The sequence below is a fragment of the Benincasa hispida genome, chromosome 12 (assembly GCF_009727055.1).
Source record: "Benincasa hispida cultivar B227 chromosome 12, ASM972705v1, whole genome shotgun sequence".
NCBI lineage: Eukaryota > Viridiplantae > Streptophyta > Magnoliopsida > Cucurbitales > Cucurbitaceae > Benincasa > Benincasa hispida.
In genome coordinates, this window is record NC_052360.1 from 25,073,614 (window position 1) to 25,145,702 (window position 72,089).

At 32.6% G+C, this 72,089-nt stretch overlaps 1 protein-coding gene across 2 annotated transcripts; it reads left to right on the top strand.

The window, feature by feature from the left end:
• The first annotated feature begins 7,030 nt into the window (after positions 1–7,030).
• Positions 7,031–31,573, top strand: LOC120092929 (protein CROWDED NUCLEI 1). Of its 2 annotated transcripts, XM_039051173.1 has the most exons (9): positions 7,031–7,157; positions 7,270–7,585; positions 8,839–9,048; positions 16,388–16,641; positions 20,498–20,768; positions 20,899–20,982; positions 21,604–23,648; positions 30,802–30,964; positions 31,049–31,573. In XM_039051173.1, the coding sequence occupies exons 2-9, from the start codon at positions 7,286–7,288 to the stop codon at positions 31,247–31,249; spliced, it is 3,528 nt and encodes a 1,175-aa protein (XP_038907101.1). In that variant the 5' UTR covers positions 7,031–7,157; positions 7,270–7,285; the 3' UTR covers positions 31,250–31,573. The 2 variants fall into 2 exon arrangements, with proteins under 2 accessions (XP_038907101.1, XP_038907102.1); XM_039051174.1 differs by having other exon boundaries at positions 7,031–7,585; positions 31,061–31,573.
• Positions 31,574–72,089: the final 40,516 nt, after the last annotated feature.

Below are 72,089 nucleotides of genomic sequence, written 5' to 3' on the forward strand. Positions count from 1 at the left end.
AATACGAGTTCCTTCAGGTCGATGGCAGACAGTATACCTTCAGCTGAGGAGGAGCCACAATAGATCCATAGGTGCACAAGATGTGGTGGCATAGGACATAACAAAAAAACATGTAGACAACCACTGATAACTTCGTATGTGGGTCCATCGAGGATAAACGATATGTAACTAAATTAAACGATCATTTAGGTGAGATCATTGAGGTATAACTAAACAATCGTTTAGATAATACTAAGAGAACGTTTAGGTATAACTAAACGATCGTAGACAATACTAATAGATCGTTTAAGTATAGCTAAACGATCTCTTAGTATAACTTAAATGATCGTCTAGTTATACATAAATGATTTTTTAGTATATCTAAACTATCATTTAGTTATACATAAATGATCTATTAGTATTATATAGATGATCGTTTAGTTATACCAATAGATTGTTTAGGTTAGGTTAGGTATACTAATTAAATGCAATTGTTGTGGAGAGTATACTATACTATTGTTCGATTGTGAAATATAACTAAATGTAATATTCGTATGTGAAATATACTGATTAAATGTAAAAGTTATACATAAACGATCTTTTAGTATTTCAGATTAATATAAATATTATATTCATATGTGAAATATGCAATTAATTTCCAATTACCACAAATATTTATTAGTCCACAATTGGCTAACATATTGTTTCCTAAATAATGGCATTTTTTTTGTTGCAGGCTACTATTATTTTTTCTCATTACAAGCTATTTAATGAATTTTGCACAAAAAATACCACAATATAGAGATTTGCTCGTTTGGAGGACGAATTTCGATCGTTTCACTTCCCACGAACCCTAATTGAAGTTTGAATGACCTTGATCATGACCAACGACTATCAACATGGACGGTATTCATTTGGCCACCCGTTGCATGTAATCATTCACGATGTCATTAGGGATGTAGTTTGGCATGGAGTTGAAGACCTTTATCTTGTAGTTATGCTGGTTGATGGCAGCCATCAGCCAATGTTGTTTGATGTTGATTGGCCTGAAGACGAATTCCACTTCATTCCATGCAGGCTTGTACTCCTCAAATGCACCAAGCACATAGTCGAGAAAGAACTGAATGTTCGCCCAATGCTTCATATGTGCTTCTTGATTCGTCTAGAGTGCCACGTTTCCATCGTCCATTATCAAACCACATGCACAAACATTTGTCGAAATACCTTCTGATTCCACAATGGCATTGTAAATAAACACATATATTAGCTTGTATTTATGAACATGTTTTGAACTGTAATGAAAATTGGATAATTCGTACCATGAAGCTCGAATCCACTACTATGAATTGATATCGGTAGAGGTTAGGACTTGTATGCAGCTTCATGTGCACATGCATCACTAGAACATCCATATCCTAATACAAACAATTAACAGTGTAGTTAATTATAAATGATTGTGTATATTAATTATGTACAATCATTTAGCTAATGTATACGATCATGTAGATAATTCTATATGATCATTTAGTTCAATCTACGCAATCGTGAGGATCAAATCATAAGATTGTATAGCTCAATCTAAACAACTGTGTAGATCAATCTATATGATCGTGTAGATATGTACACGATTGTTATGTAATAATAACACTATTATGTAGACCAATCTATATGATAATGTAGATAATTCTATACAGTTGTTAATGATCAAATGAGCGATGTACTATTAAATAGTCATATCTCTAAGCACCCATGTGTTTTTCTCGAGTGTTTTGAAGTAATCCTTTGTTGGGAGGGTATACACCACCGTTCGCTCTTCGTTTTTTGTTTTCGTATTGGCTCCATGTCTTGTATGCCGACCATAGAACATTTGGGATGGGGAATAGTGGGTCATATGATCTAACCATCGTAAAGTCAGAAACCGGGACCAATGGGTTCGGATTTATTACACATGTGGGTGTTTTAATTCCCTTGCAGGTGGGTGAGGCTCGTTTGGAGGTGGTTGGAGTTGTCTATGGACGTTTAGAGTTGATTGAGCTTCTCGAGACTCAACCTATTTTTATTTTTTTGCCCTTTTCACCTTTTCAGGTGTAAGCTTTTCTGATTTTTTCCTTTTTCGGTGCTCAGGACATTCAGCTTCCTCTTGCAATTAGATTCTAAGTTAGTGACTTAGTATTTTGAGTGTGTTAATATTTCATACTATAGTCATACCTTATTTTGATTGACCTCTTCTTATGTTGCACTCTTTTCAACATCAGCTTGTAACTCAATGGGAGAATTCAGGTCGAAATGGGTCTACACATTGAATGATTGTTCAGGAAGTTGACCTTCATCGATGACCAGTCCAATTGATGGTTCATCGACTGTACGTTCTTCAATTGTTATCTTTTAACAACTACAAACAGTTTATCAACTGTTTGGCCATTAACAATCGGTACAATTGATGATTCATCGATAATTCAGCCCTCAATAGCTATGTCCATGGGCATTGGGTGCATGAGCTGCTCGTTGTTAATAGGTATGGACTGATCGTGGAGGGGGGTTCGTCCAATATCTCCCCCATCAGCTATTTGGTCATCAACTGTTTGATCATCATCAGCTTTTTGGTTACCTACATCACAATGATCATGATGACCAGCCCCTCCATTACTACCTCCATCATCACCTCGGGTCATCATTGGTGCCATCGCTGAGATTATCATAGAGAAATAAATGAAACATTGAACGATTATGTATTAAACATTAAGCAATACAAGATTGTGTATTACACATTAAATGATTATTTAATGTGTCTACACGATCATCCAGATAAAGATATAAGATCGTTTAGTGTGTCTAAATGATCAATCAGATAAAGATACATGATCGTCTATCCAAATCTAAACAATCATGTCGATAAATCTAAACGATCGTTTAGAGTTTACTACATGTCGTCTAGATAAATATAAATGATCTTTTCGTAAATAACCTAACAAACCATTACATTCCCTAAACTCTGGACACAGAGATTACAAACTTCTGTTAGCTCCTCACCTGACCGACGACCCATGCTAGTCAAGCTCACTAAATTATTGCGAATTTTAGATAATTCCTCACGTATAACTCTATAAGATTTGCTTTTTCTTGTGTTTTCGTGAGGATTTGGTGTGATTCTCTGCATGTTCAACCTGCGTCTAATTAAGTGTGTTAGGCTGCTCTATACGAGAATGATGAAATACAAACTACTGCAGCATTTTACTTAGGATTATGAGAGTTGATGAGCATAACATGCATTGATAATACCAAGGATTCATGTAAATGAGCTTACGTCGATTAGCATTGAATATTCCCACTAACCCTATCATCATGCATTATTCTCCGTCAAAATATCTATTTTTGTAGATGTCGCAGGAATCGATCGTATGCGTTGATCCCAAACCATTGCGAAGTCGATCACATGCGTTGCTCTTCATAAAGACCAGTTCATCGCATGGAATGCCATAGCTACAGAGTGATAACTATGATAGAAGGTCGATTGCAAAGTGGGTGGAATGTGTTGATACTTCAGAAGAAACAATTATGAACGTATACCTTGGGAGTATAAAAAAGATGAGATGATGCTATCGCGTCAGAAGTGGCAGTGATTCAGAGCGGGACTACCAATGTTGTTGGCGTTTGAGCTTTATAAATAGAGCCTTTGAGCCCAAATTCAAAGCATTCGAGTCTCTGCCTTAGGCAAATTCTTGTGATCATAGATGAGAACATGAGCAGACAGTCTTTGAGAGTTCTTCATTCTCACAACTTTTTCGAGTGATGACCGGAGCTTTGTCAGAGATAGAGCTCGAGAGAGACTATTCCACCACCCATCCATGGCACCACCGACAACCTTGACGTACATCTGATAGAAGCAAGAGATTGCCCACATTTAGCCCTCCACCTCTCCTCTTATCTCTGTATTGTATTACATTTTGGCTTAAGATATTAATACATTTTGTAATCAATGCATCTCTTTAGTTTCTTCAGCACCATTTACATCATCTTCTTATTCTTTATCATCTTTTACTCTCGTCGCATGAGTTAAGTGTAGATTACAATAGTTATCGCATACTCAATCATGCGGCATAGAGATATGATGCATGTACCAAACCATCAAGAGGTATGAGTTGCGTGAGTATAGTGAGTCAATCCTTTTTGCTTAGTGCGAGACTATTGCAATACTTGTCAATAAGTTGAGTAGCTATAACCAACTGCCCGAGAAGGTAAGTATTGGAACTCACTAAGCAAAGTAAACATTGTTCCTAGAGATAGAAATAATCTTATGCTCAATGCAACCATGCGTTATAGAGATATAAGCATGTGGCTGACCACTAAGAGGTGTGCGATGCGTTAGTGTAGCGAGCTGGGATTACCTTTATGGCCAAACTTAATGACGCGGTGAATTTATCCCCTTCGCAATTCTATTTTTCCATGCATCTTATTACGCGTTAATAGTTACCGCATCTCTACCAATTCTCATAGCCAAACTTCCATTGCTCAGTCTGTTTAGCCAGGAGTAGGAGTAGCGCATAGTCCATTAACTTCTTTCTTTTTACTTTTATTCATCGCCTCAAACGTATGACTTCACAAACATCATTTAGTTACATGTCCCTGTGTTCGACTTTAGATCATCCCGAGAAACTTGCTTTCTTGTTATTCTTGGTGAGAGAGCAATAAAACTTGTGACAGGACGCATGGTCACCGCATACACAATTAATGTATATTGCATACTTTACAGTTTAATGCATGGCCATCAATGCATAGAAAACGCATATCAAGAGATTACATTTTCCTCTTACCACTCACCCAACCGACAAACCATGCTAGTCAAGCTCACCAAATTATTGTGAATTTCGGATAGTTCCTCACGTATGACTCTATAAGACTTGTTTTTCTTGTGTTTTTGTGAGGATTTAGTGTGATTCTTTGCATGTTCAACCTGCCTCTAAATATGTGTGTTAGGCTGCTCTATATTAGACCGAATGTAGGGTGAGTTGGTTATCTGTTGCTCATCATGATCACCCCATAGTCGCCTCATCATGATCAAACTCCTCAAATTCAATGTTTGAGGGGAATTGATCGGGGAAGTGTTGATCAACCCCAACATCACCACCTTCAGGTATATCCCGATCAACCATTCTTCTTTCTTTAAGCATTTGGGTCATATCGAGCTCTAATAGTCGACCCTCTTTGTACCTTATCCCATTTTTGTCAGGATAAGTTTTGACATAATAATAGTCTATAAATAAAAGCAGTTAACATTAGCATGAAAGATTACTCGATCAGTTACATGATCAAACAGTGTAAGATCGACGATCGTGTACTTAAAGCTATACGACCATTTAATTTATGCCAAACAATCGTTTATTATAGGATAAACGATCGTATAGTATAAGCTAAAAGATCTTTAGATTTATTTAGATGATCTTTTAGCTTATACTAAACGATCATTTAGCTATAAGATAAACGTTCTTATATTAACCTTCACAATTTCAGGTAAACTCTGGTGTATATAAAAACACATTCTTACTTTTTTGGGTTGGAAGACATCCCTTTCTAGTAGATTCCAGGATGATGCTACCGAATATGTCCATTTCAAAATATATGGGATTACATTCTTGCTAATTTTGGTGGCTATGAACTTGAGGACAATAATTCATGAGCCCATACCTACACAATTAAATAGACAACATCGTTAGCATATAACATATAAATTAGTTGATATTGAAATAGATTGGAACAGTGCATACCTAAAATGCACGTGCAAATCCCTTTATATAGTAACATGTGACATGTTTAGGATTTGATTGTCTCCTTAATTCGTATACCTCTTTTTTCCCACGTAGAATGTTCTTCAGACTTTCCAAAGTTCGTTTATATATGACCGAGGACTAGTCATAATGTCTTAAGACTTTGGTGTTATCGATGATCCTAAGTGTCTTCAAATCAAATTGGGTTTTCTTGTCTTTTCCCATCGTCACCATTTCTATGTATAATGCCAATGCAACCTTCATGACATCTTCATTGTTTGAATATTTGAATTTTCAAATGTAGCCTCCACATTCTTACAGAGAATTGGTTTGCTATCGTCCTTCGGTCTGAGGATGAGATGTCGTGGCCTCTTAAAGCTGGTACCCCTTTCTAACTTTTCCTCTATCCGCCACAACCTAGTAACCAAATTAAAATCATCTCGTGTGAGTGTTTCTTCCCCATGATGTTGAAGCTTATGATATTTGGATTCTCATCGGTGACTTTCCTTAGAAGAAAATGATGCACAAGCTGGCCATTGAATACAAGGTCGAAGTCCAATAATGGACCAAAGTATGTTTTTCAGAATATGCCCATATCTGTTTTTGTTAGTTTCTTCTTAATCAGTGCATTCCTCTTGCTAATGTGAGCCAAATAAGTTACGGTAGCAGAAAAATATTTCTCAACTGGGACTGAGTGCACCAGCTACAATATAGCAAACATATATGATCAGGTATTAAAAGATATGAGATCGAGTATGAAAGGCTAAAGGATAGAGTATGAAAAACTAAATGATCGTATACAAAAAAAAGCTAAACGAGCATCTAAATTAAGCTAAACAATCATTTAGCAAAATCTATACGATCGATTATATAAATCTACACAACCTAGTATATGAATCTATGCAATCTAGTACTAAAAGCTATATGATTGAAAAGCTATGCGATCGATTATGTAGAGCTATATGATTAATTATACAAAACTATGTGATCCATGTACTAAATGAACTCTAAACCTTAATTAATGTACTAAACGATTTCAAACAACGACAAATGAGAGTACTGTATCTTTCAAATTATTGGAAGATGGAGAAGGAGTCAAACGAAAGTGGAAATGAGTAGATACGATCGACGAGCAGTGAAAGACGTCATAGACGAAGGAAGACGTTGAGTGAAAACTGAGAGAAGTACTTGAATGCAAATAGAAATACGAAACGAGATGGAATATGTGCTTGTTTGGATATAAAAGGTAAGTTTTTAGAAAGAGATATTTTTGCTTTTTGGTTATTTTATGAAATTTTCCTTCAAAACTTTGAAATTTGGAAAATTTCCTTTGTTTTTGTAATCGATAGGTTGATTCTGAAAGGCGCTCATGGTTGTTATAGTTCTCTTCCTCTTGCATTGAACACAACGGTTGAAGTAGGGTTTCTGCGGAACTTGTTGGAGCATCACAAATTCTTGTGTGTGTGTTTTTTTTCTTTCCATTTTTGGATTGCAATTTTTACGAATTCATCTTCTCTACATTGCATAGAAGATCGAACCCCATCATGTTCACGCCTCAGAGGACGGGGTGGCCTGCTGTATCCCTCACGCCTCGAACCGAACCAAAACTTGCAGTTTCCAATTCCATTCTTGTGGGGAAAGGCAAGGATGTGACTTTTACAGGCAGCCCACCACCGCCGTTGGGGTCTCTGAACGATGAATTGTATAAAACCGCGACGGCGGTGGATACCGGAGACATGGATGATTGGAGTATGTTTAAGAAGGCGGGGTTGTTGGACGCAGCCGCAATGGAGCGGAAGGATCAGGAAGCGCTTCTCGAGAAGGCTTCAAGGCTTCAAAGCGAGGTTAGCGAGTATCATCAAGTCTTACTCATTTTTAATCTTTTGATCAATTGGGGGTCAATTGTAACGTGGTGGCTTATGTTTCCTGTAATATACTGGCCTACACCGTTGGTCCCTGGTAAAAGCTAGTTCTTATTGGTACTCCTGTTGGTTCATTTCAAGCAAACAAGAAAGCAATCTTGTCAGAATATAATTGTTTGATTAATTTTGCTCTTTATTTCTGGTTAAGCAAACAATTGAAAAGGAATAGAAGTTATTTCATTGTTAGTCATCTGTAAGCTTCATCGGGAGAGAACTTAAGCCATTAACAATTTCAATATCCACATGGAAAAATCAGGCAACCTACAACATATCAAGCTTGCGCACTCATATGGACGTGCATCATAAGATTCTAGAAAACCCAATTTAAGCTTGTTAATCTTTCTCTGCTGGCAGCCTAGCAGAAATAGTTCCCAAGAACCATTTGTGATACACTTCCGTGATATACTATAGCAATACTAAGTGCAATTTGGCTGATCATATGTTTAATTTTGAAACTTAGAGTTCAGCGATATACCTAAGAATCTATCTCAAACTTATATTCTTCTCCATAGATTTATCTCCTTCCTCTTAAGACTATTTGGATATCAAGGTTTTAAAAAAGGATTGTTCTTTTCAACCTTGCAGTGGCTTGTAGGAAATGAACTAAACTGCATTCAGTTGTCCTTTCTTCATTCTCTCTCTTTTCTTGGTCAGAGTGCTGGTTGCTGAATAGGATTTAGATGATTTGTTTACTACTTTGACATCTTTTGGCTTGTCCAGCTTTAGGGAGCTGTTAATAAATAGTTGATGGGGAAGTATCCTCTAGAAGTGACTGGAGATAGCAAGAAACTCGTTAGTAATATACTGTAATATACTGGCTGAACTTGTTTTTCTCCAAAGAGCTTCATTAATTCCATATTAGACATGTTTAATATTTATTATGCACATGAGAATATTTTATTTGATGCACGCACACACACACACTCATATACTTCTGTTGAAGAAATGATAATTTTTTGGTAGAACAGCTAGGGAATGGGGTGGTGAATATATATACATATATATGTTTTTGAATGTAATAGATGCCTGCACATTACAATGTTGTAGTATGTAATATAAACATCCTACAAGGTGGGATTAAATGACTCCATTGCTTGCAACTTTTCTTTTATAGTTTCTGTTAGACCTTATATGTTGCTCTTACATGGATTTATCAGATTATTTTTTTTGCGCAGCTTTTTGATTATCAGCACAATTTAGGACTTCTTTTGATAGAGAAGAAAGATTGGGCTTCAAAGTATAACCAACTAGGGCAAGATTTAGCAGAAACTGAGGAGATCTTCAAACGCGAACAATCAGCACATTTAATTGCATTATCTGAAGTTGAAACGAGGAGGGATAATTTGAAGAAAGCTCTAGCTGCTGAGAAGCAACATGTTTCTAGTGTATGCTACTTTTGACCATTCCATTCCTCATTACCAGATTTGCTTATTACTTAATGTTGTCATTTCCCTTTTGTTTTCCATTCTTAGTTAGGTTATCAATCGCTAATGCGTACCAAAGAAAACATGTAACTGGTGGGTGGGGGGAGGGGGACTTTTATTGGGAATAGATTGTTAATTAGCTTTGGTGGGCCCTTGTAATTAAGCAAGAGAAGTTGTAACCGAGGGAATATTGGAGTCTAGCATCTACTCTTAGGGAGTATGCTTTAGTTTAGAAGAGTTTTGCAGTATGGGAGAGGAGGGAGCTCTCTGATCATTCCCAAGTTTGTACTTGTCCCTACTTGTCATATACTTGTCATAAATAATACCAAGTTCTATCACAATTGCCTATTCTGAAAATCAGTCTCTTATTTTACTATGTATATATACTTAAAAGGCGCCAAAGTAAGTTCTCTCTTTCTTTCTTTTTTTTTTTGGAGAGGAAACAACGTAATATGTTCAAACAAGGCAAAAGAAAAACACAACCTAAAGGCCAAGGGGTTGAGCTCCCCAAGGAACTAACAAAGGAGAGCCTTCCAATTGTTAAAAATCATCAAAAGGGCCAAAGTAAGCTTAGTTTAGTGGTATTGGCATGTGCTTTGATCCTTGACTGATGTAGGAACCGACCAACATCTAATTGCTTCAATTTTCTTCTCATCCATCCTTATTTGATCTTTGCCAATGAGGAAGCCAAGAAATGAAATTTCTTGAAGAAGGAAAATGCATTTCTTGAGGTTGATATACGATTTATTCTCAGACAAGGCGTGAAAAAGATCATCTTGGTGCTGCAAATGTTCTTCTTCATTCCTGGTATGTCAAGATATCATCAAAATAAACTACAATGAATTTATTAAGGAAAAGATGTAGTACATGGTTCATGAGCCTCATAAATGTGCTAGGGGCATTTGATAGTCTGAATGGCATGACAAACCATTCAAAGAGTCCCCCATTAGTCTTGAAAGTCGTTTTCCACTCATCGCTCGACCTTATTCTTATTTGATGGTAGCCACTCTTCAAATCAACCTTTGAGAAGATCAATGCCCCTCCAAGTTGATCAAGTAAGTCACTAATTCTTGGGATTGGGAAGCGGTTTTTCACGGTTATTCGGTTGATTGCTCGGCTATCTACACACCTCCTCCAACTTCCATCCTTTTTTGGAGTAAGAAGGGCAGACACTTCACATGGACTCAAGCTTGGTTGGATGTGGCCTTTCTTGAGAGTTCTTCAATATGTTGGTGTAGAATTTCATATTCCATTGGGCTCATTCGATAATGTGGTAGATGAGAAAGTGAAGCTCCTGGAATTAGGTCAATGCTGTGTTGAATCTCACGTAGAGGAGGTAAGTTTATAGGATTTTCTTTAATTTTTTGAAAATTTTCAAACAAGGCTTGTACTTGTGGAGGAATTTTGTGGAATGTTTCTTCCACTTTATTGCCAGAAACTACCAACCCCGAGATGTCAGCTTCCCTTTCTCTAGCAAATTTCTTCCCCCTGATTGTGATGAAAAGATGGTTGGTCCCACTCTACTTGGAGTTGATTCCATCTTCATTCTTCTTGTTTAAAGGCAACAATACTACTTTCTTGTCTATCCATTGAAACTCGTAAGTATTTTCCCTCCCTTTTTGTGTAGCCTGAGTGTCATATTGCCACGGACTTCCAACAAGACATGGCATACATCCATGTCTAGCACATCACACACTACTTGATCTTTGTGGCTATTTCCAATTGAAAGAGGGACTGAACAAATCTCATTAACCTGTGCTTCACCTCCCTTCTTAATCCATCCAATTTTGTATAGACTAGGATGAGGTTCCACTTTGAGACTTAGTGCTGTCACGAGCTTCTTCGACACAAAATTTTCACTGTCAATAATGACATTGCATACCTTGGTATCGATCTAGCAACGGGTTTTGGAAAGGCAATGCCTTTGTGGGTGAGATTCTCCCTTTGGTGAATCAAAATTCGTTGAAGAACGCAAGATAGTCTATCCCCCTCATCAGGTTCAAGGATTTCTGCTTCCTCCTCTAATCCCTCATCATCTCCACAAGAATCATCTTCTTCTTCTACAATTGCAACCATTTTTCGTTGAGAGCAAGCATTGGAAAGGTTCCCACTTTGGCCACATCGAAAGCATTTACCAAGTGAGGGACGATCGTATGGATTCCGGACTTTCTTCTTGAGTTCAAGATCTTCTTTCTTTTCATTCTTATCATTGGGTTTATCTTGGTCCTTCTCCTTCGAGAATGATGGCTGATTGTGGGATGTATTCGACATGCCACTTTTCTTGCTTAAGGCAATCTCACATGGTCCTCTTCTTGAAATTCTCTTGGAGCGTGACTCATTTCATTCATCTACTGTTTCAACAAAAAAAATTGCTTTAGCAAGAGAATGAAAAGGTTGGAGCTTCACCTTTTCTTTCATTTTCCAGCTGTAGACCTCCAAAAAACCGAGCAATTAGGATGTTGTTCATTCTCCATTAGATTGGTTCTTCCCCCCAAACGGTGAAACTCTTCGATATAATCAGCCAATGACCAAGCCCCCTATCTACCATTTTGGTAGTGGCTGTACAAGGTTTGCTCATACTTAGGAGGTAGGAAACGTTCCTTCATCAACTTCTTCATCTTCTCCCATGACCGAATTGGTCCCTTGCCCCTTCTTTGTTGATTTCCTTCAAGTTGTTCCCACCATGCCGAAGCACCACCTTTTAACTTCAATGCTACTAAGTGGAATTTCTTATGCTCGAGGGTGTTCATGTAATTGAAGAAATTCTCGGTATTCTTGATCCAATCCAAGAACAACTCCATATTACGCTTCCCCGATAGGTCAATTTTCATCTTGAATTCTTGAGGTTCCCTTCTTCCTCCATAATAGCCATTTGCTCCTCTCCTAAACTCTATCAAACTCAACGTTTTGCTCCTCCCCACTAGAAGAACTCCAATCTTGGAATACTTGGATGCATTCTTAATAGTTTGGCCATGGTTCTTGATATTGAGGCCAAGGTTCTTGATGATCTGGAGGGTGTCTTCAATGGAAAAGATTATCTTGCTCCCTTTCTTGATGATTTTCTTGGCAAGCTCGCAACCCCCATGGATGCCCGAGACCCCTTCTTCCTCTCCTTCCCCATTCTTGAACGAATGGTTGGACATTTTCTTGGTTTTGTGGTGTTGCTGACATCATCTCCATCTTCCTTGACAAAGCTTTCGATGTTTCTTGCACCGTGCTCATCATATTCTGTAAATCTCCCACAGAGGCCTCAATAGACAGCAAGCATCTTGAGGAAAATCTTGGCGAGGGGGTGGGGAACTCCTCCACCTCTTGTTCTTGGTGAATGTTCCCACCCACCGGCTGGTTTCTTTTTCCAGCCATTGATTTGAGGAGTCTTGGACCGCTCTGATACCACTTTGGTATCAAACCATACTCTAGAAGTTTATCAAGAAATGAATCTCTCTTCAAAATGAGAGAGGAGGATCTTATTTATCGAAGAGACTAGTTACAAAATGATTAACTAACTATAACAACTAACAACTTCTTATGTAATTACAGAAAAGGGCTTTTTGGCCTTACATCACACAGACAAGGGTTTTCTATTCCCTTCCAAAACTGTGGGTTTTCTCTTTTCCCCTTTCCATCTGTTTTTCCATTTCATATATACTTTCACTTTGAATATAGGTAATTAATTAATATTAATTTAACAAAAAGAATATAAATATTTATTTTAATCAATCAATAATAATCTATTAAAATATTTACTTAGCTTATTTTTACAATAAAAATTTAATAAATGAATGCAATTACTTTTTTACATAAATTATTAATTTATTAGCCAATAATATCTTAAATATATTTAATTAGTAAACTAGGATTAGTTAAATTTAGTTAGTACAAAAATTCATTTTGCAATAGTAATAATTTATTACTTTATTGTTTTAATAATCAAGTAATTATTTATTGAGATTAATTTTAATTTGATCAATCATTATAAACATATAATCATTATTGATTATTTATAATCAGTTAATTATTTATTGTGATTATTTTTTATTACTTCATTCATTATTAGCATATCATAATTACAAAACTTTTTTTAATATTTTTTTAAACTAAAATATCATATTTTTATCTCATATATAATATACTGGTTATTAAAATATAGTAATTTAATTACTATGTTGAACTTAATTAATTATAAAAATGATTAAATATTAGATTATAATTAGTATGATGTTTATTAAATAGATTAATCGATCAATTTTAATTATAAATTACTCAATTTTCAAATAGTTATAATTAAAGTTATCATTGATTCATAATTAGTTAATTTTTTATCGATATATTGAATGTTGTTCATTGTTTAATTTATTAATCTATTACAATTATATAAAATTTTCATACTTAATTTCATAAATTAAATACAAACATAATTTTTGTTCATAAAATTCTGATAGCATTTCCATGCAGAACCAAACATAGTCATTTTTAATTTCCAGGCATCCTTTATTCTCAGACATCTATAAAACCTTAAACCAAATGGCCCCTAAAAAGGAAATGGTGAAAAGGGTCAAGGATTTTAAGGTTTTAGGCTCATTTGTAGCTGTATGTAATTTTGGCCAAGGTTTTGGCAAATAGACTCAGGAAAGTCCTTCAATGAAAATTTCAAGGTTCGCAAGAGGCCTTCATTGCCCAAAGGAAAATCTTGGATCGAACACTAATAGCCAATAAAGTCATCGATTATTGTTGTAGTCGTAAGCGCGAGGGGTTTTTATTCAAGATTGACTTTGAAAAGGCTTATGATCAGGTGGTATGGGATTTCTTGGATAAAGTTCTGGCTGAAATAGTTTTGGGTAAAAATGCAGGTCTTTGATCTGGAGTTGGATTAGGATGGTAAGGTAGTCTATTCTTATTGATGGAAAACCTAGATACAGGATTTACACCACTTGGAGTCTATGACAAGGTGATCGTTCTCTTCCGTTTCCTCTTAGTTGGTGGACATTCAGAGTAGAATTGTTACTAGAGGAGTGGAGAAGGGCCTTGTTGAGAGTTTGCAGGTGGGAAGGATTATTCATCTTTGTCTCATCTCTAGACCCAACTTGTTGATGACAGTATTTTCTTTTGCTTGGAGAAAGAGAAGTCTTTTGTCACGCTTAAGATCTTGAAGTTCTTTGAATCTATCTCAGGTTTTAAAGATTAACAAAGGCAAATGCCCAGCTATTGGTATCCAGTGCAACCCTTCTAAGTTGGGAGATGAGCCTGTTAGCGGGCTGTGAGGTGGGGTTGTTCCCTTCTTCATACTTGGGTATCCCACTCCTGTTATAATCCCAAGAGTAAGTGTACTCCATTCTGGTACTCCATGGTGGAAAAGATTCATAAACATTTATCCTCTTGAAAGAAAACTTTTTTCTCAAAGGGAGGGAGACTTACTTTGATCTAGCTAGTCTTTAAGGGTCTCCCTGCTTATTTTTTATTTTCATTTAGATCCTATAAAGGTTTGGAGAGACTTGTGCGAAACTTTTTATGGGAGGGGTGGAGGAAGGGAAGGGTTTTCACTTGGTTAGTTGGGAAGTTGTGGGAGATCCGATGGAGCTTGTGGAGGTTTGGGCAAAAATCCTTGGAAAGCCAAACGGATAGGCTCCCTTTCTTTCCTCAGTTTGTTCATTGTGTAGTGGGGATTGGACAAGTACTTGCTTTTAGGAAGACAAGTGGTTGGAGGACAGCCCTCTTTGCTTTGTGTTTCCCCATCTTTATCATAATGCAAAGCTCTTCTTTGTGGCTTCCATATTCGTGTCTCTTAGAAACTCGTCCTCTTTTTTCCTTGGATTCCATTGGCCCTTCCTGACAAGAAGGCTTTTTTGAGCTTACCATGTCTCATTGTAATTTGAGCATTAGTCTCTTTTCATTTTATCCATGAAAAGTTTGTTGTTGTTTCCATTTTAAAAAAGAAATACAATCTCAGGAGGAGTGCTTGTTGGTCGTTCTTTCATTTTCGGGTGGGTCCTTCTTGGACTTTTTCTCTTCTTTCTACTTTGGAAGGGTACAATTTTGAAGAAGTTTAAATTTTTTGTGTGGCAGGCCCTCCTTAAGCTGGGTGAACATTTTGGATCATGTTCCGAGATTTTTCCCTAAGTTGATTGGGTTCCATTGTTATAATCCTTTGTAGGGAAGCTACTAAGGACCTGGCCCACCTTTGTAGCCGCTCAATATGTTGGATTGTTATGGTATCACCTCAAGGCGAGAGGCGACCAAAAAGCGTTGCCCGACTGAAGCAAGGCGCACTTAAAAAAAATTAATAAATAAATATTATTTTTACAATTATTGATAAAAGAAAATACATAGATTATTAAAATGTTAAAATATTAAAATACTAACAATATTATTAAGAATTAAAATGAAAATTAACTAAAACAATATGAGAAAGAAATATATATTTGGAAAAAGAAATAGAAATAGAAATGATTTTAAATAGGTAAAAATTAGTTCTTTGAGTAATGGGGTAGAAATTTTTCCATTTGGGACTTTGGTTGGCATGCAGCCAACATTACTTTAATGCTGGCAGCCAACCCTTCATTTCTCTTCAAGGAAGTGTAAAAAATAAAAGAATATTTCTTCTTCCCTTCTGATTTTCGACCCCTCTTCTTCTTCCTTTGCTTCATTTTTGAAAAGCAACCGATGGATGGCCTGATGGGTAAACAAAAAGATGACTTATTCAACTTTTTTCTACTACTTGTGCTATTCTTTTTCTTCATTTCTTCTTCCTTTCTTTGGTTTTTCTTGACTTCTTGTTTAAATCTTGATTCTTGACATTAAAGAAGAAAGCAGAAAACTAGAAAACTTGAAGAATCATTAGAAAAAAAAAGAAAAAAAAAGAGAGCACCTGTGTCGCCTTGAACATCAAAAAGGTGCAAAAGGCGGGGGCCCGATTGAAGGTGCTCGCCCAAGGTACTTGCAAGGCGGTATGGCCTCCCATCGCCTCGACAACACTGTTTATAACAATTTTCAGTAATTAACTTCTATCTAATTATCAATATACCCCTTACTAATACTATACTCTAATATTCTTATCTAGGTACATTCCAGATAGTTTTTTGGCTCCTCTTGGGGTGTTGTTTTTGTATTCCCCATGTATTCTTTCATGAATGATTGTTTATTACCCACCCCCGCCCCCCCCCCAAAACAAAAAAAAATAATAAAAAAATAAAAAAAGAGAAGAAAAGAAAAGAAAAAACTTAGAATTTTGTAATTTTGTGAACCATTTTTTATTCTTGAATGTCAAGGTTGAAAGTAGTTTTCATGCCTGCTCTTGGTTCAGCTTAAAAAGGCTTTATGTGAAGTAAATGAGGAGCGTGCAGAAATCAAGCGTACATCTCAGAAGAAGTTGGCTGATGCAAATGCTTTGATGCATGGAATTGAGGAGAAATCTTCGGAGTTGCAGAAAAAGTTGAATGCTGCTGAAGCCAAGCTTGCTGAGGTAAATAGGAAGAGTTCAGAGTTGGAGATGCGAATGCATGAAGTTGAAGCTCGTGAAAGTGTGCTTCAAACTGAGCAGATATCCTTAGTCATGGGGTATTCTTCTGAATCTCCTTTTCTTCGAGCATATGGCCCATCAATCCATGATTTGTATGGATTTGGGAGAAATCCTTTTGTTTGAATTATTGTCCTTGATTTCTTATAGTCATAAATTTGACCGTAATGAGAAGCTTTTCAAGTATTAATATTAGATTAAAATTTCTATAATTTATCAACATGGATTCACTGGTAATTTAACATGGTATTAGAACAAGAGATCATCTTGTGTCCAAACTCTCATAATGTCATTTTCTCAATTAATATTAATTTCTAGTTGTAGTTGTTAGGCCTTCTACAAATGGTCAAGCCCATAAGTGAGGGAGAGTGATCAAATATTAATGGGATTACATTTTGCCGTAATGTGTCAGCTTAAGCTTTTGGTAAACAAGTGTACTATAACACAGGACCCAACATTGATACATCTCTATGGGTGTTAGTTTATTGGACTTTTTGTAATTATCGGTGTAATACTCACTCTACAATGATTTGTGTCAGAATTTTTCACTGATTAGGTGTGAGCTTACAGGGCTAGGGCTCATCCGTGTAAGAAGCTTGGTCTTATTCTTTTGGATTCGAATCTATTCCAATAGATTGTTGATGATTCCTTTTATTCTTTTGTATTGGAGCCCTTTCTGGTAGGTAGTTGAGGAATCCTTTGTGGGCTTGTTGTTTTTTCTATGCCCTTATATACTCTTTCATTTTCTCATCGAAAACTTGGTTTGTCATTTAAAAAACTAGACTTAACATTTTGTGACCATCACAAAGGAGGGATTGTATTCATGGAGGATGAGAAATCCACAGAAGGAACATAATGGAGCCTATTTAGAATATATAGATGTGAAAGTTATTCCTATTTCAAGTATATATTATGGCTCTTCCCACTTTCAATTTGTTGATCATACTATTTTCTTCTGCTAAGGAGATGAAGGCTTGTTCTTAATCTTGAATTATATATTAGCTTTCTTTGAAAGTTTGTTTGGACTCGAGCTTGATAGGAATAAGTGCTATATTGTGGGTATTAATTGTGAACTGGAGAAGCTCAGGAGATGGGCTGTGAGGTGGGTGTGAAAATTGGCTCCTTTTCGTCATCTTATCTAGGTCTCCCTCTTGGAAGTAATCTCAAGTCCATTTCCTTTTTGAATTCGATGTGGACAATGTTGGAAAAGGTTGGCCTCTTGGAAGAAGGTTTTTTTCTCTACAAGGTTGATTGACCAACTTTGATGTGCTCGGTTTGGTGTGGTATTCCCATTTATTATTTTTCCCTTTTTAGAGCCTTATATGCAGTTCTAGTTTGTAAGGATATCGAGAAGCTTATGCGTAAGTTCCTTCGGGAAGGAGTGGAAGAAGGAAAAGGTGGTTAAATGGAAGGTTGTTGAGAGGTTGATTTCCTTGGGAGGGTTAGAAATTGAGAATTTAAGAATTTGTATCAAAGCTTTGTCAGCCAAATGGCTTTGGCATTTTTCCCTTGAGCATGATGCTTTTCGGCGTAGGACTATTGCTAGTAAGTTTAATCCTCATCTTTTTAAGTGGCTGTCGGATGGGCTCTCTTGTAAATCTTTCTTTCGTAACTTGTTGGACCTTTCTCCCATTCGTGAGTCATTTTTTCTGCTCTCTGGAGGATTAAAATTCTCAAGAAAGTGAAATTCTTTGTTTGGCAAGTTTTATACGAAGAACTAACACTATGGATCGACTTGCTTGAGGAAGATGCCCTCGTTAGTTGACTTGCTTTGTTGTATTCTCTGTTGAAAGGTGGAGGAATCACATTTTTTGGAGATGTGAGTTTGCAACGTCCATGTGGAATCATTTCTTTCATGTGTTTGGCTTCTTACTTGCAGGACACAAGTATTCGAGTGATATGATTGGAGAATTGCTCCTCCTTTCCTCCTTCGCGAAAAGGGCCGGTTTTTATGGCTTGCTAGGGTGTCAGGTGTGTGCTATATTGTAGGATCTTTAGGGGAGTGGAACGGCACAATGTTTAGAGGGTTGAAGATTCTAGTGATGTTTGGTCTCTAATTAATTTTCGTGTTTATTTATAGGTTTCGATTTCGAAGATTATTTGTAATTGCTCCACAGGAACCCTTTTACATAGTTGGAGTCCCTTTCTTTAGGTGGACTAACTTTTGTGGGGTTGGTATTTGTATGTCCTTGTATTCTTTCATTTTTTTTTTCTCAATGAAAGTTATTATCAAAAGAAAATTTGTAATTCCTTAATACTTTACATTCTCTGTTTGGTGGTGCCTAGACCACCGAGAAATTCATCCAAGAACACTTTGGACTTACATTAACAAGGCTTGCTTTTGGAAACTTTGGTTGGAGAGGAACAACATACCTTCATGTATACGAGTGAATCATTTGAATCTTTTATAAATTGAGCAATTATTTTGCCACTATATTGGTCTACTCGAAATGTATACATCAATTCTCTGGTTATAGCTTGACCCAGTGGAAAAGGTAGCAATTTGGAGACTTCCTCCCTTCTGTATATTTCTTTCTTTCTTTCCTTTTCAAGTTTTTAATAGGAAACAGAAAGGAAACCATTTCATTTAATCAATGAAACCAGCAATTTGGAGACTTCCTCCCTTCTGTATTTTTTATTTTCATCAACAAATCAGCAGTATTTGCATTTCAAAATTGGAAATGGGAAGAAAATTTTCTTTTGGTAGGATCATTGGTTAGGAGATTCCCCTTTATCATTTCAAAAGAGGAGAGGGAGCAAATCGTGTTCCATCCTTGTTCTCTGTTAGATCCCTTACCAGACAGCTTGCAAGTTCTTATTTACATTATGCTATCCAAAAAAAGGAAGGAAAAAAAAGGAAGAATAAGAAAGGTTCTTGTTTATATGAAAGTCTTTTTCTTCCAAAAGTCTGAAGAATCAATATCCATACTTGAATTATGTTAAACAGCAGTCTTCATCCATGTGCTACAAGAGAAGCCTCCATCCTCTTTTGTCTCCAAGATCACATTTGTTATGGGTAAGAGATTTTCAAATTGGAAGTTTCATGGTTTCTCATTCCAAATTATTTGCTGATTCTTGCCAAAGTGAGCCTAGTTCGGTGGTAATTGGCATGCATTTCCTCACTTAAGGTTAGAAGTTTGATCTCCCATCTATGCCATTGTTGTACTAAAGAAGGTTATTTGCTGATTTCTCTTTATGGAATGGAGCTTTTTATATACCCTTTTCACTTAAGTTTTTATTTATTTATTTATTTATTTATATCTTTATTTTTTTTAATTTCTTTTTTTCCCCTTTACTCCCATCAGGAGTTTTTACCCTTGGACTAGTTCAAAAAAATATACTCACAACCACATAAATATACATACATACATATATTTGTGTGGCCGTTTACGACAAAGGAAAAAAAAATCAAGAAATAAGTAGGATATGATGAGAAAGCTCTCCATTTGGAGTTGATGGGATCCAAATGGTAACGACCAAAATATTTTGTGAAAGAAAGCTAACTAGAGACAATAACAACCCTCTTTCCAAACATCCTGGCCCGAAAATAGGGGAGAACCCACTTACAAAGCTGAGCTCGAAGGTACCTTTTTGATGCGGTAGAAGTACCTCGCACTCAATGTGCCAAAAGTTATTTTCCTTTCATAATTTGGTCATTGATTGATATTTTATTTTAAAAAAACTATTTATTTCAAATTAATATACCTGAACTCACACATACTGACAGGATACTCACCAAGTAATAAAAAACAGACATCGGGGGCTAGTGGAATGTTGATTTTTTAATCAATTTTGTTAGAGTAAAAGAAGTTAACTGTGTGGCCAGTTTGGGGCATATGCCAGTATTCACTAAAGGGTACTTTCTTCTTCACTTATTATTGTTAATTACTGGTTTAGGAAAGAAGCACATCAGGCGACCTCCCATAAAGAAAGAGAAGGCTTACGTAAGTGGCAGCAGAAGTTGCAGGAATGGGAAGAAAGACTCAGCAAGAGTCGTGAATTGCTCAATGGTAAAGAGCAGAAGGTAAGTGAAAATAGCTCAATTATGAAGCAGAAAGAGAAGGATATTGAAGAGATAAAGAAGAAGATTGATCTGTCAAGTTCAGTCCTGAAAGGGAGGGAAGATGATGTAAATAGACGATTAGCAGATGTTGAAGCAAAAGAGAAGGTGAAAACTAATTAAATTAGCCACTTCCTTATTTTTTTAAAAAAATTATATTATTATTATTTTTAAGGCAATGGGTGTAGGCGTATGACTTCTTTTGTATTCCCCCTCCCACAACAAAAATGGTTTGCAGGAAGCTGATTATTCAAAAAGTCTCTTAGAGAAAAAACAAGAAGAGTTACGTCAGATGGAAGAAAACCTCCGTGGGAGAGAAATGGTAAGTCAAACACTATGTTTCTTATTCCTGCTTTGGTGATTTTTGACATGCAACTTGCACTTGTATGTAGTTGTACCAAAATGTTAGTTTGCATGGGATGCAGGTATAGTTTAAAAGATATTGAGTAGGCGAGAAAAAGGAAAGAGAACTGAAATTTAAATTGTTTCTTCTGGTAGCAGACTTGAATTTTCACTCTAAAGTCATAGGGTTTGTGGCGAGTGTTTTCTTGAAATTCTATTACTTGTAGCACGTTTCAGTTTATTACATTGTGATGAATTTACGCATGTTGATATCATGATGGCTGAGATTCGTTGATTTCTAAAGATATATAAAAACAAGATGTATGATGATGCTGGTCCTCGTGTTCTTCTTTCTCTTGATTCTCATATATCTTTCTTTGTACATAGATAATTTCCGTGCATATTGTTTCCTGTTCGAATTTTCATTCAAGGTTTGATCCTTGGTGTTTCAGTTGCCGTGCAATTAAAGTGTCATCACCATACAAAAAAAAGAATATTTGAGTATTGGAAGGAAAATATGGTAACTGATCTCATGGAATTTAACTTGAAGGTAATATAATTCTTCGTGTCCTTATACTTGTCTCCTTGACGTTCATTTCAGATGGAGATCCAGCAGCTGCTTGACGAGCAAAGAGTAATTCTACAGAAGAAGAAAGAAGAGTTTGAATTACAATTTGAAGAAAGGAGGCAGGCTCTGGATAATGAAGGTAGTACCAGGGTAGAAGCAATCAGACGGAAGGATCTTGAAACTAATCATGAGAAAGAAAAGTTGGTGAAACAAGAGCAAGCTTTGGATAAAAAGATGCTTCGAGCAAAGGCGAAAGAGGGTGATCTTGAACAAAAGATTAAGACTTTGAGATCAAAAGATAAGATTTTGAAAGCTGATGAGAGAAAGCTGGAGGTGGAAAGGTTGCAAATGCTAGCTGATAGAGAAAGCTTACAGTTTCTCATTAATGAGATTGAGGAAATCAGGACTGAGAGTTCTCAGAAGGAGCGGCAATTTCATGAGGAGAGGGAGAAATTGCAGGTGATTAAAGAAGAGAGATCAGAGCACATTCGTTTACAGTGTCAATTGATGCAGGAAATTGAGAGTTATAGGCTTCAGAACAAGATAGTTATGAAAGAACATGAGGATCTTAAGCAGGAAAGGGTCAAATTTGAGAGAGACTGGGAAGCCTTGGATGAAAGAAGGGCTGAAATACATAATGAACTTAGAGATCTTGTGGAGGAGAGAAAGAAATTCGAGATCTTGCAAGGGACAGAGGAGGAAAGGTTGAGAAAGGAGAAAAATGAGATGCTAATTTATATGAAGAGAGAGTTGGAGAATGTCAAACAAGAAAAAGAATTATTTGCCTCAACTACAAGGTATGAGCAGCGAGCCTTGTCTGAGCAGGCTCAAAATAAGCACAACCAACTACTTCAAGATATAGAATTTCAAAGAAAAGATCTTGAAAGTCACTTGCAGAATAGCCAGAAGGAACTAGAGAAAATATGGCAGGAAAGGGAGCTAGCATTTGAAGAGGAGAGAGAGAGAGAACAGAATGAATTGTTTTGCTTGAGAGACATTGCTCAAAAAGAAACAGAAGAGTTATTATCTGAGAGGCATCAATTGGAAAAGGAAAAGGAGGTGGTTTCCCTGAATAGGAAGCACTTGATAGCGGACCATCTAGAAATTTGTCAAGATATTGATAAGCTCAACATATTAAGTAAGGAGCTTAAAATTCAGAGAGAACAACTTATTCGGGATAGGGTTCGCTTTTTGACCTTTGTTGATAAGCATAAGAGTTGTGGGAAGTGTGGTGTGTCCATTGAAGAATTTATAGTTCCTGACCTCCAAATACCTGAAGAAATCAGAGAATCACACCCTCTAGCAAAGTTAGATGCTGATTCTCTACAAACCCTCCAAAGAGAATTCGCTACTTCAGAGTTTGGTTCTTCAGATTCTGGAGGTCGCATGTCTTGGCTCAGAAGATGCAGCAGAAAGATTTTAAATCTATCTCCTATTAAGAAAATTGGACATGTAGTTCCTCCTGTTTCCATGAAGTTGGCTGCGGATTGTACTGATTTAGAAGTCAAGGAGCCTAGTGTTAATGTTGGCAATGTGGAAAGGTCTGATATTGCTCACGAACGGCAACAATCTTTTTTTAACGAGAGTGAACCATCTGATGTTGAAAAATTTTCATTCAGTGATAACATCATAGTGGCGGAGGATAGACATGCACACACGTTAGATGATTTTAGCAACTTAGACAGCAAGTTTGAAGAAGCTTCAGAAGCTTCCAAACAACCTGACATGAAGAGAGAGAGGCCAAAACATGAGAAAAGACTCAAGTCTGGTCATAGAACACGTTCAGTGAAGGCAACTGTTCAAGATGCAAAATTTTTTCTTGGGGAAACTGCGGGACAGTTGGATCATAATATACCTGTACAGAAAAGTGATTTGAATTCTTTAAATAAAGGAGCCAGCAATGTTCGGAAGCGGCCATTGCCAGAATCTTCTACAGTTTCTATTAGTGAGCAAGATGGAGATGAGAGTGAAGGATGTTCTGATAGTATTACAACAGCCAGGCAACGTAAACGGCAACAAAAAATTTCTTCTGTGCAGGTGCAAGGAGAAAGCCGATATAATCTGAGGCGACCTAAGAAGTTAGTTTCCTACGACTGAATTTGCAACTTGGTTCTGCCGTGATTCGATTTAGCCATTTGTTGTTTGATATAGGTACAATGCATGAAGAATAGGGTTGTGTGTTTTGCATGAAAGACTTCCAAGGACAACCACCTATTTAGCCTACACATAATACTAAATGGCTGTAGTATCATGATTCTTTTAAAATTTGGAAAAAACCTTGATCAATCGTTTTAGCTATCCAGCTTTGGTTAAAATTTATATCCTTAACCAAAGCAACTGACGCCATAACCAATAACAAGTACTTGTGGAATATATTTTGATGTTGCATTTCCTTTTTCTTGTTTTTTTAACTCAACATTTTCATCTTCACATCTCTTTCTTGCGCTCTATTGACCCATTTTTGTCTCCTCGATTCTCTTGATCTATTCAATTTTTTTTTTTTTTTTATAAATATATAATTTTTTCTTATTGTTATTTAATCTATCTGCAGTTAATTGCATGTCATATTAAAACAAAACATTTTTGCTGTGCATTTGCTTTTGACTGCTAAAATGAAAATCTGTCAAATACTTCCAGTTGGTTTCTTTGTTTCTTTCCATAGGTCAGCGTTGGTTTTGTTATATAAATTACGATTTCATTTTATTGTTGATTTTGCTTATGTAAATATTTAGAAAATGTCTTTTTTTTTAAATAATTATCTATCTTATTTTATTTTATTTTTGGTAATGCTAATGGGCATGCATATAGTGATTAGATAAAAAAAAATTTGCATGCCCAATTTGAAAAGGCTTCTGTGGGCACCTTGTTACTGTGATCTGAAGAGAAGTAATAGGTGATATTGACAAGATCGGAACCCATGGCATTTTGTACCCATGACAAAAGGAGCTATCGAGTTTGCATTCATCGTTTTAACTTGGTCTTTGACCACTATATAAATAAAGAGATCAATATACGAATCTTGAGCAGTAGTCTAGAGAGGCAGAAACTGAAGCTTATAGGATGAATTCCATTGAATACTTAAGTTGATTATTTATGTTGAAATTATATTTTAGCCCTAAGGGCGTTTTTGTCTTTTATCAGTCTAGGGTTTTCCACGTAACTCTGGTGTTTTCTTTTTCTTCCCTAACTTTTCAAGATGGTATCAGAGCATGGTGATGAGAATATCGCTGGAATAGAAGAGATTCAGTCATCGACTCTAGTAGGGGATGGAACTCCAAGAGAAAATTCTAACAGTGCTGAAGTTAGGGCTCCGCTTGATCAATATCTACGATCCATTACTTTGACCGATTCAGATCCAACCAGCCCTAATGATCCAGCGTGCACTGTCCGTCGACGCGTCGGACGGACCCCCGCCGCTGTCGTCAGAGATTTCAACCACAACTACTGCCGCTGCGTCGAGACTCGACCATCGCGCCAGCTCCACCAGATACGCAGCGTCTGCCTTCCGACGTCCTCTGTTTTTTCAAGCCACCGGTTTTACAGACTCGCAATACTGATTCCGCTCCAGATCCCGCGGCGGAAGTTTTTCCAGGTCAGTCGTTCTTCCCTTCCTCCGGTTTTTTTCCCTTCCGCATTACGAGTTTCTTTCCTACCTCTGAACAATCCCGATCCACTGATCTACCGTAAGCCCTTGTGTCTTCCGAGCCCTCCGCAATGTGCCCGATATGTTTTGTCTTACCAGAACCCACAATCATCATTGAACCAGCCGGTCCAGCGAACCCGGTCCATCGAACCCGGTCAGCCGAAACCCTTACAAACAACTTGTCTCCCGTACTTTGCTTCTGGTCAAGCCCGGCTCCTCCCATTGGTTTTCCACACCGATAGAAACGATATCTTCAGGGGTTATGGGCAAACAACTTACTACGATTCATGGTGGGACTTTGTGTTCAACAGCAACAAAAAAATGGCAACCCTTCAACAGCAAATTTCTGCCTTGAGCAACCGTTAGATCTTCCCAATCCTTCAACAGATTTTCTACCAGTATACATACCCGGAGGGTTTCCGTTATGTTAGCAACTTCTGGTAACTACTTACCCACTTTACCTTTCACAAAATTATGTCTGGGTCTGTAGGCAATTCTGTAGGAATTTCTTATTGACGAAAAACTTAATGGACAAATTACTTTCTTTGGTCAACCAATCTGTGAGGGATGTTCTCGAGGGACGGCCACAAGTTCGGGTGCCTAACAGGGGAATACCCAGACCAAACCCTGGGATCCTCAGGAACGATATAGAAGGGGGAGGATTCTCTCCTTTGCTCAATTTTAATAAATGTATGGAGCCTCAGATCGGGAAGCCTTTTTCTTACTCAGCTCTGCTCGGGATATCTGGGACGCTGTCCAAAACTTTATTCGAAAAAGGCGAATGCTTCACGTATTTATACCTTGAGAAAATAGGTGCATGAGTGCAAGCAGGGGCACTCGACGTAAATCCTATTTCAATAAATTATCACTGTTGTGGCAAGAGATGGATTTATGTCAGGAAAATAGTTTGGAATTTCCCAGTTGATGGGTTCAGTTATTCGAAGATTGAGGAGGTTGACCGTGTTTATGATTTTCTGGCTGGCTTAAACTCGAAGTTTGATGGTGTCAGAGCTGAATTCTTGGGACAAAGACCAATGTTGTCCCTGATGGAAGTTTGCTCAGAGGTCAGATTGAAGAAAGATCGAACCAACGCTATGAATGGTACAGCCTAATACCTGACTCCTGCTGTGTTTGGAGTCAAGTCATCGGGTTCAGAAAACGAAAAACAGAATGGAAAGACCCCTCCAATTTGTGAACATTGCAAGAAACCATGGCATACGAAAGATCAGTGCTGGAAATTACATGCTCGACCTCTAAATGGCAAGCGGTGTCCTTTGAACGACAAATCTAAGTCCGGTTGAGCCTTCGTTAGTGAAGTAGTTGATGGTGCCCCTCCAGGGATGAGCCAGGTGGATCCAGGTACGGTCGGAATCGGCAATATTGCACAGTCAGGTACTCCCCATTCCTTTAGTTTCTTTGCTGAGGGAGATGAATCCTGGATCCTTGATTCCGGAGCAACGAACCATCTAACTGGATCATCTGACCAATTCCTCTCCTATTATCCAAGTGCTGGAAATGAGAGAATAAGAATTGCAAATGGGTCATTTGCCTCTATTGCAGGAAAGGGTCACTTATCTCCAATTCAAGGACTAATTTTGTATGATGTCTTACATGTGCCAAAAATATCGTATAATTTGCTATCAATCAGTAAGTTAACCAGAGATTTGAACTGCAAAGTTGTGTTCTCACTAGATAATATTTCGTTTCAGGACCTGAGCTTGGGGAAGATGATTGGCACTGCCTGGCACAATAGGGGCTCTATTTTCTTTCCGAAGATGCTTCTTTTAGGAGTTTATCTAGCACTTGTTTACCATCTTCTCTTACTATTTCTGAAACAGATTTCTTATTATGGCTTTTTCGTCTTGGACATCCATACTTTCATTATATGAAATATTTATTTCCCCATTTATTTCATAATGTGAATGTGTCATCTTTGTCGTGTGATGTTTGTATCCGTGCTAAGCAGCCTAGGGCGTCTTTTACCTCACAACCCTACAAACCTTCCCGGCCCTTCCACCTGATACATAGTGACGTTTGGGGCCCTTCGAATGTCACAGCGGTATCAGGTAAACGGTGGTTTGTTACCTTCATTGATGATCATACTCGTCTTACGTGGGTGTTTCTTCTTACAGACAAGTCTGAAGTGACGACGGTCTTTCAACAATTTTACACCACCGTCGAAACCCAGTTCAATACCAAAATCGCCATTCTTCGAAGTGACAATGGGCATGAATTTGTTAATCAAACCCTTCGTGAGTTCTTAAACTCTAAAGGAATTGTCCACCAAAATTCCTGTGCCTATACACCTCAACAGAATGGGGTGGCCGANAACCCTTCGTGAGTTCTTAAACTCTAAAGGAATTGTCCACCAAAATTCCTGTGCCTATACACCTCAACAGAATGGGGTGGCCGAACGAAAAAATCGCCACCTCATTAAAGTAGCCCGATCCCTTATGATACTTGCATCCTTACCCTCGTATCTATGGGGGGATGTTGTTCTTACTGCAGCTCATCTCATAAATCGGATGCCCTCTCGTGTGCTCAAATTCCAAACCCCCTTAGAACATTTTAAAGAATCCATCTCATCCACTCGCCTTTTCCCTGATGTTTCTCTTAGAGTTTTTGGGTGCACCGTTTTCGTCCATAATCATGGTCCTCACCAAAGTAAATTTGCTCCTAGGGCCCAAAAATGTGTCTTTGTTGGGTATCCGCTCCATCAACGAGACTACAAGTGCTTTCAACTTTCCTCTCGAAAGTATTTTGTCACCATGGATGTCACATTTCTGGAGGACAAGCCCTTCTTTCCCGTTAGTCCTCTTTAGGGGGAGACTTCGAGTGAAGAGGCTAACACTTCCACCTACTCTGTTCCCTAGACTTGTTTCCTGAACCTATCCCTGAAACAAATGAACCTATCTTCCCTACAAAACAAGTGCCTTGGATAACCTACTATAGGAAGCATCTCCGAAAGGAAATAGTTCCCAAAATTGTTTCCCCTGTTGCTTCGTTGGAAGGTGTTCAAGAGTCAGAATCGGAACCGGCTCAGGTTCAAGGTACCCCTAGTCATAATGACAATGAGTATGTTGAAGGTGATATAGGGGACTCAGGCGAAGTCAAGGATGATGGCAGTAATGAAGCGCCAAGTGGTGTTCAGGGGACTGAAAATGAACAACAGTTGGGTACAGATCAACAGATTGACAAGACCAATGAGATTGAGGTTGATGCTACCTTGGATTTGCCGATAGCTATGCGAAAAGGTACTAGGTCGTGCACTAAACACTCTATGACAAGCTTCTTGTCTTACAGTAACCTGTCTACGAAATTTAGAGCTTTCACCACCAGTCTGGATAATGTGATAATTCTAGGCAATGTGCACAAGGCTCTGGAAATTCCTGAATGGCGAGGTGCAATTATGGAGAAAATGCGGGCCCTTGAGACTAACAAAACGTGGGATCTGGTTAGTCTTCCGAGAGGTCACAAAACCGTAGGGTGTAAGTGGATTTTCACTGTCAAATACAAGTCAGATGGAACTCTCGACAGATATAAGGCCAGATTGGTTGCAAAAGGATTCACTCAGACGTATGGAGTGGATTACTCAGAAATTTTCTCACCTGTGGCAAAACTTAACACTATTCATGTTCTCCTTTTTGTGGCTATTAATCAAGACTGGCCTCTCTATCAGTTGGATGTAAAAAATGCGTTCCTGAATGGTGAACTGGAAGAAGAGGTTTATATGAACCCACCTCCAGGTTTTGAAGTACAGTTTGGCAATCAGGTGTGCAAATTAAAAAAATCCTTATATGGCCTAAAGCAGTCCCCTAGAGCTTGGTTCGATCGGTTCACCACCTTTATCAAATCTCAGGGGTTTGTTCAAGGGCATTCAGATCACACCTTGTTCGCTAAGAAGTCAGCACCAGGGAAAATAGCGGTCTTGATTGTCTATGTTGATGATATTATACTGTCAGGAGATGATTCAGCAGAGATTGACAGGTTGAAACGACGAATGGCAGATGAGTTTGAGATAAAAGATTTCGGTACCTTGAGATTTTTCCTAGGAATGGAGATAGCAAGATCAGTAGAAGGAATCTCAGTGTCTCAGAGGAAATACACACTCAATTTGTTGAGAGAGATTGGAATGACAGGGTGTAAACCTGCAGATACACCTGTAGAAGCCAACCTCAATCTGATAGAGTCAGTAGATGATGTTCCTGTAAACAAAGAGAGATATCAACAACTTGTGGGAAAATTGATATATCTGTCACATACCAGACCTGATATATCATATGCAGTTAGCTTGGTCAGTCAGTTCATGCAGGCTCTGTATGAAAGACACATGGAGGCAGTCACACGGATCCTGAGGTATCTGAAGTCTTCTCTTGGAAAGACCTTGGTTTTCAGAAAGCATGATAAAAGGTGTATTGAGGCCTACACAGATTCTGACTGGGCCGGTTCTGTTATAGATAGGAAATCTACCTCAGGATACTATACCTTTGTGTGGGGAAACTTAGTTACCTAGAGAAGTAAGAAGCAAGGTGTCGTGGCTAGAAGCAGTGCCGAAGCCGAATACAGGGCTATGAGCTTGGGTATATGTGAAGAGATTTGGTTGAAGAAGGTTCTGGTAGATCTACATCAAGAAAGTCATGACCCGATGAGACTTTACTGTGATAACAAGGCTGCCATTAATATTGCAATCAATCCGGTTCAACATGACAAAACCAAATACGTTGAGATTGATCGACGCTTCATCAAAGAAAAACTGGATAACGGTAGCATTTGCATTCCTTATGTTCCGTCCAACCAACAAGTTGCGGATGTTCTCACCAAAGGGTTACCTAGACAGACTTTTGATACCTGTGTTAGCAAGTTGGGTCTCATTGACATCTACGTCCCAACTGGAGGGGAGTGTTGAAATTATATTTTAGTCCTAAGGGTGTTTTTGTCTTTTATCAGTCTAGGGTTTTCCACGTAACTTTGGTGTTTTCTTTTTCTTCCCTAACTTTTCAAGAATTTAGATATTGAGAACTTTTCCCCTACTTCCTCCTCTTTAAATCCTTGTTTATTTCCTATTCAAATTCCTCCCTTGTCCAATGTCAGTTGAGCTTTTTGTTCTGTTTTGTGTGTTTTTCTCCGTCTTTTATGACGGCATGCATCTATGTGTATCGGTACTCAACCTGTCTGTGTTTACAATGGGTTTTGATTGAATGGTGAATCTGAATTGATCTTGCTTGACTACCTGAATTATTTTTGGTGGGACATAGCGTACTAATCCAACAGTTCTCTTTTCAAATTGATCTGCATGGCCTCCTGAATAATTTGCTGATCTAGCATGCTTTTTAGTGTAAAATTCACAAGAATATAAGTCTATTTTGGACGCTTTTTGCAAATGTACGTGTTTGGTGTATTTTGGACCATGTGCTTTTGTGTGTTTCTTGGTTAAGCACTTAGCCTTGATCACAAAGCACTCCCAAATCCCAGGTTTGATGGATTTGAGTGAGATGCTTTTGGTCACGTCCAAAGTACTTTTTATCCTTCTCTCTACCCATCAAGCTTCTACTTCTATATCCAACCTTAATTTAGCAAGTTTGGTGCAGTGCTGGCAAAGCTAGTACAAGTCAGGTTTCACCAAACCTGACAACGGTGATGGAGAAAGAAAACGAAGGAACGCCTAGTGTTGGTGAAAACAGGAAAAGAATGGACTCTGTGCAGATTACAACAGTCAGAACTATCTATCGTTCTGAGGATAGAGTAGTTCAGGTAAAATTCCTGTTTGATATAGTGATTTACCTTGCTGTTTTATTCTTAGTTATGTTTAATTATTTCCTAGTGATTTCTATATAGTTTGAATCGCAGAGAACTGCTAAAGATGATACTTCCATGGAGAAGTTGGTTACAGTCGATGAATTGTGCGATGAAGCCAATGGTTCAGCAGAATATGAAGATGAAGATCAAAGCATACTTGATGACGAAGATGAGTACGACGGAGAGCAGCCTGATGTGGGATCAATTGGAAAGAAAATCTGGACCTTTTTCACAACTTAGTGAACAAAATTGTTCCAATTCTCACTCCATTGTGCATTACCGCCGAGAAAAGGATTTGGAGAAGATGATGCCTGTAGGCTCCTTTGACTTGTTAATATTATCATTTGCAGGACTTCTTTTAGCATTCAACTTAGAGTAGGACATTATTTTGAGTTTTCTATTGCTGTTGTTTAATATTTGATATCCTCCCAACCAATTCTTGTAATATTTACTTTTACCCACTCAAAGTCCCTTTTTAATATGGGGAGGGGGAACCCAATTTTTCTCCAGTATTTTTCAACAATTTTGAAATGGAAGCCAAATAAGAGGCATTAGTTTGAAGAATTATTGAATGGTAAAGTACTAAAGTTCAATATCATGAAATTGGAAGTACTTAAAAAGCTAAAATAAAATAATAAGCAATGGTTGACCTTTTTGAACTCCAATTAATATTGGTGTAGAAATTTTTTCAATGATATCTAGAATTCAATGTTAGCTATTTTAGCAACATTTGAATAAAACAAGAGGCGTTTAATAAAGAAAAAAAAAAAAAGAGGAGTTTTGAGTAGAAGAATGAGAGGGTTTTTCCTGTTTCTAAATGTTGGTAAAACCATTACACAACGTGACTTCCAATGGTGAATTCAACATAAGTTTACATATAGTTGCATTTGCAGTAGCCATGTGTCAATTTTGAGTCCGTGGTGTTGCAATCTAGTAACTGTTGTTTGTTGAAGTAGTAGAAGGATTGGTAAGAAAAACAGTTTGAAGAGGGAGGGAGTGAGAAAAAGTAAAGATTATATAGAAAACTAGTTATATAAGTTTAATGTGTATTGGGCTGAATGTGTTTATTTAAAAGGAATTTTGCTGTCGGAAAAAGCGATAACCGTAAAGATAACCTAAAATATTGGACAAAAATGAGATTTGACCTACTTTCTAAATTTTAAGATTTTTTCCCTCTTACGTCATACAAATGAAATGACCAAAACGCAACATCGTGCATGCAGATTGGGCCTCTCACTCTCGATCCTCCCCACTCTCGGTCTCCTCTCTCTTTTTCACTCTCTTGAGCGGAAACCCACGGATACGACGAACCTATTTCAGTGTAAACCCTCCTTTGCAAACGAACCCATTTTAGTGAAACCCCTTGCAAATAAACCATTCTAGCGAAAAACCCACACATTCTATACACTGACGATCTCTCTCGACAAGCCCACAACCTCTCCAGTTGAAACATGACCAAAAACCCTATGCAATAGCAATTAGGGGGGGGGGGGGGGGGAAGAGAGAAAAAATCAAGGCTATTTTGGTAATGTTGGTTGACGATGACATAAGCAAAATGACAAAATTCTTAAGTTTCAGAAAGCAAAATATACTTTGGATATTTTTGTTGGGGGCTTCTATACAATTATCTTGGGTTCCTAAACTCATTGACCCTTATTATAAATTTCAAAACTACTTTTAATAATCATACAATTAAATCACATCAAAAGATAGTTATACAAAAAATATATATTTTTCAACAGTACAAAAGTTCTATCAAATCGTCAACATGAACAACATAACTCAACTAACATGAACTTGTACTATCAATCCTAAAGATTAAGATTTAATCTTCCATTCTCACCTATTTAAAAAAATAATAATAATAAGCTAACGAATTGGGCATTTAAGAGGGAGATTTTTGCTTTTGGCAAAAATAGTGTAGTTGCCGACCAACATGTGGGTTGAGATTTGGAGCAATTGAAAAAATAGAATGTGAATGGAAGACCAAAGCATATGCATGGGAGTTTGGCATGAAACGTTGAATAGTAAAAGATCATCCAAATCTCAAAAGAATAAGAAAGGGGACAAAATTCTGTCTCTCTCATGTGTAAAGTAATCTAAAATTCTACATGTAATGTTAAGCCTTTGCCTCATAAATTTCTCTTGAGATTCGTGTCAAAAGGCTTTATAGCTTCTGCATTAAATGACACTTTGGTTTGGGGAAACATAACACTTTTTCCATTCAATTTTCATATGTTTTTAGTCAAACACTTCGTATGAAAATCTTCCCATTGCTTTCTTACAAATTACTCAGAAAGTGATTTGGCTTTTACAATTTATTTTTACATGTGAATATCTTAAACATGTTTTTGAACAGAAACAATAAACAGTAAAGATTAAATTTAAAATTTATTAAAAGTATAAATTTGAAACTAAAATAACATTTTAAGAAATAAAAAAATGAATAAAACTTTCAAAATTTGTAATTTCATTCAACAAACGTCATTTCTTAAAAGTTTAGTAAAGCTTGATCAAATGAGCCAAAGGATACTAAGGACTAAGGTATTCTTTTTAAAATTAAGGTCAAAATATCATTATAGTCTCTATATTTTTATAGTTTACTCAATTTTAGTCTTTCTACTTTCAAATGATGGATTTTAGTCTTTGTATTTTCAATAAATCTTCAATTTAGTCCTTACCACTAGTTTATTATGGTTTTTCTCATTTTTTTTCTATTTTCCCTATAAATTTTGAAAATATATTCATATATTGTGCTTTACGTAAAAATTGTTATGATTATTTAATCAATTTCGATAAAATTAACTTTGAGGGACTAAATTTAAGATTTACAAAAAATACAGAGACTAAAATTAGACGTTTAGAAGTAAAAGGACTATAATTTGAACAAATTTCAAAGTACGGAAACCAAAATGATATTTTAATCTAAAATTAATGACAATAGATACTAAATTCAAAATTCAAGACAAAAATACACTTTTTTTTAAGGAAAAAAGACAATTGATAAGTCATTTATGAGTGACAATGATTGGATATTTGTAATAGATAGTAAAATAAGAGAAAAATCTAAAAATATATCACCTCTTTAAAATATTTCCAAATATGGAATGGTTAATTACTCAACTTTTAAATTTTTTATAATTCCAATTTTGTCCTTCATTATTTTGTCTGGTTGCAAACCTACCTATTTTTTTTTTAAAAAAAATTCCTTAGTTTTTGCTTCTTTCCTTTCATTTTTTCTTTCATTTCCTCCTCCTCCTCCTCCTCCTTCTTTTTTTCTTTTTTCTTTTTTTTTTTTAATTTTTAATTTTTAATTTTCTTTTCTTTTTCCGATTTTTTGTTTCTTCTTCTTTTTTTTAATTTTATTTTCTTTATCCAATTTTTGTTTCCTTTCTTTTGTTATTTTTTTAAAAATTTTTTTCCTTTCTCCAGTGTTTGATCCCTTTCTCTCTCTCACCCTCTCTCTTAATTTTCTTTCTTTTATCCAATTTTTACTTCCTCTTTTTTTTTTTTTTTCATAAGAATTATGAGGCTGAGTTTCATCTCAAAACTTGAAAAGTACTCAATTCATAAGTGACTTAATATCAACAAACCAATCATCGAGTTTAATTATTATAACGAAACATTAAATATAAATAACAAATGAAAACAGATTTGAAAGAAACTACTTTTTTTAGTCCACAAATTTACACTATTTTTATACACATTTCTTAAAACTTTGAAATAAGAAACGAGAATAGTTATTAAACAAGTTTATTTCTCAAAAAATGAGAAATGTGAACGGTATCAAACATAACAATAGTTTTTTTTCCTTTTTATAGGACTTTAAGAGTATGATGTCTATTAGAAATAAAGTTGAAAAAATGGCATAGATGATCCAAAATGAAGGGCACAAATTAAAATATTTGTGTATTTGTGTACCGTAATATTTGTGTATTGATAATATCAATATTTAATGATATTAGTGGTAGAACTTAGATAGATATTAGTCATAATCATGTTTAGTGATATTGAATTTAGGTAGATATTAGTGGTAGAAATCTATTATTGATAAAAGTTTCTCAATAATAGCTACTGGTAGCTTTGAGTATAAATTTTTCAAAATTAATAGTCACTAATGAAAGTATATTAGTAATAGCCACTAATATTTTTTTTTATCATTGATAGCTTAATCGTTGATGATTTTTTTCACAGTTAATAGGCACTTATAAAAGTTTATCATTGATAGCCAACTTAGTGAATTTAATTAATAAAGTTAAATCTCGAACTAAAGTGTAAGTAGAATGCCTAGAAGTTATCACTAATAGTATGCTATCGGTGATAGAAGCTATCAACAATGATATATTATTTGATGGTAAAAAGGAATGACAGAAGTTATCTATAATAGCATGTTATCAATGATAAAAGCTATCACTGATAATTACGATATAAGAGATATCAGTGATATCGGTGATATAACTTAGGTGATATCTATATATCGATGATATCAATGATATAAAAGTCAATTCCATTTGATGAAATTCTATCATTCATAGCCACTGCTAAAAGCTAATGGTGATAGTCACTGATTGAAGCTATCAATGATAGTCATGTCTACTAGTGATATCCGTATATTGGTGATTTGACTTAGATATATATCAGTAAAACGAATGATATTAGTGATATGACTTAGGTAAATATCAGAGATAGTCACTTATAGACCTTTCATTGATAGACTTCTATCACTTATAGTTTTAAATGTTAATTTTGAATGATGGTAGTTTCCTTTCAAAAGTTGATAACTACTTATAAAAGTCTACCATTGATATTCACTGATAGCCTTAGGTGTTAATATTTAAAGTATGATTTCAATTGATCAAAGTGTATCAATGGTAGCCATTAAAAACTGATACCAACTTGAAAGGTGATATTTCAAGTGTTACTATTTTAAGGTTGTATTAATATTTCTCAAATTGAAAGTTTACTAATAGCAACTATCAATGATAGTAACTAATAGTAGCTATCAGTGGCTATCACCGATAGTTTCATAGATAGCTGCTATCAAATGCTATCATTGATATCTGCTATGGCTATGCGTGAGTTTTCAATTTGAGAAAATAAGAAGAAGCGTGAAATGGTGGGCTGCATGTGGGCTGCATGTGGGCTTTTTAGTCATTTATCTATATAGTTATCACTTACCGCTTCTATCAATGATATCTGACATTAATTTTGTGTCATATCCTCAATATATTTATCATTGTTCTACATTTTTTTATTATTTGGATTTGATTGTTGTTATGGGACAGAGAGACAGTTGGGCTCATAAATGCAATTGAATTTGGTCTCCAACCAAAGCACTTGTTTTAACGTCACCTTGACCCTGTCCCCATTCAATTTTAATATATATATACAAAATTCATAGGTATTAGATTTCCATCTTACATTTCTTAATCGATTATTTCACACTTTATCGTAAAAAGAAAATTCTATGGAACACAAAAAATAGCAAAAAGTCACTCATCTAAAATTAATATAAATAATAAACATGTTAAATTTATTTAAAAGCTATAAAATATTTATTTAATTATTAAAATATACATTAAGATTTTATCGATAATTCTAACGACATTCCTTTAAATTGAGACATTGATATTTTCGTTAATATCAATATTTTAAACTCTTTTTATATCACAAATATATTTAGTGTTTTTGTTTGATTTTGTATTACTAAAAAAATAATCATAAAAATCATTATTAATGAAGTTAATTATTTTTTTTTTAGAATCAAATTTTGAAATTTCGATATTGATAGAAATATCGATGTCTTAATTTTATGAAAATACTGATGGAAATATCGATAAAATGTCAATATTGATGGATATTTTAAAAAAAATACTAGAAACAAAATATTTAAAAAATAAATTTAAATTAGTAAATAATCTTTTTATGATTTTTAAACTTTTTTTTAAATGATTTTTAAACAAATTAACATCTCTAATATGTTAAATTTAGATTAGTGAAATCGAAACGAGCATACCTCAATTAGCATAATGCTTATACTAGCAAATCTTATAGTCGGAGATTTAATTTCTCTGGTCCACACGTTCTCAGAAAAAAAATCCTATATTAATGACATTATATTACTTATTCTATATGTTTTGTAGATTTTTTAAATAATATAATGGAAATATCGATCTACCCCTCATGATCTCAAGTCCATAAAAGCAGAAAAATATCGATAAAAATATCTACATATGAATCTTCTCGACATGAACTGCAGTTAACACAAGAAATTTCTTTAGAATCATATACTTTAAAACTTTTTTTTTTTAAAAAAAAAATTATATCCAAAAATGTATGTCTTTTTCATACACGTTTTAGTCTTTGATGCTTGGTCGTTTTTTTTAATAGGTTTCAATTTTTTAATGTAATATTTAGTGAGAATTGTGGAGATTTTTAAATGAGAAAAAAAAATCAAAAGATAAGTTTAGGGTCTGTTTGATTGACAATCTGGATTCTGTTTTATGTTTTCAGATTCATTGACTTCAACGAATATATATTTAGTAGATAACTCATATTCTTTTTTGAAAACTATTTTTAGACTTTGAGATCCAAATAGTGCAAATTTAGAAAATAACATTTTTATGATTTTATTTTATCTAGAATTTAAATTTTAAAAATTTAAAATGCAAAATTATATTAAGTAAAGATAAAAATATTCAAAAATACAATATGTCATATTATAAACTCAATTCATTTTTTAAAAAATGAAAATATGTATTGCGTAATGTATTATAAATTAGATTAAATACAAATTTGGTCCCTATGATTTGGATAAAGTTAGGGGTTAGTCCCTATGGTTTTAAAAGTTAGATTTTAGTCTCTATAATTTGATATAACTTCATATATATTCTCTATGGTTTGTTAAAATTTTTCTATTCTCTTAAATAATCTCTACCATAGGGACTATTTATGAAACTTTCATCAAATCATAGGGACTAAATTCTAATTATAAATTATATGACCTAAATTCTAACTTCCTCCAAATTACGAACCAAATTGTTCTGTTTATCCTATAAATTATATAACATTACAAAATAATAATTATACTATTATAAAAATTATGATAATAGATGCTCATTAGATTCTCGTGCTTAGTGTTCATTGATCATGTGTCATGCCCTCATTTCCCAGAGTATTATCCATGTGTCTCCACATTATGCATTATTAGTGTCTATGTAATCTACCTCCTACTTGCATATTTGATGGGTTTTGGAATACACACATTAGGCATCCAAAAAGATTGGAGAAAATGGAGAAATCTATCCTTTTTATTTTATTTACTTTTGTTATTTATTTATTTCATATATTTATTTTATTTTAATATTATATTATATTATATTTATTTTAATATTATATTTTATTGGTATCCATGTTTTCGTTGTACTCTTCAAGTTCACGACACGTAGCTTCTTTCATTTTTTCTACTGAAGTCCTAAAGAAACTTGGATCATTTTCATATGTTGGGTGATTAAAAAATGAGTAAAGAAGATCCCGGTAGATAGTGCAATTATACATCTAATAATTACAAGTAGAAAGTATTTTTCCAATCTGACAATGCTGGAAGCAAGAGTCAATATAATATTTGCAAACCTAATTTAAGAATTTGGAAAAGCAAATATTATTTTGCCACTACAAGAAAAACCACATTTTTTGGTGTTTGTAATTTTAAATACTTGAGGTTTTTATGAAAAAAATGTCAATAAATAGGTGATTTTAAAGAAAAAAACGTTAAAAATGTTTTAAAAAAGCGGAGGTTTCCGAAAAATATTGTACTTGACGTTTTAAAAATGTCAAGTTCAATTAATGGTTTCTTGACGTTTTAACAATGTCAAGAATATTAGAATATATAGGGCAACGTTGCAACGCTACGGATTTTGATAGAAAAATGAAAAATGTGTGCGCCTCATGCAAACAACGTTGCAATGCTCTCAATAGCGTTGCAATGCTATAAGACATATTTAAAAGAAAATTTTCAGTCGAACTGCTTGTTTTTCTTTTTTCTCCTCGCAAAATTTATGAAATTCTTCTTGGTTTTTCACTTTCCTTTGACGCATCTTTGTTATTCCATCAATCTTGAAGAGATTCTTCATTGAATTAAATAGATTTAGTTTAGATTAGGTTTAATTCTTGATTTTCTTGGTTTGAGACATAACTTTCAAAGTTAGGGTTTGATTTTTTTTGTTTGAGGCTTGAACTTTCAAAATTAGGGCTTAATCTCTCATGTATATTCTTGAATCTCATAATAAATTCTTCTTTCATATTGTTTTTGGTTTGAGACATGAACTTTCAAAGTTAAGGCTTGATTTTATTCCATCAATCTTGAAGAGATTCTTCATTGAGGTAAGTAGATTTAGTTTATATTAGGTTTAATTCTTGATTTTCTTGGTTTGAGGCTTGAATCTTCAAAGTTAAGGCTTGATTTTCTTGGTTTGAGGTTTGAACTTTCAAAATTAGGGCTTAATCTCTCATATATATTCTTGAATCTACATGTGATATTATAACTTTCAAAGTTATTGACATTGTATTACGGTGCATGTGGCAAGACATGCTGATTTAGCTGAGAAATTTGATTTGAAGACACTATGTGCTATTGGTATGTTGCATTTCTTCCATTTTTCATTACCTCTAGCCATATATTTTGTCTAGAAAGTCACACATTTAAAAATGGCTTGATTACCATTTCAAAAGTTGATTACCTCTTTGTTTTAAATGCAACTTTGGCTAAGGACCTCTCTAAAATTAGGGGGAGCAGGGGAAAAAAAGAATAAAAAAGAAGGTAAAATGGAGATTTTTGCTTGCGTATTTTTAAATTATCATTTTGATCTTTCTTGCTTTATTTGAAGTCATTTGCACGTTCCCTTTTGTATTGTAAGTTAAGTGGTAGCGACTTGCAAGTGTAGTTATTATTTTTTTATTTTTATAGAAATAAACTTCTTCCTATGCCGAAGGTCATTCTTTTTTAGGTAACTTGTTACATAGTTATATTTATGTTGGATATATTTGTTTGAAGCTCTGTGTCTACAAGATTTGTAGGATATTTTACATTGATCTTGATGTGTTGGGCAAAATTGGGGATATTTGTTTGAAACTTTGTGTTTATATCATTTGTAGGATATTTTATACGGAGTGGTTCTTTATTGACGTCAAGATGCTGCTATTAGAAAAGTTCTAGCTTCGTAAAAAGTAATTTGTGGATGTTTGAGCTGTTGGGCTTCATTTTATTATGTCTAGTTGCTTTTCCTTCAAAAGGTATGATATAAAATTATTATGCAGCTCTTTTGTCCCGAGTTATATACATTCGACAAGTTTCATAATTAGGTACCATAATACAATGTCAAAGGTAGTTTTGGATTGCTACATGTGATAGTTGTTATGTGGGTAGATGGATAGTTTTGATAGATGTTTTGGAAATGTATTTTTTGATACTATTCATATTTGGTTGACTGTAAGAATTATGTTCCTTATATTGTTTTGGAAGTGCCCATATGAGTCTGTCCATATTCTTCTAATTAACTTATAAAATCTTCCATGGATTTGTAAAGTCTTATTAGGACTTTGTAGATTGTGGTGCTTACATTTAGTAATTTTAAGTTGTTTCAATCTATATGTTGTAGTTTTGGTATATTATTTCATTGATGTAGGTGTTCAAAGCGACGAGTTCAAGGTGGACTACATTATTCTGGTGTAGGTAGGAGCCTAGTGAGCGAGATTTGGCTAGGATTACTTCATACGGGATTGATAGGTGTATTTTTTTTTAATTGTTCTTAGAGGGGATGAGGTTGTTGATTGTACAATAAGAAATGTGTTCATATGGGGATTGATAGTTGTTATACTTTTGAAATTGTTCATATGGGGTTGACTATAATGTTGGAATTGTTCATATAGGATTTTCCATATTCTTTTAACTTAGAAATACTTTATGAGGTTGTAATATTGACAATGTTAAAGAAGTGAAGTTTTTATAAAGAGATATTGGTGGAAATTTAGTTGATATATAACATTGAAAATGCGTGTATTGTTTATTTGATTGGTGAATGTATGTCATATATGTACCAAATGTGGTTGTTGGATCAAAATATAGGAACAATTATAGGTAAAAACGTCAACATTATAGATTTTGCTAAAAAAATCACAAGCAAATTTCTTGACGTTTTTTCCGTGTCAAGATTATAGATATTCTTAACATGTTTAACAGGTCAAGAACTCCCATATTCTTGACATTTCTAACATGTCAAGTGTCAGTGTTTCTTGACATTTTTTAAATATCAAGTGTCACTTTTCTTGACGTTTTTAAAACATCAAGAAAATCGACATTCTTGACACTGACTTCCTTGACATTTTTTAAAACGTAGAGAAAAATGATTCTTGACATTTAAAAAATGTTAAGAAATACTGTTTTTGTAGTAGTTTTCCTAGAGGAACAAAATTTTCAATTAACAATGCATTGTTCTCTAGTCAATCGAACAAAATTTGCAATTGACAATGCATTGTTCTCTTGTCAATCAAAGAGAAGTCTACTTAGTTTTAAAGATATAGGTTGCAACGGTTATCATGTCGAGACTGATAGAAAGAATAATGTGGAGTATCTTTTTATCATATCCACGGTCTTATATGAAAAACATATATTGGAAGAGTTGCCTACTTTATCTTCTGGATTATATTATGCTTACATACGAGTAATTGAAATATATGCAAGAATGAACCTGAAGTTCATGAATCCAGACATATTTACAATTTGACATGACTGATTGGGTCATCCAGGGTCTATAATGATGAGAAGAATTATTGAAAATTCAAATAAACACCTATTGAAGCGCTAGAAGATTCTTCAATCTAATGAATTATCATGTGATGCTTGCTTTAAAGGAAAATGGATAATTAGACTATCACCAACTAAAGTGGGGACTGAATCACCTATTGACCCACCAAATGGACCATTTAGATATTTCATGGTATTATTAGATGCATCTAGCAAATGGTCACACATGTGCTTATTATGAAGTTGAAATCTTGCATTAAATAATTAAGTTAAGAGCACAATTTTCTGATTATACAATTAAGACCATTCGTCTTGATAATGCTGGTAAATTTACATCTCAAGCTTTTGATAATTATTGTATATCGATTGGGATAAGTGTTGAACATTGTTGGGTTTTATGTCCTAAAACGCGCAGTTTGTAAAAAGATAAACATTTTTTATAGTCAATAAACTTATCATTGATTTTATAAATTGTAAACATAAAAGTCTAAATCCAATAAACTAAGATCCATGACTATTATATGAATACTTGAACTTTATGTAGAGACATAAAGATGGATCAAGTTCGAATAAATAGCAAAAACGATCTATAGTACATGATTAAGGTTGGATACCTTATTCTAGTAACACTATTGAATGCGACCTAATATGTAGTTGTTCCAAAGAGTTGTAAAGTGCTACAAATGAAGTGATCCTAATTCGTACATGTTATGACATGAGGAGTGGGGGCATCATATGCAATGAGTTTGCATAAGATCGGACCAAGAAATAAATCACTCTTATTTTATAACGATGTTTACTGTATATGACTGACTATTTCACTTAGATGACCTAGGTAAGTCGATCTTAATCCTGAGCTAACTATGAACTCTTGTTTATTCGGGATTATCCTTAGACTTGCATAGGTCAGGGTTGGCTTAACAGTGCCGGCTCAATAAACCTCCCATTTCAGGGGTAAGACCGAATAGATAGCTGGGGACATAGGATGCAAGACAGAATTTACACCTACCCGATTTAGGGATAAAAGAAATATTGTTCTCTCAAGTACTGAATCTAAGTCTTGAACAAATGGTCACCCTCTCACTAGGCTGAGAGAGTTTTGGTTTAGTGACTGGATCACAAACCAGGTGTTCATTAGAGGATCAGTAGGAACTTAAGGAACAAGACGTAGTCTCAGGGGTAAAACAGACATTTGACCTAGCCGTTATTATGAACAACCTGTGAAGGGTCGACTTACTAATTATGGTTGAATCATGTGAACATAATATATCTACAGTGACGGGGGTATGCAACTATGGGCTTTAATGGAGTGACCCATTAGTTAACGAATGAGAGTTAATTCGATGTAATGAGTTTAGCCAATTAATCTCGGATCGTTGGAGCCCATGATTTGTAGGTTCGCGAGGTCCCCCTAGTAGCTCGTAAATGGATTAGCTTTAAAGTAGCATGATAAGTTAATTTGAAATGTTCAAATTAGAATTAAAGGAATTAGTAATTATATGAGATATAATTACACGTTTAATTTTAAGAATTAAACAGAATAGGAGAATTAATATGATTTAAATATATGAAGGTGGATTTGTGTAAAAATTTAATATTTTATATTAAATTAATATAATTATTTAAATTGTTTAAATAATTATTCATTAATTTTATTAAGAAAATTAATTTAGTAAAATTAATAATATTTTCAATTTTAGAAATCAAATTNTTATTTAAATTGTTTAAATAATTATTCATTAATTTTATTAAGAAAATTAATTTAGTAAAATTAATAATATTTTCAATTTTAGAAATCAAATTAATTTTTTGAAATCATTTTGGAAAAATTGAAACAGTTTGAAAAAAAAAATGAAATTTTGGTTTTTTCCATTACACCTTCAAAGTAGCTCACAAAAAACACACTTCATTTCGCTTCAATAACTCCAAGCATGAGCTATATCTCATGCAACCATCTTCTTTGCATGAAGGTCTTGCAATATATTGAGACGATTGGAGTGGAATTGGGGCATGCATCTATAGAATTTTTACTGAAAATTTTGTATAGAAGAAGGTGTTCTTCGAGTGGGTTGCTGCTGTGAGTTCTTCTACAAGTTCCTTTCATTCAAGCTTATTTTGAGTCCCACAACTCAATCTAAAGCTTTAAGATAATAGTGAGGAAAATCTTGAGGTAGTTCACATCAAGATTTGGAGAAGTTTGCCATTGAGAATCAAGATTCAAAGAGTTCTACAAATGTATGGCTTGAAACCCTCTTGTTTTAGTATGAGCATGCTTTAGTTACTGCCAAAATTAATGAATTAGAGTGCTTATTGATCCTTATTGCTTCCATTCTTGCTGATACATTTCAACAAACATCATGTAGCTCATGTTCATACACAAAATGGTTTGCAGAATCATTCATAAAACATTTGCAGTTAATTGCTAGACCATTGCTTATAAGAGTTAAGCTTCCTACATCTGTATGGGGACATACTATTTTGCATGCAACGTCATTTATATGCATTAGGCTAGTAACTTATCATAAGTACTTGCCATTACAATTAGCTTATGGCCATGAGCCAAATATTTCCCATTTGAGAATTTTTTGATGTGTTGTATATGTTCCAATTGCTCCATCACAACGTACTAAGATGGGTCCTCAAAGAAGGTTAGGAATATATATTGGATATGATTCCCCATCAATTATTAAATATCTTGAACCCCTGATGGGTGATGTATTTACTGCATGATTTGCTGATTGTCATTTTAATGAGATAAATTTTTTCAACTTTAGGGGGAGGAATTAAAAAGTTGGAAAAATGAATTACATGGAGTGCATCGTTATTGTCTCATTTAGATCATCGTATAGATCAATGTAAACCTGAAGTCCAGAAAATAATTTATTTGTAAATGTAGCTAATTAGTTACCATATCCATTTATAAATGCTAAGAAAGTTACTAAGTCACATATATCAACTACAAATGCTCCGTTAAATGTAGAAATTATCACTAGTGAGTCTGGGATACGCTAGAAGCGTGATAGACCATTCAGTTCCAAAGATAAAAATCATCAAAAAAAGGTCAATAAATGATTCAATTAAGAATATGGATGTTCTTGAAGAAATCTTAGATATGAGTACTCATAAGGATCTTGAAGTAAATGAGGATAATAATGAGATCTAAAAAATTATGGAACCATATAAGTTGACAATATTTTTGCATACATTGCTACTCACAATATTATTTATGAAAGTGAGTATGAAAAATATCGACATAGAAATGATTGACTTATGTAGAAAGAAACAATCGAATATAAATAAACTCATTTTTCAAATCGTGAGGACTAGTAGTCAAGGCATTAGAGAATATCAAACGTGCAGGATACAAGTGGAGTATTTGTAAAACAAATAGAGTGAAGTCACAAGATATAAAGGGAGACAGATCCCACAATAATTCTCGCAATAGATTGATATTAATTATGAAAAAACATATTCTCTAATGGTCGATATACAATACCATGAGATATTCAATTTATTTGATTGTGCTTGAAAAGTTTAATATACATCTTATGGATGCAATCATACCACATGTATATGAATTTCTTAATAATGATATTTATTTATGAAAATTTCTGAAGAATTAAAGGTACCATAATCTTATAATTCAAATATTAGAGAATTATATATATATCATAGAGATTCTTATAAAATATTCTGAGGAATGTGATATAATCATCTCATTCAATATTTGTTGGTATGAGGGTACAAAAATAACCCTATTTGTCCATATCCTTTTTTTTTAAAATCACAACCTGAGATTTACTATATGTTGATGACAGTGATGATTTGAGCAGATACACCTTAAGAGGTTTCAAAGACAACAAAATTTTTGAAGAAAGAAATTGAGATGATAAATTTTGTCTTAGCTTGCAAATAAAGCACAACGCAAATGGAATTGCATCAGTTTATATATTAAATATCTTTTGTAGATTATGTACTTTATCGAATATTCCAAGGATATATCATCTAATCTCAGAAAGATGACGAAGAATATTATGTCCTAAAGAACCATAAATTTTGAGAAATAAGTGCACTTATATAATTTGACTAGTTTATACACTGCACTTTGTAGTATTTTTCAGTAACCTTATTACATATATATGATATTCCTCCACAAGGAGGATATTGGAGTAGAGTTAAACATATGGTACGTCCTATTTGAGAATTTGTTTACATTGATTTACTTTGTTCTAATAAATCTAATTATGATCTAGTTGGTTATGAAGATGCATGTTAGTTATCTAACCTATACAAGCTAGATCTTAAACAGTTTACTTGGTACATGGAGAAGAATTTTTATATCATGACGATCAATGAATCAGACTATAATGGCTACTTCCTCAAATCATGCTGAAACTCTTGTAATTCACGAGTCTAGTTGAGAATGTGTATGGCTAAGGTCAATGACTCAGCACATTCATGGAATATGTAGTTTATCTTCTAGTAAAATCTTCCAACGATATTATACGAAGACAACACAGTATGCATATTCCAAAGAAAATGATGATATATTAAAGAAGATAGAAAAAAAACATATTTCACCAAAACTTTTCTACATTCATGATCTTGAAGAAAATGGTGACATCACTGTACAACAAATTTGTTCGAAGGATAACCTAGCAGACTTAGTTACAAAATCATTACGAACCGCAACCTTTGAGAAATTGGTGCACAATATTGGAATGCGACGACCTAGGGATCTCAAGTGATGTTTCCATGAGGGGAGTAAATATATTGTATTTTTTTTTTAAAGAGAATTAGATTATATGAAATATGTACTCTATTTCCTTCCCTAGGATTATATGAATCAAATTTGGACAAATTGTAAAAACCACCCTTAAAGCATAGTGGTAGTAGCAATTATACCCTTGTACTTTCAATAGTAATAATTTGGCCCTTAAACTTATAAAAGTGTTAAAATTGGACCCTCAACAATATAATAGTTGTAAAAATTGAACTCTCAAACTTATATAATTATTACAGTTGATCTAATTATGTAAATTTGAGGGTCCAATTTTAATATTTAGATAAGATTGAGGGCTCAATTTTTAAATTTAAAAGTTTAAGGATATAATTGTAATTTATCCATCAATTTCCTTATGAATTTCATGAAATGATGTCACCCACTACTCGTCTCTATGTCATTTTAATATTCTTTAGATCATTGACAATTATTTCTCTATTACATCAAATGAAATTTTTGTTACTTTATTTTATTGATAATTTGGAAAAAAGAAGATATTCAATTTGAGTAGGTGAAATGTGGTATATGCATTGCACATTATTTAATAACTCATCTTTAAATTATTATATTTATGGATGTTTAAGAGATTATGAACACAAGTTTTGTACAAAATGGATGAAACTTCAAAGAAGATAATACCCGACTTTATTTGATGAAGTTTATATGTTTATGTTTAGACTTTACATATAATGATTTACTCAAACTTTGATTTTGTGAATTTAAATATTTTATGACAATCTTAAAAAATTAGTCCTGAGATTAATTTTTGTTATTATACATTTGTTTTTCAAACTTCATTGGTACTTTTAAAACTTGTCATACACAACTAAGTTTAATAACTAAATCATTATCTTGTTGAATTTTAAAAACAAAAATTGATTATTCTTTATATAAAAATAGTGTCTCAAATGTTAAATATTTCAAATCATTGTCAACGATTATTATAGTTAATGGATGTAAAAATATTATACTTTGACTATAAGAGAGTTAGAAATTTAAATATACTTGGGTGTATTTAGAATTAAAAAAAAAAATCAAATTATTTTGACAAATGCACTATGATAGAAAAATATTCAAATTTTATTACACTCAGAAGTAAAAATGAATTTAATGTGAGGAAACAAGGAAACTTCATTTTTCCAAAGGATGATCCTTAAAACAAACACAATTCTGAAAGCCACAAAATCTTTATAAAATTTTGAGTCAAACATATTGATAAATTTCACCATAATATTAGTGAGCTATAGAAAGGAGTTGGAAGAAAAAAATTATAAATTAATTATGAAATTTTACACTCATAAATATTAAATATTTTTGTTCAACCAATAAAAAAACAGTTGTTTGACACTTAAATGCATATCTATCTGTCTACTCATGAAATTTTGATTGGGAAAAATCTTTTATATACCTAAATTTTAGAATTTGTATCAATTATAATCCTAAATTAATAATTATATCAATTTAAATTTTAAATTTTTATAAATCCTCGGTCATAATTTTGTTAATTAACCTAACTTTCACACGTTTTAAAAATTCTTTAAATGCAACTGTTAAAAGTAAATTAGAGAATATGTTTTCGAAAAAGAATAATTTTATTTAGATAACTTTGATTTGATTTTAAATAGAATCGAGTGAAAATAACTGCAAATCACTAATAAAATCTAAACTAATTCAATAAGAGTCTAAATTAATGCAACCTCATTTTTTTTGGTTGACAATTTTCATATCGCATTTTCTATGCAATATTAAATATGTCTTTGCAAAATATTAAATATATATGATTCTTAATGGTCATCTGACCAAGAAGCTAATATTAATTAAGTGATATTGACCTTTTCAAATTCTCCTATGGACCCATAGAGAATTTCTTGTACGTTTCACGAATGATATTTAATCCTCATAATAAATGTATTGAAAAAGTGTACGAAACTTAACATTATTTCAAAATATTTTTCCCATACTATCATAGAAAATTGAATCTCTGTCTCCAATTTCTAAGTACGAAAATCATGCCAACATCATAGACCCAAATTCACTTTAATTTTTTTATTGAAGTTTTTTTCCCTCTTTTTTGAACATACAAACTCTTGGTTGAAAATATATATTCTTGTCAGTTGTGCTATACACATGTTGACAAAAAAAAAAAAAAAAAAAGTTATTTTTAAAAATATTTTCACTAGACTTTAGTTTTAAAAAATAATAGAAATCTATTTTTGAAAAAGAAAATACATGTTTTACTTTATCAAGTATCTTTCAAAATTAACCATTTTGTTGGTCATGCCTATCCTCCTTTAAATAAAGGGGTTGTTTCTCTTTACGACAACCCTTTGTGACAATAGACCTCCATTTTTGTTCATTCTTATCAAGAAAAAGATTGAAATTAATACATGGTGTACTTTGTCAAAGTAATTATTTAATTTCTTGCCATGGTAAAAAGTTGTTTCAATATTTTGAGTCTTCAACTTTATGTTTAACAGATCTATTTCATTAGTTATGTTTTGGTCTCCAATATTTAAATAATTTAAAAATAAGCATTAAGTAATCAATCTTTAAGTTATATAGTTATCAACATTATTGTAACAGTGTTAATGTTAGAAACTAACACATACAAAATTAAAAGATATATGAAGATCTTAATTGATACGAATTTTCAAAGTACAATGATTTTGAAAAACAACTCGAGTCGACCTACTTACAAACCCCTTGACACAATTATTCTAAATGAAAGTTTGAATAAGTTGACTTGTACAAGCAAGCTCTTTGTGAGAAATGTAAAAGAGGAAAGTTGAGGGGGAAAATAAGAAGGAAAAATGAAGAGACATTTGGATATGAAGACAAAGATGACCCACACACCCAATGGGATAATTTAAACATCCCCCAAGAAAGAAAGAAAAAGTCTCTCACACACACCCATGTGCATGTGAGTAATGCATGTATATGACATTTTTCAAACAACACCCTTTCCTTTAATATAACATTTTCATTTTCACACCCCATCTAATTCCAACTATTTAACAGTCAAATGTAAAGTACGAATTAGCAATGTCCCATTTTTCAGCCATAAGAAAAGTTCTCTCTCCTTTCTGTCACCTATAGAATTCAAACGGTGATAAATAGATGCTCAAATTTAGGCTCAAATTTGAATTCTTAGCTAATTTTTAAAAATAAAAATAAATTTCTAAAAACTATTTTTTTTTTAGTTTTTAAATTTTGGCTTTCATTTAAAAACTCTATTAAAATATAGACATAACAACATAGAAAATAGGTGGAAGTGATAATGTTTATAGGTTTAATTTTTAAAAACAGAAAACTAAAAACTAAGGACCCGTTTGATAACCATTTTGTTTTTAGTTTTTGGTTTTTGAAAATTAGACCTATTTCTTCCTCATTTCTTACATTTATTTGCATCTTTCTTAATCAAGTACAATGGTTGAATTCATAGTCAAATTTCAAAAACAAAACCAAGCTTTTAAAAAGTTGCTTTTCTTAGTTTTCTAAATCTAACTTATTTTTTAAAACATTGGTAAAAAATAGATAACAAGGAAAAAAAATTGGAGATGGAAATAGTGTATCTATAGGCTTAACTTTAAAAAACAAAAACTCAAAAGCCAAATCGTTTTCAAATATCCACATGGTTAGCAAATGAGATCTTAATGACTAAATTATTTTGAATATAAAAACCAAAAATATTTTAAAAACTTTTCATTAATTTACAAAACCCGCGTGTCTATATATTAGTAATTAAATAGAAAAGTATCAAATTATATTCTTAATTTTTTAGGTTGCATCAATTATATCTAACGGATAATTTATCAATTTAAATTCTAAATTTTTATAAGTGTCAATTTAACCTCTCCATTATCTATTGTTTCAAAAAGCAATATGTGAAATTGATAATTGTATCAATTAAACTCCTAAATTTTCATAACTTAAATCGATTTAGACACTCAATTAGAATTTTCTTTAAGAATTGTTCATGAATAAATTCTAATCGTACATTTCTTTTCAACAACTCATACTTCGAGAAAGTATCTAGTAGATCTTTATGGACCTATATTATAAGAAATGTATTCATCAGATCTATGAAGAAAATGTCTAGAATATACAACATGCATTTATAATAATTATATACCATGTCCTATGATGTTCAATAGTTGTAGCCTTTCTTTTAGGCATTTAAGAGTTTGAAGCTTTTACTATAAGTACTTTTGTAACAATGAAATTAAAGTATTCAATTGAAAAACATGTTTAGCCATTTGTGAAAACAAGTAGTAGGTTTAGCTATTTTTTTGAGTTGTGCTATTAAGATTTAGCTACTAATAAGAGTTGTGCTATTAAGATTTAGCTACTTCTCTTATTAGTTCTTATAAAAATATATAGGAGTTTAATTTATACAAATTATAAGTTTTAAATGATATTTTTTAAATAAAATTTGAAAGGTTGTGTACATTGAGATATTTACGAAAATTCACGATTTAAATTAATATATAATTAATAATTAATAATTTTAATTGATATAATGCTCAAAATATAGGAGTATATAATTTGAAATTTAGTTCCTATATTTTCAATAAATCTCAAAAATAGTCTCTATTAGCCTTCTATCTATAAATTTTGGATCAATATTCATATATAGTCTTTTCTCGAATGAAAATTATTACTATTATATATTGAACATCTATGAACTAAAATTTTGAATATATAAAAATACTAAAACTAAAGTAAAATGAATATAACCTAAAGTATATAAACTAAATGGTATTTTAACTGAATAAAAGCCATAGATTTTTGGAAGGAGTGATGAATGTTGTACCTAAATTCAACAAATAGTCCTTGGAAATTTGGTATAAGAGTTTGTGTGTTAATATTAAAATGTACAATGTTTGTTAAGAATAAAATTATATTTAAATGTAAGAAGATGATGATGATGATGGTTAAAAGAATGAATTGAAAAATTGGCATTAATGTCACAAATTTTAATTTATTAATTACCTCAAATATAAGCATACCTAACCTTTTGTAAACAAATCCCCACTTGGTTCAACTTTGAAACCCTTTCTTTCAAAGCTTTGAAATCGACCATTTTCAACTCCATATATATATATATATTCACATTTCTTCATCAATACGATTCATCTTTTTTCAACATTAAAATATGTAAATTCTTCAGTCAAATTTTGTGCATCATAGACGTAAGAGTAGAAAATCAGACGTTTTTGTTTTTCTAAAATTTTATTTTTAACTTTAAAGTTAAATCTTATTTATAAGTGTATCGATTTAAATCCTAATTTTTTATAAATGTATATCAATTTATACCATTCTTTAGATTTAATTTAAAAAATATCATACAAAATATTTAATTCTTCAATTAAATTTATACATTGTCATAAGTGAATCTATTTAAAAACTTTATTAGGATTATATTTGAAAATCATCAATGCATAAATTCTTATACGTCACTTCTACAAATGCCGTTTAACAAAATTGACGATTATAGTTTGAATGCACAATTTTTCAATAAATCTTAATTGAGAGTCTAAGTTGACTTGCTTATGTAAGTTTAGAGCTTTAATTGATAAAATTACAATTCTCACATGATGTTTATCCAAACAAAACATAATGGAGGGTTCAAATTGATACACTTATAAAAGTTTATTATTCAAATTAGTATAGTTATTAGTGTAGAGCTTAGATCGATACAACAAGTTTAGAAGTCTTTAAATTAATATTTGTCCTACCTTTTAAGAAAAACACCTCAACTAATGGAGAACATACCTTTCCATTTTGAGTTCAATAACACGTGAGATAGTGAAAAATTTCAAAGGATGATAGGTGTGTAAAAACTAGAAGCATTTATAATATCATTTACAAAATGAGCATACCTTAACTGAAATAATTGTTATATTAGGGGTTTGATCTTTCGGTCCAAATATTTTTTTAAAAAAATATTATTTATATTAATATTTAGTAATATGTTTTGAGATTGAATGTGGTATAATTTAAGTTCGAAAAAAAGAAATGAAAATATTTAAATATAATTTAGAAAGTGAAAAAGAAAAGCTGAAAATTGAATGCGGTTGGCGTTGCCGGTTAGGGAATGGAAGTGATTAGCAAAGACTTTGAGATACTGATAGGATGCGGTAGTGCACAAATAAAATACGGTACGAGTGAGTCATACATAAACCGACGTGGCAGATTCCAGATATCTACCAATAAATAAATAAAAAAAAAATTTGAATGTTTTTATCAAAGATCGGTGGTGGGCCCCACTCACACCTAGTTTCCTTACAACACCTTCGCACGCAAAAGATTACCTAATTATTTCTTTTTTCTTTTTCCTTTTTCCTTTTAATAATATGAAAAATCACTTTTTTTATCTTAGGTACTTTCTATTTAGTGTTTAAGTTTCAAAATGTTATATGTTTAATCTTTAAGTTTTGAGTTTGATATTAATTTAGTCTTTAAATTTTAAAATGCTACAATTTGACATTTGACATTTGAATTTTGCTTCAATTTGGTCTCACTAAATATTCACTTTCTGTCTTTTGGAGTTGATTTATGTTATAAATTAAAAATTGATAAAATAATTATAATTATTAAGTTATAATTAAATTTAAAATTTAACTTCAAATTATTTTTAATTAATTAATAGAAATTGACATCAATGAACGAAAGTAAGTATTTAATGAAAATTTGAGGTTAAAAATGTGAAAAATTTTGAAATCTATGGATTAAATTAAAACAAAATTAAAAAACTCAAGGATAAAGTTGTAACATTTTGAAATTTAGGGACTAAATTGAAACAAAATTTAAAATTTAAAGACTAAAAGTGTAACGTTTTAAAATTTAGAGAATAAATAGAAGCTAGAGTGAAAACCTGAGGACTAAAATGGTATTATTCTCTTAATAATAATACATTATATCATTTTTCAAATATTAACCCCTCACACTTTATTGCTAATTTCCTTACTGTCTTTGTTGGAAAATTCATGATTGTGTTAATTCAAACCAAATCAGATCTATATGTATATATATTTTGTTATAATATATATATTTTTTATTTTAATTTTATTTAATTTAATTAGTTTTTGGATAATTTATTCACCAATGTTCTTAAAAATAGTTTCTTTACCATTTAAGAAAGATATTTTACCTTATATAAATTGAAGATTAAGTTGTTAATCTTAATTCAATATATGAAAATAATCAAATCAAATTTTTACGTATTAACATTTTACTTTCTTTTAAAACAAAAATTTAAATAAATGATCCAAGTAACCCTAACCAACCCAATCCTAACAATTGGGTTAGGTCTAAAAGGTTATTCAACCCAAGCACGAACACCACTAATTGTGGACGTGATTATTTGTTTTTTTTTTTAGTTCATTAAAAATATTGTTTTGTTTTCTATACTTTCAAATTTTAGTGATTGTATTTTCAATAAATTTTAATTTTAGTCTCTACTGTTCGTTTATTGTTGACTTTTCAAAAACTTTTTGTTATTTATTAGCATTTTCATTATAAATTTTGAAAACATATTCTCATTTTATATTTTTTTACATGAATTTTTTTTTTATTATTATTTAGTCAACTTTGATAAATATTAACTTTAAAAAGTTTAAGTTTATTTGAAAGTAAATGTATTAAAATTAAACATTTAAAATTATAGAAACTAAAATTGAATAAAGTATAGAAATTAAAATAATATTTTAAACATTAATATTTTTTAAATCTGTTATCGTCGTTAAAATTACTTGGGATTAAATTTCTGTTAAATGAGTATCTAATTAATTTAAAAATATCTTTTAGTACTTTTAATTGTAGAATCAGGAAAAAAGTATAAACAAAATATATATTTTTATTTTTGACGTACTTTTAAACTTGAACCAAATTGATATATTAAAATGTTTGTACTTAAAACTTTTTGTAATAAAAGATAAATATTTTTAAATATTTTTTTATATTTAAAAGGACCCGCAAATAATTGAGATAACAAGAATAATTTTTTTAGTCCAATTTTTTGAAAATTAAGTGACTCAAATTATTTGTGGTAAGATCACTGAATTTGAAATTTTGAATCATAATAAGAAAAAGAAAGAAAGAAAATAATGAACGTGGCATCCGATAAGAGAACCGAAATAGGTAATTTTATAAATAATAATTTGACTTTTTATTTAACTTAATATAAAAAAATCTGAGATAATTCTTAATGACGGGGTACTTGCCATGTATGGAGTCCGTTTTATGGCGCGTGTGTGACAAACATCTAGTCAAATAATTTTGTTCCAATCGCCATTTTTTAAGCGTGAGCGACACGTGCCAATGAAAATAAATAACAAGTGTGTTTGAAAGGCTAGTGAAGGGAGGTGTTTTACACGCGCTTACAATTGATGGGTTTCTCATTTACAGTACCCTGGAAATCTCCATCCATTTACTCCAAAACGGGAAGGAAATTAAAAGGATTCTTTGGGTGACGCAATGTAGCTGAAAAAAATATAGATAGATTAAATTAAATTAATTTTTTATTTATTAGTTTGTATTGAAATATAAAAATTAAAAAAAATTAAAAAAACCATAATAATTCAATCTAATAAAATTTTAAGATTAAAGAGATATAAGATAATGTCAATTTGGGAATGGAGTATGTTTCTTTCCATTTATAATTTCAGATTTTTTTATATATTAATCATCGTGATTAATGTGAACTTAGCTCAGCGAATATAAGAAAATTGTTAGGTTTTTTTTTATTCAAATCTTCCATCCCATATTATATTACAAACTTCCAAAGTATTTTAGATTATCATCCTTCAAAATAAAAGGTTTACCTTTTCAAGCCATGATTTTGTACCTATAAAGAAAACCATAATATATGTATGTTGATAATTAGTCTTATGATTGAATTGTTATGTCTTTTTTTTTTTTCCAAAATTGTTGTAATTAATCATTGAAGATTACGACTAGATAGATAGTAGCAATTTTGTAATTGATCTTACAATAACTGTATCATCCACTCACGTGCCATGTTTACAAAATCTATGAGCTAAATAAAATTAATTTCAGAAAAAATAACAATTAACTATTTTAAATGTTTGAGTTGTACCAATTAAAATTCTGAAATAATAAATGTATAAATTCAAACTTTGAACTTTTATAGTTATATTAATTTACACTCTCTTTCATATTTTGTTTAAAAATCATTGTGTGAGATTTACAATTGTATCAATTTAAACTCCAATAAATGAATTGGTTTTTTTTAAAAAAAAAAAAATTAATGGAGATGGTCTTTAAAAATAATCAATGGATCAATTATTATATGTATGTAGATTTCTTCAAATATTAGATTAACAAAACATGACCGATTGGAGAATTAGTGTATAGGTTGAAAAATCATGATAAAGAGTCTAAACTATTTTGATTATAAAAGTTTTAAAGTTTGTAATTGAAAAATTAAAAGTCTCACATAAAATTGATTAAAAAATAATTAATATAGAGTGTAAATTGGTATCAAAATTGAAATTGTATTAATTTAAAACTTTATTTGATTAACCTCAAAGTTTAGAGGTATGAATTGATATACTTGTTTTTTAAGTTTAAAAAAATGTAAAAAGTTTAACCATAAAAACTATTTCTAAACCTAGAATCTATATTCTAATTTAGACTTAGAAAATTTTCATTTTTACTCGTAAAATTTAGAAATTTATTCCAAAAAATATATATCTTTTTAACTTTGAAAATATGTTTTTTTTAAAAAAAATCATTGAAATTACAAAAGATGAAAACTGGTGTGGCGTGGAAGTTAGAATAACTAACTATATAGAACAAACACATGGGTGGGAGGGGATTCTAGACCTCTGACATTGCTATATTTCATCTCAAAAAATATCATTAAAATTACTTACACATTCAATTTATGTACCTTAATTGTCACGTCATTACTTGAATGATATTGTAAATGATGTTACATGCCTTTCAATTTATATACACATTGTGTCAGGTTCCATCTTATTATTTTAATGAAGAAACTCTCTAAGAATATTTTTGGAATACGTTCCGAATTTTAATGATAAAAATGAAACATTTCAAAACTTATAGGAACATAATTGAAACCTACCCAAAATTAGATGGAGAGAAATTTGTATAATTTGACCTTATAAAAATTTATTATGGGTTTCGTCATCTAGTTTTAGATAGTTGGTAGAACTCTCATGGCAGATACATTTTACAGTGATAGGAGTTAGAAGGGATGATCACGTGTGACTTGGTTTTCTAATTGTCGTCATTTTGGAATCATTTCGATCGTTAGTGTAAGGGAATCCTTATGTCTCTTTTGAAATATTCTTCAGAGACTCTTCTATAACCTGACTAGAGATTCATTATTGTATTAACTTATTTTTACTTAAAAAGAGATACCCATTACAAACAAAAATTATTCTTACATTAATTTTTTGATTCATTTCGAAAGACTATTGGAACCTATTAAGAATAACTGTTAACTTTTTATTTATTTATTTTAAAATGACTTATTTTAACACTCGAAAAATTAAACTAAACACATTCTAAAAAATATAATTTTGGTACAATCTTAATTTATAAATAATATATATATATATATATATATATATGAGAGGGCGCGGTGGGTGTAAGTCGAAGGCGCACCAAATAGGTGTACGATTACGTTGAACTGGTTTGTTTTGTAATATATAAACAAAATTAAAAAGAAAAAAGAGTAAAAATGAATCCTTGTTCCCGAAGGCGTTGACATTGCAAAAATGTCCAATAGTCGTAGGCGTTAAACGTGTGAACCCTAAATTCTCCAAACTTTCCATTTCTTAATTCATCCAAATATCTCTCTATATATAATCCCATTCCCTTTTTCTCACTAAATATAATAATAATATTACCATTCAATCAAAATTCTCCTCTCTTCTCTCATGGCTTCCATTAACAACTCCCTTCTCTTCATCTTCCCCTCATTCTTCCTAATTTCACCTCCGCAAGGCCATTTCCGGCAACCACAAACAACGGCCGCCCTCCACCCCCACCACCGCCTTCCGGTACGGTCATCAAATCTTCAGCTTCCTTCCCAAAGGCACCCCCATTCCGCCCTCCGCTCCCTCCAAGAGACACAACTCGCTCGTCAACTCGGCCCCACAGAACTGAGTTCTCAACTCCTCCTAATCTTTTTTTCTCATTATCACGATTTTTTCCAACGCCTCTGATCTGGATTCTCAATGGGATCATCTCTGATCGTAATTACAATTTACAGCTTCATTTTTTTTCTTTTTTTCTTTTTGGGAAGAATATATATGTATATAGATATTATTGTCTATACAAAATTCCATTTGTTTTTATGTGAAAGAGAGTTCTTAATTTTGTGATTCCGGTAATTATAATCCATCTATGTTTTTTTTTTTTTTTTTTGTTGAAATAATTATATAATTTTTTATGGAAATTGGGTGGTCCTAGATGAATCCATATTAGGCAGGTGTAGTTCACAGAAGAAAGTGAAGTTTCAAAAAGACAGCTTGGATGAGTTTATTATTGATTTGATGCATGCCTTTTTCATCAAATTTCCAAAAATGTCCTTTTTTTTTTTTCCCTTTTATTTTTGGTTCATAACAATAAATTCAATTTTTGCTTCTCTCCCTCACAATTGGGCTTTTCTTTTCCTTTTTCTTTGAGGTTTAAATTTAAATCAATATAGTTTTGAATGCAGAAAACTACTAATTTCTTATTTCATCCCTACAATTTGGATTTTTTTTTTAAAATTTTTTAGTATAGTTATTCATGAAAGTTTAATTAAACTAATTAATTACAATTTAACTGTAAGTTAAGGATTAGGGTACTTTAGGCATTTCAATTTAAAAGATGGAAGTAAGATTTGGTCAAGTGAATTTGAGAGACTGTATACAGCTGTAACTTTTGAAATGGATATGGTCCTAAAAAAAAAAAAAAACAAAGAAAAGAAAAATTCAAAAGTAAAAGCCTATCTTGCTAGCATCTTCTTCTTCTTTTTTTCTTTCTTTTTTAATAATAAACTGATAGTTTGTTTATGTTTCTTTAATTATTGAATTTCATAATATCTAGTCCAAGCTCCCACATTTATATACTATTTAACTTACCAATTAAATATAAGCTATAAAATATAAATCTTTATATAACTTATTCTTTGAGGTAAATATAGGTAAATACATATTATATTCGAGATACTGAACTTAGGCCACGTTCACCAAATCCTAATAAAAATTGGTATAATCGAATGAGCTTGAATCACAAATGTAATTGGATTATTATTATTTTTTTTTTAAATTATGAATTTTGTTACATATACTGTTACCCTTACCATTACCTTTACTTCTAAGGATCAAACGGTAATGATAACAGTCAAAATGTCCAAATTCATAATTTTTCCTTTGGAACAGTAACAATAATGATACTTGTAACAGGTAATCATAACGATAACGATACAACATAATTTTGAAGTGGACCCCAGATGTTAATAAGGGTATAGAACATAAGTAAACAATACTAAATATAATCAAATGGGATCTATTTTTTCCATTACCATTGATTTATTACGTTTTCAACAACGTGGCCATAAATTCAAAATTTTCACATGCAAGGTGGAAAAAATCTAAAACATTTGTGTAAAAAAAATGTGCACATATTTTTAAAAAGTATATGTTTTAAACTTTTGTACATTTTTATCATTGCCAAATAATTCTTTAACCTAAAAATAAGTAACAAACCTACCCAAATTTTCTTGTTTGCTGAAACAAGCATTGCATTTAATTTTTCTATGCTAAAGTCAGTGTTCAACTACAAATTTAAACTTTTTTTTGTTAATGGAGACATGACTAACAAGTAGAGGCAAGGAGTTGGAAAAAAGAGAAGTGGAGAAAGTGTTTACAAAAACTGCTATAACTTTGACATTTAAGATCAAAACATTATTTGGAAATAAAAACATTATATTGCACTTTTGACTAAACTTCCCATATCAAAGGCATGTGGTTTAGACCATAGTTGGAATATTGTGTTCTTCTACAATCTTTCATTGAAATAAATATATTCTCATGCCACTGTCACATTATTCATAATAATAATAATAACTATTAAATTAAAAAAAAGAAGTTAATTGAATAATAATTAGTCTTATACATACGTGAAAGTTATGCATTAACGATTTTAAAATAAAAACTAATATACAGAAGATTTAAACTTATTTTCACGTATAAAAGTTTAGGGTTTAAATCAATATTTGGACAAAAACGAGAAGCAACTAGAATTTGTATTTGATTTAAAAAAGAGATGTTGAAAAAAGATTGAAATTAAAGGGATGGTAAAAAAGGTGTAAAAAGAGAAGTAGTAATAGTAGTAGGTGGGGGGATAATATATATATTAGGAGGATGTTATGGCTGTTAATTAGGAAGCCTGTTTCCTAATTAAGGGAAGAAAATGAGGATTTTGTGTGTAGTTATTTCAATTAATGGTGCCACCCGACCCGACTCCACTATTTTGGGTTATAATTCTTTGATTTCTAAATTCAAACCCACTTTGACCTATTTTACTTTGTCGGTGTTGTAGGCCCCCAACCCACCACTTTTTTCTCTCCTTTTTTTTTTAAAGAAAATATCAATATTTTACTTGATCTATTTTTTTGACAGTTAAATATAGCAACCAAATTCAAAATATTAGTGATATAATATAATGTAAAATAATTTGTAGATATAACAACATTTAGATCTAGTTCTAATAGTCTACTAAAACTAGTCGACTATATTACTGATAGGAAATAGATTTTGCTAACCCTAAAAGCGATACCCATAGAATTACCTTTATTTTATTTTTTTTAAAGTTATGAATCTACTAAACAAGTTTGAAAGTTTAGAGTTCCATTTGTCATAAAATTTGAATTTATATTCAATAACTCATTTTTTTAATTTTAAATTTGTAGGAGTTTATTAAACATAAAATCACAAATTAAATTTTAGAGACTTTTAACACTTGAAAATTCGGAAAAACATAAAAAATCATAGATTTAAAAACTTGTAATTTAACCTACTTACATGGTCAAAGTAGTTTTCTTACTAAAATGTATTTTCCCCCAATTTTTACATTTGGTATTTGTAGGTGTTGGATTTAGGAAAATTAAAAGGATATTGTCCTTTTAGAAACTATTTAGGTAAATATTGTTGTTCTCAAACTATTTGTAAAAATATTGTTGTTTTTTATTTTTTTAAATAAGTCGAGGGTTGAAAATTCGACCTACATAGGTTGAATTTTGAACCCTCGACCTTCCTCTTTCGTATTTTTTGTACGTCGAACTTTGAACCCTCTACCTTGCCCTAACATTATTATTGAGTCTTGTTTAATTATCATTCTGGAGACCTTCCTCATAATTATTTGATGTGGAGAGAATGAAAGACCTTCTTCATAACACTCATAATTATTTGATGTGTTAAAAATAATTTTGTATTGGGAGAGAACGAAAGAGGGAAGAGTAAGATAGAGAGCGAGATATTGAGAGAGAGAGATATTAAGAGAGAGCTGAGAGAGAGAGATATTGAGAGAGAGCGAGAGTTTCCATTTTTTTCTTTTTAACTTGGGAGTTTTCAGCTTGATATGTTATTCTTTCTAACCCATTTATTGGTGCATATCTGGCACGAAGCTTCTTAACTTGGGAGTTCCAGTTTTTTTCTTTTTTGGTTTGATTTTTTTTTTTGGAAACTTTATGAAGGGTAGTTTTTTTTTATCTCAAGTGATTTAATGTGAAGAGAACGAAAGACCTTCCTCATAACACTCATAATTATTTAATGTGTGATAAATAATTTTGTATTAGGAGAGAACGAAAGAGGGAAGAGTAAGAGAGCGAGATTTTGAGAGAGAGCGAGAGTTTGAGAGAGAGATCCTGAGAACGAGAGCGAGATGTTAGCGAAAGTGAGATATTCGTACACATTTTTCTTTTTTTTTTTTCTTTATTTAATTCCCCATTCCACCTTCTTCTTTCTTTCTTTTTTTTTTTTTCATTTTATAAAAATAATTTCTAAAAATAATTTATTATTATTTATAATTTTAAAAAAAGAAAAAAAAAAAACTCATCAAAATCTTGGTACCAAATGTACAAAAGGAATCCAAGATCATTGTTGTAAAATCTTTTAAACTATTGACCTCACTATTGTGATTAAAATTTCTGTTTTTTATATCAATTAGTCTTATTTATAGACTTGCATGTGAAGGTTTGAGTGTTGATTTGATTTATTATGTCCCCAAATTATTATCTAAAATATGTAAATTTGAATTTTGAAGTTTTTTTTTGCCTAACTTTTTAGATTTAGACTATCTGATGTTATTATTTATGTCAGTGACATTTAAAAGCTTCTATATCAAAATAATTACTATTCATAATATATAAAAAAAATAAATTAAAAAAAATAATATCTCATAAAAAATAAAAAAATGTAAATTAAATATCTCATTTATTATAAAAATAATTACAAAAATCGATGTGTCTCATAAGGTGGACGTTGTCGATTTCGAGTTGGTTGTTGTCGTCGACTTCGAACTTAAGTTGCTCGGGTTCTTGATGTTGCTTGGTACCTCTGCAGGCGCTTCATAATATAAATATTCATTATGCTCTCCACGACCCCGACCAATGTCCATGCACGTATGAAGACAAAGGACCAGCCTCTGAGTCATAATATTCTGAACCAAATGCTGGCATCATCATCATCGGACTAACATAATCAGTTTGACTCTGCGTCTGCATCATTGGGGGAAACTCTTCCACATTATACGCAACCTCATCAAACTCATCCTCTTCCCGAACAGGTCCTCTACGTCTAGGAGTTAGTGGAGGAACAATAGGTATATCGTACATATAATGAATTTCCTCCATATAGCTTTGGTTTGTCAACATATAGCAAGAACCTGGTTCGTATCATTCGCAACCTCACGGAGTCTACGGTTGTTCGATCTCTGTGAATTATAAAACAATTAGATAATATTTAAAATAAATTTAAATTAAAAATAATTAGATAATATTCATTTACCAAGTGACCCACAAACTGCTCTCGGACGAGTGACGTAGCGCCTTGTGATATTATTATACCAATGAATATATTCTGGAGTACATATGTGTCAAACTGTTCAAGAGAAACCCCCACTACAATAAACCTTGCATGATAGTGCCATCGCACCTACCAAATTGTGCAACTTTTTCGGACCAATCTCCATTTCTTAGGTCAATATCATGCAGTATGGGTTCAGTATTACAAGGCGATGGGACATCCTGCAAAAACCGAATTGTCTCATCACCCTGTCAAAGATGCCACTCACCAATGTGAAACATATGAGAGAGACTCATTGTCCGCCATATGTTTTGACCATTCGTACAAAAATTAGGCAAAGTATGCATAATAATTTTGTACAGCTCCCAAATAACCTGAAACACAAAATATTATATTAGAGAATATTAAAGACAAATACAATAAAAATGTGTATAAATAATCAATTAGGTTCAGTGTAATATATCTGTTTCATGTTGAGCAATCAAACATGTTATCTATACTGGCTGACTACATGTGTGGCTGTCCTAGTCACACCAAAATTTGTCTCTCCACCTAAATTTTTAAATTGATGATTTAGAATTTAATTAACTAGATCAGTGATATAAAAATTAAATTGAAATTAAAACAACAATACCAAGAACCGTAGACTCGTCCAACTAATTGAGCGTCATTAACATGTAGCTGTGGAGTCATTGTCGAAAATCGCTCCCAAGCCCATAGTTTGCAAAAGTATGAGAGGCCAGCTATTTTTCGAACCTCAGGTCTTGTTGCTTTGCATAATTGTCTATACAACCATGCCAAGCATGCTCCACCCCACCAATACCACCCCGCATCATGGAGGTTAGCTAACAGTGGCAGGAACATCAAATGAACAAAATAACTTGATTTATCTGAAAACAGACTTCCACCCATCATTTGTAGTATATATGCTCGCCATATCTTATGACGTTTCCTCGTCTGCATCATCTGTGAGCTGACGAAAATTGTGTTCCTAACCATATTAAACTTAACCTCGATCCTTTAATCTTGTCAGCAGATGGGGTAGCACGAGATACAGTTGACAAAACTTCTAAACCAGTCATCGTACATCACACCGTCAACAGGTAACTTCAACAACACTTCTATGTCTTGTAGAGTGATAGTGCACTCTCCAACAGACATATGAAATGTATACGTCTCGGGCCTTCATCTTTCGACCAAGGCTATGATTAGATGTCAGTTCAACTGAATAAACACCAATCTAACAACCCCATAGAATCCAGATGTGCGCCAGTAGCGGTAGGATATTCGAGGGTGGAGCTGGATTTGTGCTGGAGAACTGTCTCTCGACGCCTGCAAGATATTTCTCCAGTAGTACAATCTCGCCATACAAACAGATGATCGATGAATGGACTGGTTGTACAAAACATCGGGATCAACAGTCATTGGGTTTAAAGCCATGATCTTAAAAAAAAAAATATTTATTTCTCAATTAAAAAAAATATTTGTTTCTCAAATTAAAAGAATAATGTACAACTTAATTAGAAGAATAATGTACAACTTAGTTTAAAAGAATAATGTACAACTTAATTAGAAGAATAATGTCAACTTATTAAAAGAAAATGTACAACTTAATTAGAGAATAATGTATAACAATTAGAAGAATAATGTACAAGACAAGTTAATTAAAAGTTATGTACAAGTTAATTAAAAGAATAATGTACAAGTTAATTAAAAGAATAATGTACAAAGTTAATTAAAAGAGTAATGTACAGTTAATTAAAATAATAATGTACAATTTAATTAAAAGAATAATGTACAACTTTATAATATAAAAAAATTGAATATACAATAGGAGAAAGACAATGAGAGAGAGCGAGATGTTCAACGAGATTGTAGGAGAGAGCGAGATTGAGAAAGCGAGATGTTTCAGCGAGTACTCTCAATCTCGCTCTCTCCTTCAATCTCACTCTCTCCTACAATCTCGCTCTCTCCTACAATCTCTGAGAATGGGAAGCTCCAATGGAAGTAATATACAAACCCATCTTTGAGAATCAATCTTTCGTTATTTCATTCGATCAATTGAATTTATCTCAGCCGTTGCCTACTGAGAGAATTTATCATTATTTTCTCAGAATTTTGGTTATTTTGTTTGTATGTAAATCATGTTAGATGAAAGTCCGTTCTCGAGCGTGGTAACTTGCAATAACTAAAACCTTTGTTTTTTAGTTTAATTATATAAAAGATGGAAGTTTGAACATTACCGTACAGATATGTAACATCTTGAGTTAATTCAAGTGGTATTAATTAATGATAACATAGGCATCCATTAATGATAGTTCTTATGGTTTTAAATTAATTAAAACCTTTTAACAACGTATGTATGAGAAATGTTGAGGATATGGGATGATTGCATAGGATTAATTCAACTAAAGCCTATCCTGATTGTGTAAAAGCATTAGTCATGGCCGCTCTCTTCTACAATCTCGCTTTCAATCTTGCTCTCTCAATCTGCTCTCTTTACAATCTGCTTCAACCCACTTATCTTCCTTGTCGAGGGTTGAAGTTTCAACTTATGTATGTCAAGACTTATACAAAATTAGCGAGATTTCTTTCTAGAGCGAGATCCTCATCACAAAATTAGCGAGATTTCCATGTATGTCGAAACTTCAACCCTCGACAACCCTAAAGTGTTTCTTTGGTTTGTCGAAACTTCAACCCTCGACAACCCTAATTTACGTATTGTTTCCAAGTTTTTATTTGTTTGTCGAGTTCTCAACGTTCGACCTCTACACTAATCGAATCCTCAACCCTCGACTTCTAGCCTCGAACTCCCAAAACAACAATATTTCTCTAATAAGTTTCAAAATAACAATATTTCTCTAATAAGTTTTGAAAACAACAATATTAATATTAAAGGTCCGTTAGATTTTGGTGCTATAGGGTTGATTTTTTAGAAAAAGAAAAAAAATCGTTTAGAGTAATTTTCACCGATTTCTTATGGTGAGTAGCATTTTTTTTTTTTGACTCTTTGGAAGGAGTCAAACTTTTATTTCATTCATTTATTACCGTCAATTTGGAAATTAGAGATGTAAGATAAATAATAAGTTTACATTCAAATTTTTTGTCCCCCCCAAAAAAATGGTTTACATTCAAATTTGTATTTTTTTAGTGTATAAAATTTAAAATCCATATAATAGATTTTTAGACTTTAAATTGCGTGTGTAATAAATTCTTAAAATTTTAATTTAGTGGTAAATAGATTCTTCACTAGTTGGACGCTTTTTAAAATTTACAAACTTACTAGATACTAAACTTAAAATTTAGAGCTCCACCATACATAAAATACAATTTATATTTAATATACTAGTTAATTTTTTTTTTTTTTAAATTGAATATGAGAGGATTTATTAGACAAAAAAATCATTGAAAATTTAAAAATTTCTTAGACATTTTGAAAAGTTCAATGATCTTTATGACACAAAACTAAGTTTAAGGACTTATTGGATTTTTTTTTTTTTTGAAGTTTAGGACTTTTCGGATACAAACTTGAAAGTTTAGGGACTAAACTTGTAATTTAACTAAATTGTTTCTAAAATTCTTGTCAAAAAGAAATTAAGAATGTCCTAGTTTGGAACTAATGCCGCATTTATCTACATACAAATGAGTCTCATCAGATTACATTTGGGGTTGTTTATCTATATTTGAAACGGGAATCAATCATAGACTCTTTCATTTTTTATCACATCCAATTATATTTAAGTGAAGGTTGCAATGCTCTGGTCAGGGGTATTTTGGTAATTTTTCCTCCATTGAAGTCCGGATGCTCAAATTACCTCCAAATTGCTTCAAATGTATCCTATTTGATATCCTAAGACAAGGATGCCTAAACTCACGTACACAAAACATAGAAGGTATTTGATTTTACTTAGAGGGCTAGCTTTCACACTCAACCGCCGAGAAGCTATCAACTCTTTTCTTGCGGGGCCCTAACTCGACACGGCGAAGGCAACTCTTTTTGCATCTATCCATGCACACACATAAATACTATTATATATATATATATGCAGGAAAGTTAGCAATTGTCTCACTTTTTTATTTCTAGTTTTTCTCTTTTTTTTTTTTTTGGATCAACTAATCGTTTTTTTTTATTCACACTAGGCCCCCTTTTTATCCACTTTGTCTAGTTTTGCTCGAAAACAAGTAGGGTTACTCCTAAGCCAAAGGTGGGCCTTTTGGAGTGACAACATGAATACAAACCAGATAATACAATTCTAAGCATGCAAGAATTTAATTTCGCAAGAGTAATAACTTAAAGATGCATGAGAGACAAGAAAATTTTTTAAAATTGGGTTAAAAATTATGATATGCTCTCCTAACTTTATTTCATGCAAATTTTATCATAGGAAGAGTGCGTCATAAACTATCACCATAACAAACTAAGCAACAGAGCAAGATAATAATTAAGTACACAACATTGTCCGAGCACAACGCTTAAGAACCCCAAGTTAATATATAAACTACTTAACGGGTACCCTACCCCTAACTTAAGTTGATACATTGTCCCCAATATATTTCTAGTTAGCTTAACGAAAAATAAAACAAGGGAACAGAAAATCTCCCTTGATAACATTTACATGCATGGGATCGTGGGTAAGATGACGACTTCATTTGATTATTCTTTCTTCTTCAGGATCAAGGAGAGGGACTTATAAAAGAAAACTAAAAACTAAGTTAGGAAAGCAATAAAAGAAAGCAAGTAAATTTGTTCACTTGGCTCCTTCATGGAAGGACAAATTTTTAACATCATTTTCTCGACATTATTTTTCTGTCAAGGTACGAAAAAATTCTCATATTTCTTGAGCCCTTTCTTCCTTGAATCCACGAAGCTGTACAATGGAAGTGAGTTTTCGAAGCATTCAAGGGCTCCAGAGACAGAAATATTTTTGAATTTTTTTGTTTTTAAAAAAATAGATGCAGACTCGACTGACTCAAATGAAAATAAAGACTCGGACTCATGAGGTAAAGATGAGCAATGTTTAGAATTAAATGAGAAGCTAGAGAAAAAATAGGATGAGGCTTGGTAGCCTCTAACTCCAAGGCTCCTTGAAATAAAGTCCAAACTCATACTTAACCTCACAGACTTGTTCTTGGCATGACAGTGAATAAACATCTTCATCATCATCGGTCCATGAGAATTCCTTAATAAGATCGACCTCGATGCCACAGACGATAGGGATGCTCTAAATGACTCTCCAATGTTAGCACAAAATGTGCAAGCTGAGGGATAGGATCGATCTCAACTAGCATGGGAGCTTGAGTCTCCAAGTGAGACTCAATAGTCTCCTACTCACATTGAGAAGAACCATTAGCAAGTTTACACATTATATTATCTAACATCTTACCTTGACCGGAAGCTTGAGGAATTAGCTGCTCAATATGATAGTCGATGTCGGTTAACTCACTGCTTAGCTTGGTATGATCAGAGGATGGTTACAACGAAAATTCCCATTGCCTATGGATTTCCTGAGAAAACTCATAAGAGTTGTTAGAAATCTCCATAACCAATTCTTCTAATGACTTACTTGAACTGACAGAAAGATAATGCATCGACGTCAAGCTCGGGCTAGGCATCTCCAAGGGAAAATAGGTATCGCACACAAAACCATACAAAAGTTGAGGACATGCTTCGGATGAAGGTCCTTGAAGTAAATAGACTCGACCTATTTCAAGCTCCTGCAATTGCATAGTAGCCATAACTTGCACAAGAGAGGTTAGTTCAGACATTTTATTTCTAAGTTGCTTCCCTCGCAAGAAGTGCATAATAAATGTTTAAATCATCTACCATGATAAAACAAGCAGATACAAGAAAAAGAAAAATATTTTTGGGGTTCTTAAACTTTACAAGTCAAATTTAACTAAAAGATATTAATTGGCTTGCCTCCCCAGCAATGACGCCAATTTGTCCGATCTAATTTACGTCGTTAATAAAACCTAAACCTAAACAAATAAATTTGTAATCACCGAACCTCTTCTTATACCAACTAGTAATATAAGTGGCAAGTCTTGGATTAAACCATAGGGAAGCCAAGAATTAAATCTCTCTTAAGCTTAATTTGACTATGGAAAGCAATAAAAATGAGGGATTTTGTTGTTTGATTGATAGAAAAACTAAATGTGGGAATTAAAATACGAAAAGGTAAGATAGATTGAGAAAAAGAGAGATTGAACACAAGATTACCTTCGCCGATTTAGAGATCATAGGGTTTTCTATGAATCTAGTCATTGATTAATTATGAAAATAATTATGAACTAACTATTTCTTAAGCTTAATCAAATGTAGGGGCAGGCCATACAAACTCCCCAATGAGAATCAACATGTCGTTAATCTCTAAATTAAGTAAGCTTGTTACAAAGACAACTTACTTAGTTAATTGCATAATATTCTTGGATTGATTAAAACATTAAGCAAGAATGGAAATTCTATCCTAATGCATTCCCGATCTTTAGGTTTTGTTATCAATTAGGTGATCCTAGATAGCCTAGAAATCATGCCATAATTCAAACTAAAACCTATTGCCATTGAATTAATCATGCTTTCAATACCATTGCGAACATAAAAAACACATATAGCAAAGACAAACATACAAGAAATTTGAGTCTTCAATTTATCATCCTATATGCTTGTGCTAGAAATTGAATCAAAGAATAAAAATCATAAAGAAATAGAAAGATCCAATAAAAAATCCATAACAAATCTCATAAAATTCAAGAAAATCCCTACAAACCTAAAAAATCGACGTCCTGGCCTTCAACTATTCCTCAAATCCGACTTACGATGCCAAGATTTAACAATTACAACTCAAAATTAAAAAAAGTCTCATGAGTTTTGGCCTGAAATGGCCAAAAACGAGCAACATGCTCTCTAAGATGGCCTAACTCTCTTCCCTCCTATCTAATTCAGAAAGAGATAATTTATATTACACCTACAGTGTTGCAATGCTAGTAGGAATGTTACGACATTCTCAACATTCTTGTCGATCCAGCCCTCGAGCGTTGAGGTAGAGGCGTGATGCTTTCTTGTGGCGAGCGCGCACGCGGATGTGTTGGTGTTCTGTTAATCTTTGCAGCGTTGCAACGCTAGGAGTAACGTTGCGATGCTACCCTGTATACGAGCCTACTGCCTTACAACGTTGCATTATAGCGACGAATGAGGGTTGTAACACTTCGATCAGGGGTATTTTGGTCATTTATCCTCATTTGAAGTCCGGATGCTCAAACTACCTCCAAATTGCTTCAACTTATCCTCATTTGATATCTTAAGCTCGATTCTACCCCTTTGGTGCTTAATACCTACAAAATAACATAATTAACATGTAAAATCCATTAACGAGCCGAAATTAAGCCTAAGGAAATAGTGCTTTTATAGCTCCAACAACAAGCTATCAGAATGTTTACATAATATACATAATGTGATATAACTATTATATACTTATAAATATTGACCATAGTCTTCACCCCTTCTTGGACACCATGTCCCATAGAGTCAATTGAATTCACTGTATTAGTTTGAAAGGAGATAACAAACACTACCCAATTAAATCTATATAAAAGACATCTCAATAAAGTTAAATAAAAATATTTCCAATTAAAAAACTATAAAGAAAAATACTCATTTTCTAAACTTACCTGGAATTACACGGACATATCAATAACTTATTTTTCATCGACACCGACCTATCACACATGAATAATCGAGATCTCTGCTCATCAGTGCCTGAACCACTTGAAATTTGTGTAGGATGGATGAATGCATATTCCTCCATAATACTTGGATCAGATTCACATAAACATCTAAAGAGCAAAACAAAAAAAACTTTAAGATTAGAAATGTTTTAATATATTAGTAATATAAATGATTTTAGCAATTAGTACATATATTATATAACTCGTTATAACTAAAGTGCTAATTCCTCCATCTGACAAAACTGTTTGATGTTATCCTTCATCAAGTAGTAATTAAATTGATACCAAAAAATCTGCTTAGGAATTGGGATATGAAGATATTCATTTTCCATCTCCTCATTCATAAGTCTCAACACGAACCTTATCGCTATTGGCAATTTTAACGCATCGATCTTCGATTTCATTAAATCAATGAGGCCAATGAGACAAAACTATCAATATATAGTCATTCTTGAAAAAGTAAACCTATGACACAAACCACATTATCTAATATAAGGAAGTTAAATAAAATTGGGGGAGAGAGTCACCCTTAACTTAAACTAAACTTATAACAAAGTATCTAAGTGACTATCATAACTGCAGGATAGTCATTCCATAACTAAATTAATCAACCTATATAAGTAACTCCTTAAAAAAAGAAGTTAAGTGACTACCATAACTGTAAGATAGTCATTCCATAGCGTACAAAGCAAATCTACAAAAAAAAAAAAAAAAAAAAAAAAAAAAAAAAAAAAAAAAAGAGCAAGGAACAAAACTTGAAACATTTTTTAGTCCTTATGCTTTTAGTCTTGTTCCATTTAGTAGGTTAACTTCACAAATTAGTTTATGTATATTTAATTCATAACAATTATGTCCGAAGGTTGAGTATATTATAACAATTAAGATCCTATATTTTAATTGTTAATATAGTTTTCGTTGTTTGCAAATATATTGACCTCTAATGAGTTTATCAAATACATATTGGTAAGAAATCTCATCAAATCTTAATAATATTTTTCATATGATAAAAACAAAATTTAAAGTATTGAAACCAAATTATTAATCAATATAGTTAGAAAATTGAAATGTTATAAACAAAATATATATACTAAGACTAAATCTCATAGATCGAGAGTAATTTGGTCATTTTTTTGTTCTTTCAAAGGTTTGAGAATTATAATTTTTTCAGAAATTAAATTCAATCTTTTGCACAATAACATTAGAAACTAAGAAAACACAACAACAAACACAAACATAAATTCCACAAAACAGAACCATACACCACATAATGAAATAGAAGCTAAGAAATCGATTTAGAAACAAATCGGTTGGATCAAATCGACGTGTCACGACGACTGTGTTCTAAGTCATGGTGGCAGATCACTATTCTAAGTCACGGCGGCAGATTAGGTTTGATTTTGAGCAGTAATCGAACATCATGGCCAATTGGGCGGTGTGACAGTAGTCGATCTGCATTTGGGCAACACGGCAGCAATCGTTCTTCATATGGGCGACGCGACACAGTTGATCTTCACGACGACGTCAGTAACAACATTCTTCATGGCGATGGCGACAACGATCTTCACTTGGGTAGCGATAGCAACAATCTTCATTTGGGCGGCAACAATACTAGGGTTCCTAATGATTTAGGGGAGATACCGAAACAAATTTATTTTTGGAAAGGAGGGCCCAAGATTCCTTGATGGCTTTTGCCCATCAATGAAA

Coding starts and splice junctions, on each gene's coding strand:
- LOC120092929 (XM_039051173.1), top strand. CDS start 7,286: ATGTTCACGCCTCAGAGGACGGGGTGGCCTGCTGTATCCCTCACGCCT. Junction 23,649..30,801: donor AATCTGAGGCGACCTAAGAA/GTTAGTTTCCTA, acceptor AGTTTGGTGCAG/TGCTGGCAAAGCTAGTACAA. Junction 30,965..31,048: donor CTGAGGATAGAGTAGTTCAG/GTAAAATTCCTG, acceptor ATTTCTATATAG/TTTGAATCGCAGAGAACTGC.